At 42.1% G+C, this 72,089-nt stretch overlaps 2 protein-coding genes across 5 annotated transcripts in view; one reads left to right on the top strand and one right to left on the bottom strand.

The window, feature by feature from the left end:
* The window catches only part of ptar1 (protein prenyltransferase alpha subunit repeat containing 1), a 20,118-nt gene extending 14,774 nt beyond the window's left edge, over positions 1 to 5,344 (bottom strand). The window contains exons 1-4 of the mRNA XM_034199270.1: positions 5,215 to 5,344; positions 3,927 to 4,096; positions 3,045 to 3,111; positions 2,355 to 2,459 (exon numbers count right to left, since the gene is read on the bottom strand). Of these exons, the coding sequence (XP_034055161.1) occupies positions 2,355 to 2,459; positions 3,045 to 3,111; positions 3,927 to 4,096; positions 5,215 to 5,300 (428 nt within the window). The 5' untranslated portion in view covers positions 5,301 to 5,344. The remainder of the gene's footprint in view (positions 1 to 2,354; positions 2,460 to 3,044; positions 3,112 to 3,926; positions 4,097 to 5,214) is intronic.
* Positions 5,345 to 28,190: 22,846 nt separating this feature from the next.
* mamdc2a (MAM domain containing 2a) lies at positions 28,191 to 64,183 on the top strand. 4 transcript variants are annotated; one of them, XM_034199233.1, is made up of 14 exons: positions 28,192 to 28,357; positions 28,931 to 29,132; positions 44,847 to 45,097; positions 46,468 to 46,552; positions 46,656 to 46,793; positions 50,689 to 50,945; positions 54,568 to 54,661; positions 56,487 to 56,633; positions 58,533 to 58,798; positions 59,261 to 59,357; positions 59,928 to 60,074; positions 60,349 to 60,608; positions 62,147 to 62,231; positions 62,348 to 64,183. In XM_034199233.1, exons 2-14 carry the CDS (start codon positions 28,967 to 28,969, stop codon positions 62,407 to 62,409), a joined length of 2,055 nt encoding a protein of 684 aa, XP_034055124.1. In that variant the 5' UTR covers positions 28,192 to 28,357; positions 28,931 to 28,966; the 3' UTR covers positions 62,410 to 64,183. The 4 variants fall into 4 exon arrangements, 3 of the variants coding, with proteins under 3 accessions (XP_034055126.1, XP_034055124.1, XP_034055125.1); XR_004567344.1 differs by lacking the exon at positions 62,348 to 64,183 and having other exon boundaries at positions 59,928 to 60,070; positions 62,147 to 62,164; XM_034199234.1 differs by lacking the exons at positions 28,192 to 28,357; positions 28,931 to 29,132 and adding an exon at positions 44,186 to 44,250.
* Positions 64,184 to 72,089: the final 7,906 nt, after the last annotated feature.

The raw sequence follows: 72,089 nt of genomic DNA, 5'->3' as shown, positions 1-72,089 counted from the left end.
GCAATCTCGATGACAAAGGTCAATGTTCCCCCCCCCTGTGAGCTAGCCGCGAGCATGGTCGCCGCGTCTTTATTACGTCATCACAACAACACGTTAGGTTACCAACGTAAGCCTGTTCTGACATTCGGTGATATTTTTTCGGCCGACAGCCGAAAGGGCCTTTTTAACCATTTTCGGCCGATAATTTTCGGTGGCCGAATATTCGGTGCATCCCTAGCTTATGGTAGAGAAATGAACATTCAATTCACGGACAACAGCTCTGGTGGACAGTCCTGCTGTCAGCATGCCAATTGCACGCTCCCTCAAAACTTGCGACATCTGTGGCATTGTGCTGTTTAGTGTTGGGACTAACGCGTTGTAGTAACTCAGTTGCCGTTGCTACATGGTGCGTTACTCCGTTAGTTTTTTTATATAGTCAACAGCCAGGCGAACAGAGATGAGAACTGTACTTAAGTACAGTACTTGAGTAAATGTACTTAGATACTTCCTGTGTCACATGCGGAGACGGGCTGTGGGCGTGTTTGTGTTGTTTACTAACAAGACTATCATGGCGGCGGCGGAGCTCAAGTCTAGTTTCTCCACCTGGAGATATTCTCACTATTTCACTTTTGTCGAGCACAAAGAAAATAACGTTTTAGTTAAATGTAAGTTGTGTCCTGGCGGGTCAAAGAGCCTATCTACTGCCCAAACCAGTAATTCAAATCTCTTAAAACATCTGCAAAAACAACATGCTGGGACGAAGCTAGTAGCTAAGACCACAGAGACTCAGCCGACGCCACTCCACCTCCACCTAAGCAACAGCGGCTGGATTTTAACCAAGGGACTGCTGGCCAGGGAAAAGTCGATTAAGCCATTGCACGGTATGTTGTAGAACACATGCAGGCTATTGCTACAGTGGAGTCACCCGCTTTCAGGGAGCTAGTTAGCATGATAGCATGTCCGGGCGGCACACGGCATATGGGACGGAAAACTTTTTCCAACTACCTGGAGAAAGAATATACAAAAATGGAAAGCCAGCTAATATCGATGCAATCCAGATTGCATATAAGGCATGTCAAGTTGATCAACAGATTGTATTATTCTCCAATGCAATAACAGTACTGAAATGAAGGCTTTAAGGGCATTAATGGGAGCCCATTTTGAAAAGTAACTAAAAAGTTACTTTTCACAGTAACGCGTTACTTTTGGGTGCAAGTAACTAGTAATGGTAACTAGTTACTGGTTTTCAGTAACTAGCACAACACTGGTGCTGTGTGATAAAAGTGAACATTTCAGAGTGGCCTTTTATTGTGGCCAGCCTAAGGCACACCTGTGCAATAATCATGCTGTCTAATCAGCATCTTGATATGCCACACCTGTGAGGTGGGATGGATTATCTCGGTAAAGGAGAAGTGCTCACTATCACAGATTTTTTCAGATTTGTGAACAATATTTAAGAGAAATGGTTATTTTGTGTATATAGAAAATGTTTTAGATCTTTGAGTTCATCTCATGAAAAATGGGAGCAAAAACAAAAGTGTTGCATTTATATTTTTGTTCAGTGTAACAACAACACAAAACATATTATTATGTAATGGTTGTTCTAAGCTAAAATAATGCTTATGTGCGTGTCCTTCTTGTCTTTATAGAAACAGGGATCTAACAACCTGTTTCCAATACAGAAACGCATACAGGGGCACAGGACCTTTACCTGCGTTTAAATAGAGTTTCTCGATCTAAATTTAGACCATAGTTCTCCAGCTTTGGAAGCAGCACGTTGATGGCACAGTGACTATTGGGGCAGAGGTTGTTGTTGAGTGGTCAAAGCAAACGTTTGGACTGCTTCAACTTGTGTACAGCTTCGTTGCAGGATACAGAAAGAATAATGATTGGAACTAGAAGTGGATTTTTTTGTAGTGCCTTTTGAAAACAATCTTTATCCTTAACTTCCCGACTACTTTTCGCCTAAAGATAAAGAGTGTGTGCAATGAGCTCAGAGTACGGGGGGAAAAGGGAGCCGAGAGAAGGAGCTGCCATTAAGGCAATTCAAAAAATATTTGAGTATTGTTTCATTATGGCGATATTATAAAACAAAAATGACTATGTGCAAGCACTTGTTGTCAACTATCTTCTCTACCTCTGCATCATCAGTTGCCATCTCAAGTGCCACTGTCCTTGTGAGAATCTATTATCAAAGTAATTAGCTTACTGTAGGTTGATATCATTTGATAGAAAAAGGGAGTAGTTTGGTTCCTGTGACCAATGTTTGACTGACTCACATATTTACCAGCTTCCAATCATATCAACCACAACATTGTAGTCACTGTAATGTGCAGGAGTGAATCTGACAATGTGGAGAAGCAGCAAAGTCTAACCTGTGTATCCATGTCTCCGGGCTCTTGGGGAATTTGGTGAGGGCGAGCTGGCCCAGGTAGAGGTCTTTCTCTGGGTTAAGGACTCCGCATTGCAGCAGCTCCTTCCTGCAACAACAAGCAGCCATGCATCACTACCAGTGTTGGTTACTCAAATAAAGTAATGCATTACACATAGTGGTTCTTTAAAAAAAAAAAAGGTAATGCCTTTCTTTACTTCGTTACTCACTGCTGAAAGTAATTAGTTACACTACTAGTTAGATTACTTTTTGTGATTACTCTATAACATCGCCTGATAAGCACCTCAAATCAAATAACAATGGGGGGGGGGGGGGGTGCTTTGACGGACGTTAATATAACTGGGCGGCCCGCCCAAGTATAGTGTATGTGTGGGAAACCCTGGAATCTGATTACAGTAATGCGTTTCTTCGTAGTGCATTACCCCCCCACCACTGCAGACTGTGGCCTTCTTCCACAGGGTCAGTACAGCATACTTAAATCCCACTGTGGTGTGTTGAACTGGGATTATATGTATTTCCACATAATCGTCACAGCACTCAGCCAATGCACCAGCCTAACTATATCCAGCTTTTAATATCAGGTCTTGTAAAGAGATATTCAATATTTCAAGAGACAACAAACAGCTCACCTTCAAAGAGAACAAATATTTGTGCTGCGAAAATGTATCTGTACCTGACATTCCATGCAGTGGTGAAGTCCGGGTTAAGCAGCAACAGAGTGCAGGTGATATCCGCTAAAGCTAAGAGACACACAAACATCAACAGTTAGCTCCTCTGATGTTCATCAGTATGGAGGAAGTTTACGCAAAAGGAAACCGCTTCTATATTAAACTTGCAAACTAGGTTTGTAAAATAAAGTAGCGTTCAAAAGAGTTGTGCAGGAATGAGTTCTATGACATGGAAATTAGTTAGCATTTGACCACTTTTGATTCCCTTATCTAAAAGTCAACAGTTGTTTTTTGACGTGTCTTTGTTTGGAATGCTTGAAATATGGTCTGTTGTTTACACAAACTGAAGAGAATCCTAACACGTGACTAAATGAGACAACTAAACGTCCTCACGCTGAACATTAGCCGCCATTAGCTTAGCGGTGGTGATGCTCAGCCATGCAAACATGTTGTAGTTAGTTTATGCATTTAGGATAAACATGATAAAAGTGGTGCTTATATGTGGAGATATCCCTGCTCATAAAAACATGTAGGTGTCATAACTGCGTGTTTCCCAGAGATATTTGTTACCAAGCAATATTCCAAAGTCCAAGTCCTTTTGTTGAGGAGACCTTCGGATGCTAACTTACTCTGTGCTGTTATCCTGTATTGTTGTGTTACAATACAAGATACCTCAATTACAGTACAATGAATTTTGCGCCACATTAACTCCCTTGCACATTCTCTTTCTGCACTGTGTTGTTGTGGGGGTATACGTATACTCGAATAGACAATGAAAACAGAGTTCTGGTCTTTAATCCATCAAAGATATTAATGTCACAATAAGTTAGACAAAATATAATAACATGATTTATTCGTTGTGCCAGATGTTGTGAGAGTTCAGGTACCTTCCCTCTCCAGCCAGTGTTTGCGCTGGCGGTAGAGCAGCAGCTTGTTGTGGACATATGGCAGCAGGAACTTGACACACCAGCTCTCCACACCCAGCTTGTTCTCCACCAGCACGATGGGACTGCGGTTGTAGCGGGCCTCTGGACACGGGATCACACCAATCTCATCACTGAGGGAGCATAGGAGGGAGGATGTTACTAGTTGTATGTGAACATAAAGGAATTGTTCGTACAACACAACATGGGGCTTGAGGCACATTCTTTGTATTTTTCTGACAATTTATAGAAACTATTTCCCACAAAATGTTCTGCAATAGCTGGGAGAAAGAAGGTGACATCTGTGTTTGTGGATCTAAAAGAGCAGTCTTACACATCCCATTTAAAACATTTGAGAACAAAAACACCCAACAATATTAATAAGGTGCAGTCTGATTGAGGCTTATTTATATAAGAGCCATCTTACAATAAAAACATGTTTAACATTGTTATTGTAAATGTATATATTGGAAAATATGCATTTTAATATGATGCAAGCTACGTATTATTTATAAGTACACCATAAAAGTTGAAATAATACAATTCAATACTAAGGTGTATGGAGAACAAGTAGATAAAATATCATGACAGACTCAATGTTTCTTATCATCTACGCTACATGAATTATAAATAAAATACATATCCACATTTCCTAATATTTAGGATAATGGGCTTTTGAAACCATAGAGTATAGAACCATAAGTACATATGAAGGTGTTATTTGCACTATAAATAGGTAATAAGCTAATACGATAGCTCTTGAAGGCATTTGCCAACACTGACAGGCCGATGCCGGCGTTCCTCTATTAAATAAGAGACTGAAGCAGCCCAGAACACCAAGGAATGGGGAAACAAAAGCTACATTTTCAAAAATGACACTTTTGATGTATCGTTCTGAATTACTAATCACATCATTGATAAGCTAACGTTGCTGGCCTGGGCAGAAGGTTATGACAGCCGCCTTACCACGTCAAAGGGCGAGCTAACTGGCTAGACAAACAAACACACTGTTTATTTTGTTGTTTAACAGATAAATTATATATTTCTAAGAACCTTTTCCAGCTATATATAAGAGAACAAACAAACAGCTAAGATAGCTAAACTGTCAACTTTCCCTGGACCGCTGTGATTCCAGGTAATAGTCCGAGCCCACACAGGTGAAAGACTGGGTCAAGCAGTGGTGTGTTCAGGGTCCACTGGATGAGACAGACCGCTCCAGTCCCTCTGCTATGTTCACGATAAATGTACTTACATGTTGGGGTTTCTCTTGAAGGCATTTGTGATGTCTTTGACAACTCGCTGGACCAAGACGTCCACCTCCTCCTCCGACTCCGCCATCTTTATGGCACCTAATGACGTTCACGTTACACGGACCAAACAGTTTTTCCGGTTAAAAAAAAACAACACTACGGAAGCCCAGAGAGCTTAAAGGCAAAGCTGCCTAAAAGACTCATAGGAGGAGATGGATTGTTATGTACTGCTATCTCTCGCGATGTTTTAATACAAAATAAATAGTGTACGTTCCGAAGTCCTTGGAAGAATATGTTTTGGAATAATTTTGGTGAATATTTATACTGTATAATAGTAACGTTATTGAAGATGATGCCATATTTATTGAAGATTTTACACTATAAATATTCCCCAAAATTATTCAAAAGCACATTCTTCCAAACTCTCTGCAGTATGTATGAGCAACAGGAGACTATTGATGTGTGTAGTGAGTTTGGTAGAAATATACTGTATAATAGTGAAGTGATTGAATATTATTGTATTCTCTTTTTTCGGAGTTACACTTTGCTGAGCACTCATTTCTTCTCCAGCTGCAGATAGAGACCAATGTAATGTCTCCAGTTTGGAGGACAGCACGTATTGGCTTTTTTTGATCAACATGTGATTGTAGTTCGTTGTCAACCTTGCCACGGTACTTAGGAGACGTACTTTGTGTCTGAATAACGTTTTGTTCATGAGTTATTGATCCGTGAAATCCGAATCTGCCAATATCGTTCCAACTTTACTCAACTTGTTGTCACTCAGTCATCAGTTTCTATAGACTATCTGGATTTAGTTATTGCGTAATAATTATTGTGTTCCCACAAATTACTAATGCGTGGGAACATAATAACTAATTTGTGGCCATGCATTATTAACTCGTGCCCACGCATTATTAACTCGTGGCCACACATTATTAACTCGTGGCCACGCATTATTAATACGTGGCCACGTATTAATATTTTTCTCACCAATGTCACCACGGGGGCTCCGTACAAATGTAAGTGCTTTGTGCAGTTAATATTATTTTTAGGGAAATGTCGAATCCATAAAAAAAAGATGGTCTGACTCTTAACCAAATTGTGCAGATTTTTACCAAGAACTAAAATAATAAAGTAGCACTATTAATAATAGTGTGAATGAAAAACCATTCAAAACTAATTGTTCATTTAACAAATATTTAATCCGAAATATGGAACTGTATTATTTTAATTGTATTTACTTAATGTCATTACTTTAAATGTTGTCAACTTTTTTGTATACAAAATATATGATGTTCATATATGTGCTTCTTCAGTAGTTATCCATTAAAACGTTCATATTCAATTATATCATTAACATTTTTTGCATAACCCGTATGGCCTTTTGCTCATTCTGTAATAGCTGTTCTGGCTAGTCACTGCAGATGTGCCTCAAAGCACTACACATTGTGGTTCAGTTGTGCATTTTCCAAAAACAAGAGTTCACTTCATCACTTAAAGGTGGGGTATGTAATTTATTTCAGAAACACTTTTTGTTATATTCCATGAAATGCTCTTAACATCCCGATAGCAATGAATATATTAAATGCTTTGACAATATATATGTAAGGTAGAAGCCTTGACAGGCCACCAGGTGTTGCTGTTGCGTAGCAAATTGTTGTTTTTTGTCCATTGTGGGACACCGTATTTCTCCTGTTGTTCTGGGTGCGGCCGCCATCTTGGCGCTAATGTTTGTATTCACTCCACGAAAGGTGAGCATTGTAAATGGCGGTAAATAATTGTACACATTATTACGTTAAAAACGTCCAAACATTCCATTTATTTAATTAATGGGTTAGTTTAAATGTTTATTTACCTGTTTGTGTATGTTTGGGAGTGAGATGTCTATGTTTTGTCTGTTCATTTGGTTATTGTATTGGCATGTAGCTAATGGGCTAATGTTTGTATTCACTCCACGAAAGGTGTGTCAGAAGAGCTGCCATTGCGAAGAATAAATCACTACTCAGCGTCTCCACCGCAATCCGATCTACTGTGTCCTGTTTTCCGCCCCTCTGCATAACATCCCATCACCAATAATAAACACAACGCAGAGTCTCAGGGTGTTCAGAGAGGCTACGGGACATTTGGGTTACATATACATAAAACATTTTATCTGTGGAAGCCGTAGCACTGTAAAAAGCACGACCAATCATTTTAGCCGGCCCGGCTAAAGTAACTGGATGGCCTACCTGCCTGTCAGCCTTCCATCTGTGCACAAAGGTATCTCGTGCCCTCATTGGTCATGTGTGCGTTTGTGTGTGTTGGAGGAGGGGCTCTGTAAGGAAGTGGCAGATTTTTCCCGGGGGTCAAGTCGAATAGTCCATTTAGCTTAGGAACCTTCCTAACGGAGTGAAATGCCCCTGAAGTCCCTCAGTGGCAGCCATGATAAGTGCTGTTCGAATTCTCTAGAATGTCTAGATGATAGGAAAGGAGGTTTCAAACTTCCTTTATAACCTCCTTTAGCTTAGGAACCACTGGACCTCCCTTGATGAAAGGAGAAAATGCTGCCCCACAATGCCTTGCGGCCGCAGCATTTGCCGTCACACAACAGTCGGCCGTTCACGGAAACAACCGATTATGACCGATAAATGATATCATGAAAGTTACGGTGCTTATTAAAGGTCACATGTCATGGCCATTTCCACTGATCATAATTCCATTGTTGAGGTATACTAGAATAGATTTACATTGTTCAATGTTCCAAAATCACATTGGTTTCTCAAACAGCATCTCTGTAAAGTATGTGTATTCAGCAGTATTCACTCTCTCCATTAAACGGCTCGTTGCAGCTCTTGCCCCCCCCTCCCTGTGAGCCCAGTGTGCTCCGATTGGTCGGGACCAGTCGGGACGTTGTGAATCGCGCTAAGCTCCGTGGAGGTGTGATTTCCTTGTTTAGCGAAACACAGCTGAGCACACATAAAGTCATAGCCGAAGTAAAAACAATAAGTGTGGCTTGATATTGAGTAAGAAAAGGGTTGATAAACGCTGTGAGAATGGGTCTGCAGAGAGAATGGGTCTCCAGAGAGAATGGGTCTGCAGAGAGAATGGGTCTGCAGAGAGAATGGGTCTGCAGAGAGAATGGGTCTGCAGTGAGAATGGGTCTGCAGAGAGAATGGGTCTGCAGAGAGAATGGGTCTGCAGAGAGAATGGGTCTGCAGTGAGAATGGGTCTGCAGAGAGAATGGGTCTGCAGAGAGAATGGGTCTGCAGAGAGAATGGGTCTGCAGAGAGAATGGGTCTGCAGAGAGAATTTCGCCGCGATCCCAACTGTCTGTTATCAGCCTGCAGCCAGGGAGGAGAGATCAGCAGAGCTGCTTGCACTGAGTGTGTGAGGAAGTCCGTGGATTGGTCAATTTGGACCAATCAGCGGGGGCTTAACATAACGGCTCCGCGGACGTAACGTAACAGCTCCACGGATTGGTCCATTTCGTTCCGGGGACGACATGACATCATGATGTCCCCGGAAGAATCAAATGGACAGTGACGTATCTCCAACGAGGCGTTTTGGGGAGGTATTTCCTGTGTTAGAGTTTTACTCGCTACATGGTGTACTTTGAGGGTTTGTGACTGCACACCGTTTACATGCATAAAAACCTTCATAACACACAAGGGGACGGGTACTAACCGGAAAAGCATGACATGTCATGCTTTTTTAAAACGTATGTGGTAAGTTGCCAAAGTGCTTTGTTTTGAACGTTCATCAGTATTATAATCAAAGAGAAATATAACGTTAGTTTTTACTGAAATGATCAAATAAAGTCAACATCTCGCAGTCTTCACTGAGCTGTGTGGGGTTTGTTCAACTTTTAAAAGATGTTTGAATGGTGATATACACAGTGATAGATGTTAAGGACTAACGTTTATAATAAATACATCTGTATTGATTCACTTTCCTTTTTTATTTCAATTCCAACTTTGGTCCTGAAGAATATGTTTCTCTGTTGTCCACGTTCATAAAGCATAAAGCAACAGCATCAGAGCACGGTGCAGAGTCTCTAGATGAGTTTACAGTAGTCCCTCGTTCTTATTGAACATCCATGTTGTAGTCCGCTGTATAGAAAACTGTAGTTTCCATAGTTTCCCCACAGCAGCAGACGCACATTCATGACGTCCGCTGGAGCATCATAAACACGTCGGATAGTGAAAGTGCAGTCGGATTCTCTAAAGTACCGCAGTCTCTTATCCTAAGTCCTTTTGAATTCTCCTATCCACTATCCCTTAACCCCGTGACGTTTCACTCAGAGGTCAAGGAATAGACGATAGGGTTAGAATTTAGGAGCTGATTTTTGGATTATCCGACGCAACCCCGGTTTCTCAAAAATGACCTACCCCACCTTTAAGTACACAACAAACCTGCCAGAAGAGGGAGACATGTGGCTACTGTAGCACCAAACCATGTAGGGTTACAATATCAAGTCTGAAGCTCCTCTTTATCAGAATTTTTTTTTCTGATGAAGACAATCACAGATTGAAACAATATAGATATAGCAAGATGGCACTGTGCCAAGTGTCTGCCTGTTGCAAGCAGCTCCCTGTATTTTTGATGAATTCTTTCTTTTTACCTCTTTATTTTCTTATTCGTGCTTTTTCTTCCACTATTTATTTTCAATATTTGTCAGATAGTCTACATATTTGTATATTCACGGTCAACTTTTATTTTCACAAATGTCACATCAATGAAGTATATCTTACATCATCTTAACCTTAAACTGAAAGTAAGGTTACAGAAAGACAACTTTCTGATGGGATCTAAATGGAGTCTTGAGAGGTGTTGGGAAATGCAGCAGCTTGACAGTCTCCCATTGCCTCCCCCACCTGAAACTCAGTAAATCACTTTCAAACAATCTTACGTAAGAGATGGAGCGCATCTGTGGAAAAAGTGTGTTGGGGAGCCACAGCGGGGGAGTCGACTGTTTACTAGCCAAAGACTGTCAAAGCTTGTATATAACTTGCTCCTAATGAAGTTGTTTAAGCAATAAAAAAAAATGGATGCTTAATAATTCAATCTTATTCATTACGGTTTGGATCTGGATGTTTATTTAGTTTCAGCAGCTCAATCGTTTTTATTTCCAGGTAGGTTGACACATACGAGGAACTTGCTCTGTGTGAACGGTGCGTTTTAAAAAATGTTTAGCATTGTGTCATAATCTGAATTTATAAAGTAAATAAATCTGTAAAATACATTTAGTAGAGTAAAAAGTACAACATTTGCTACTAAAATGTAGCAAAGTAGAAGTATAAAATGAAAATACTCTGTAAGTACTTCAAATGTGTACAGTACTTGAGTAAATGTAATTAGTTACTTTCCACCACTGATTTTAGGCATTCAAATAAAACATGTTTGCAAAAGATATGACTGCCATTTACATTTAGAGAAATAGTTAAGCGTTTGGAAATCTAAATTGTTTTCCCTTCAACTGCAAGACAATGGACTCTTCCTTTCAGTGGAGCTACAGCTGTGTTTATTTGAGTCTTTGTTTTATTTACAAAAGTGAAGCAGCACAAACAGCATTTTGACAGAAAGTGTAACTAATAAGCACATTACATCATTTGTTTGAATGCAAGAGGCCAAGGGATGTGAATGTCCAGCAAGGAGCAACGGATGGTTGAAGATATGCTGTATGAGGAGTCTGCAGCTTTCGCACGTGACGGCAGTGACATTGGATGTATTCCCTCTCTTCAGATGCCAATAAGGACCAAAGATGACATTCCAGTTCAGAAGGCGTATGTTTCAATTCCAAAGCCGCTGTACAAGGAAGTAAAGAGTACATACAATATTTGATAATGAAAGGATGGGTTGTAAAGTCTAAGTCTCCATATGCTGCACCTATTGTGTGTGTGAGAAAGAAAGATGGGTCATTGCGCCTGTGCATTGACTACCGACTGCTTAACAAGAAGACTGTGCCAGACAAACATCTGCTTCCCCGCATTCAGGACCTGATTGACTCGCTTGGAGGCTACAGCTGGTTTACCATTCTAGACCAGAGCAAGCCATATCACCAGGGCTTTATTGCCGAGGGTTCAAGGTACCTGACTGCCTTCACGACACCGTGGGGTCTATATGAATGGGTCAGAATGCCCTTTGACTTGTCAAACACACCAGCAGCCTTTCAAAGAAGCATGGAGGGAATGCTCGTGGAGCTCAGGGATGAGTGTTGCATCCCTTATCTAGACGATGTCCTCTGCTTCTTTTAAGGCTTTTGAAGAACATGTTGAGGTGCTGCGACGTGTACTGAAAGCTCTGCAGCGTCATCGGGTAAAGTTGAGACCAGAAAAGTGCGAGTTATTTTGCAAGGAAGTAAGATATGTTGGACGGCTTGTTTCTGCAGACGGGGTAAGAGTGGATCCGAAAGACGTCGAGGCTGTGCAAGCACTGAAAGAGAAGACTCCACAGACTGTATGTGATGTCAGGAGGCTGCTGGGTTTTCTGAGCTATTACCGAACATATGTGCAGGATTTCTCACAAATAGCCAGACCACTATACACGCTGCTCCAGATAAAGTCTGACTCACCTCAAACCAAGCCGACCAAGGGTAAAACAAAGGGCCCTCAACTGCCTTCACGCACCCCAGTAGAGTGGAACAGAGAGCACCAGCAGATCCTTGAACGTCTCATTCACATCCTAACCAACCCACCAGTGTTGGCGTATCCAGACTTCGAAAGTCCTTTCACACTCCACACAGATGCCTCTCAACTAGGTATTGGAGCTGTTGGAAATATGAGAGTGATTGGCTATGGGTCCCGCACACTAACACCAGCCGAACAGAGTTACCATCTCCACAGTGGGAAGCTTGAGTTCCTGGCCTTGAAATGGGCTGTATGTGATAAGTTTAGAGACTACCTGTTTTATGCCCCACATTTCATTGTCTATACTGACAACAATCCCTTGACTGCCATATCTGGCTCTGCTGGCCACCCCACTACAGAACGGGTATAGCCCTGCACAACTTCTCATGGGGAGGAGGCTTCGCACGATGGTGCCAACATTACCAGCGTTACTGGATCCTGCTCTTCCCGACAGCGAGGCTATAGTTCTGCGAGAAAGAGAGAGGAGAATAAAGAATGCACAGCGTTACAACCTGCGTCATCGAGTGAGAAGTCTCGAGAGGCTTGAGCCTGGAAAAGAGGTTTGGGTCACGGATCAGAAGGCGAGTGGAACGGTTATTGGCAGTCACAACACGCTGCGCTCCTACATTCTTGAGGGACCTCATGGGACAGTCCGACCTAATTGCCATCATCTCATCCCCATGTACTCCTCGTCAGAGCAGAGCGGCAGTGATGCAGCTGAGCAGCATTCAGGAGGTGTTCCAGAGCAGCGTACTGCAGAACCTCCGGAGCCGAGTGCTCGAGATGCGCCACCTACACCTAGAACCAGGTCTGGGAGAGCCGTGGTGAGACCGGCTAGGTTGGACTTGTAAACAAACCAGAAGCCTTAGAGATATTATAGAGTTTTATTAGAGAGTAAAAAAAACTGGTGTGCATTAATGTTGTGTAATACACAAAATATCATAGGGTTACATTTAGTTCATGAAGGTCTGGAGTTAACTGTTATTTTATATCTGGTTCAGATAGGAACAGACCTTCCACCTACAGAGGCAGAAAAATCCTCAAAGGCCTGTGGAGTCAATGGCAGTCTACCCATTGATTCATAAAAAGGGATATGTGGTGTTATTGTGCTGTGTGTGTGTGTTAGCCAATAGTAGTGAAGCAGGGCTCGACAGTAACGGTTGCCAGGCCATTGGCAACCATTCAGAAAAAATGTCAACCACTTCTTGGCCTTTGGTTGCCAGTGGCAACCAGTTTTTAACTTGAAGAAATAAGGACAGCAAACAGCTAAATGTGCACCCCAAAATAGATAAATGTTAAATATTTGTTGTATTAAGAGTGATATTTAATTATTGTTGTGACCAGTCGGAACCTGATACTTAAGTTGCACGTGCATTGGTGTGATTACGGAGCAGGGGCGGATCTAGACAAATATTCATGGGGTGGCAAGAGGGTGGCAGGAGATTTTGAGGGGTGGCATCCCCTGACAGAAGTATATGCTGATTTAAATCGCAATCATATCAATCAATTAGGGGTGTAACGGTACACGTACCCGTACTGAAATTATTCGGTACGGGCCCTTCGGTTCGGTACACGTGTGTACCGAACGAATATAGCGTTAAACGTAAAAAATTGAGAACATGAACAACTTTCTGGAAGTAATCTATATCATAGAGCGACCAAGTCATTTCATTGGACGAGAGGCATACTATGAGAGCTGGTCACAGGGATGCGTTCAAATGTAGTCAGTAATTTGAGGAACTGTCGAAATGGCGAACGCAGATAAAGTTGAGCTCGAAAATCCTCCGGCATCATTGAAGTCTCCGGTTTGGGAACATTTTGGTTTCGCAGTTACGTACAAGGATGACGGACAAAGACAGGTGGACCGAACCAAAGCTGTTTGTCGGCATTGTTCAACTAACATTGGTTACGCGGCTGGCAATACATCACACTCATTTGAAAAGGCATCACCCGAATGTGAATATTACCGGTACCAAAAGAAAAAAGACTGAAGTGCAAACCCAACTCCCACTAGCATGTAAGCCTCCACCACTCGCAAAGAGTTCAGACCGAGCCAAAGCTATTACAAACGCCAAATATCCTTATGTTGCCATGTTAGCAAAGCGCTACCTGGCTGTATCTGCTGCCACTGTCCCTAGAGAGGGTGTTCTCCACAGCAGGAGACATTGTTAGTGCCAGCAGATCTGCTCTTTCAGCAAGCAATATGGACAAGTTCATCTTTCTTTAAACAACATGAAAATACAATGACAAGCAAGTCCTAATGTCAAGCTGGCTGCTTAGGTACTAGTACAGTTCAAATACAGATTATTTCAGTTCATCGAAATGCTGCACCTTAATGTTTATTTTACTATATTTTGTATTTATTTGAATACATTAGTCACAGTTTAATAATAATTTAAAAAAAATATTTAATGTTTTGTGATAATTTTTTCTGCTGTACCGAAAACGTACCGAACCGAACCGTGACCTAAAAACCGAGGTACGTACCGAACCGAAATGTTTGTGAACCGTTACACCCCTACAATCAATGTTAACTTGGAAAGCCACAATATTAATATTTTAACTCAATCACATAGGTGATATTATTGTGGCACATCAGTAAAGCCTTACAAGGTGGCAGACGTAATTTAATGAATTTTAACTGAACAATAACTGAATGAGTTTGTTTCACTCTTAGACCAGCAGGGGTACCAATCTATGCAGACTGCTGCAATAAGTACATTAATTAACTGTCTCATCGATGTTTGTCTGAATGAATATGATACTATTAACAATCATATTATTCCTATCAGCTGTCAATCACTGTTAATAAATAATAATAATAATAGATTTAATTTGTTAGCGTTTTTACAGGTGCTCAAAGACGCTTTACAGATATAGTGAAGAACTGTTATGATTCACATATTCATTTATTATTGAATAAACTATATTTTTTGGAGGAGTTAATGATGAATGTTCATCAAGATGCTTGCTCACCCTCCTTCAAATTTGAAAAACAAGTAATTATATCATTATTGATATACAGTTACAACCTTGACTTTACATCAGAAAGAACAAACATTAAAGAAGTGACTAACTGCATCAGTTAGGGTTAAAACACGTGTATTCAGCTAAAACATAAACATCGCTGCAGTTATTATCCAGTGGAAGGTCCTACCTACTGGCCTAGTTAAATCAAAGTGGTTACTTTCTGTTGGCTGGGCAGTGTAGTTTTACACACCGTCTTATTTTACTTTCTCAGGACTTAAAACTGTTTTTTGGGGGCAGACCCCCTCAAAGAAAAAAATATATACACGCATACAAGGTCATCATCTTAACAGTTTGTTATTCTCATCGAGTCATCCGTGAGCAGAGCATCAAGTTGGCATGTCAATTGTCTAATGCGGCGATTACTATTTTGTTCAGCAAAACGCCTCACAAACTTATTAAGATCAACAGCTGTAGTGCGTTTTGATTCAATGCTGAGTACAGCCAAACTTGACATTCTCTTCTCTGTCATTGTAGACCGCAACTACCTCATTCCTTCAGTACTTGGGTCCGAAATGCTTCTCGTTTTGCGCCGTTCCCACGTTCAAGTGAATTCGCCACCAATCATATTTCCACTCTCGCGCCAGGACCGGGGGAGGGGTTACATGACGTGCATCTTGTGCTGCATTCACTTGCACTCGGACATTAGAGACTTTCTCTCATAAATGTCCGATGAGCCACAACTTTTCTTTCAAAACAAAGATGCCAACTGGGGTGGCAGCTGGGGTGGCAAGGCTATTGTTTAGGGTGGCAGTTGCCACCCCATGCCACCCCGGTAGATCCGCCCCTGTTACGGAGCCAGAAAGCGATGCACGTTTACTCGCGTGCGCGGTGCGCCGTGTGTTTGTTTTACAAAAAATGGCGAAGCAAATTAAGTTGTTTGACTGTGGGGTAAAAAGTTCAGCCAACACGTCAACATCTCAAACGAATGTTCAAAGTGATTCAACTGATAAAGCGCAAGATGAGACCGAACGAAAGCAAAGAGGAAATGTGTAAAGTCTTGGGAGGCGAAATATATATGTACATTCTGCTCCATTGTGCATTCACTTCCGGTCAAAGTTCCTTCAAAATAAGAGTCCCGATCTTATTACTACCAACATAAAAGTGCTAAACGAAACTTTACCATAGGAAAATATTGGCATACAAATATAATCACTTCTATAAAAAGGTAACACATTTTAAATATAGTTAGACACATTAAAGGTAATTTACAGCATTAATAATTAATATCTAATTCTTAACTGTGAATGGTTTTCATTTATTTAACATTAGAAATGTATTAGTCTGGCCAATGACAGAACCACAATCAAGACTTCAATGCTGAAGGGCCAGTGGATCTATGGTGGGGGTCAGCACACATTTGAAAGGGAGACAACAGATGACCAAGAAACTAGTGACTTGTGACATTTGTGGGGGATCTGTGAAGAACATGACAACAGCTGCACTCCTAGTATTTAGTATACCAGCAATTGAGGGTGGACCTACCACTTAGGTTTCAAATAATTGTGTTAATTACTTATTGTAAAGCATTTGAACATTCTTTTGTGTGTCATTTTCATTATTAAGTTGATGTATAACTGTATAGTATCTTAATTATTTTAAATATAAGGTGACTAAAAATGGCAACCGTATTTTCAGTTTTGGCAACCAAAAGCTGATGCCTGGTTGCCAGCCTGGCAACCACTTTTAAAAGTTAGCGTTGTGCCCTGTGAAGCCTTACGGGCACGGTTCAGTGACGTCATAGGGAGACGACATGTTATGGTAACGGGGCATGTGGGCCATAGATATATATAAACTAGGGCCGGGACTCGATTAAAAAAATTAATCTAATTAATTAGAGGCTTTGTAATTAATTAATCGAAATTAATCGCATTTTTAATCACATATAAATATTTGACCTAAGAACAGTGAGAAGCAATTTTTTTCACATGGATTTTAGTATACCATTAGGCGCATTCACACCGCAGTACTTTTCCCACAAAGGTTCATGAGAATTTAGTTCATGAGAACTCTTTGAACCTGGGGGTGGATTAGGCAAATGAAGCCGCTGACGTCACTTATTCTTCTTCTGCTTTGGGTTTACTGGCAGGCCGCAAACCACTTCACGGCGTATACTGCCGCCCAAAATCCCCGGCCGGAAGTCCCCGGAGTTGGGGACTGGCTTCAGTAGAAGCTGCTGGGAGTCCCAGCAGCTTCTACTGAAGCCTTCCGAGTAAATCACCAGAACGCCGACACCTCCTCATCTCCACCGCTCCCATGTTTTATTTTGTGTTGCCATAAGTTAGTCTCTCTGCGTTTCTGCGCTGGGCTAATGCTAATAATGCTAATGCGAGGATAATAAAATGGCGGCTTCACAAAACTTTTTGGGAGTTTTACGGGGCGTGGTTTGCAATCCGCCCAGCCAATCAGAAATATAGCTCTTTTCTCACAAGAGAGCCGCACGAAAGTCCCTGCTCTCTAGCAGCTCTCTGCTCTCTAGCAGGGACTTTCGTGGGGGTAAAAAGGTTCTCATGAACTAATTTTAGTACCGGCTCTTTTTGGTGTGAACGCGATAAAAGAGGCTAACGTCCACGCTAGCTTCCACGCTAGCTGCTATATGTTTTGCATTGAGGTGATACTTGAGGCTTGATGTGCTGCGGTGATATGCGAATTCCTTTTTGCATAATTTGCACACAACCGTGCTCTTATCGACGCTTCCATCCGTCCGTTTTTTAAAACAACATTTCCCACTGTGGTTTGTTGTTGTCTGAAGTCATGAACGTTAGTTGGTGCTCCAGTATAATCGGTACGCCTGAAACTCATCCAGTGAGAAACGTTCCGCGGTGCAAAAATAAGTGCGATTAAAATGCGTTAATTTTTTTAACGCGTTAATTTTTGTGTAATTAATTAATCTTAATTAACGCGTTAAAGTCCCGGCCCTAATATAAACACTAGATGACTCACCCGCGCTGCTGACCAATGGAGACCGACGTTGCCACTTGACCGCCATCTTGCTACAGGCAGTTCTCTCATTCATAACATTATGGTTTACTATTTAAATAACCATAGCTTGCTCAATTTTCAACTAATTTTCAAACGGTTTGGTTTTTTATAAACATCAAAGATGTAGTTATGATACTGCATACTTATAATCATGGACTTTCATATGAAAATAACATTAATCAGATAAAGCAATAGCTATACACACACACAAGGTATTTATATTAAATATTTGCTGGTGTATATATTTCCATTTATTTTATTATATTGTTAATATTTAAAATAAATTATAAATAAATTATAAAATTAAAATACATTTATATTTTATATATAACAATCGGTCTCATGTTACCACTCTGTAAGCCAAGAGTTGTTAATTTAGCAATGCCTTAGCTTGAAGAACAGGGACACAACTAATGACAATAGCATATGTTGGTATATTATTTAGATATTCACACCTTTATCAGAAGAACCAAACCAACATAAAATGTGCTCACAGATAGGCCAGTTCTGTCTAATTTATCACAATTATTTTTGATATGAGATCTTCATATCATCCTAGTTTTGTATTTAGTTTCTAGATTTGTAAACAAATCCAGAACCTTTGAAATATGTTATTGAAAAAAGACCAAGAATAATATAAACTGTACCATGTGTCCTTTTGTGTCCTTCTGTAGTCCATTTGTGGTTTGTCTCATCTCACCCCGGCTGATATATCACAAAATCCACTGTTTAAATTGTTCCCTATATTGCCCCTATAAGGTGTCCTTGGGTGTTATGAAAGGCGGCCCCCCAACATAAATGTATTATTATTATTAAGAAGAACAACTTGGTGTGGTGTGGAGGGGATGTAGGAAGCAGGAGCAGGTGGGGAGAGATGGGGCTTCAAGGTTCAAGGTTATTTGTTTTAAATGTGTCTTGGAGATAAGGACCAGCTGCACACAATAAAATACAGTATAACACAAAACCAATAAGACACACGGTGACACACGGTGACACATGGCACACCAACAATCAATCATCGTCCAGCCTCAGCTTTGGTATTCTTTCACAACCATGTTATGGGTTTATTAGACTGAGCAAAGATAAACATATGTGGTGATCCCACGGGTTCTTGTTTGCAGACAGCGGCGATTGGAGCATATAGGCTGCACAAAAGTCTGGCATAGTCAGGTACTTCTGTAAACACAAAGCCAGCAAATTCCTGTATCATAATGCAAGATGTTTTTAACAAGCCAAACCACTTGGAAGAAATCATGTGTAACTTAAGTTATGTTGAAAAGAAAGAGCAGTTCTGCCTCTCCCACTGGTGTAAAGTTGCTGGGTCAACTTTATAATACTAGGTCTCACTCACAGCCTCTTGTTATTAGCCAGCTAATAAATACAACCACGTCATACACAAAGAAAAGCTGCAATTTCAACATGTCCAAGCATTCTGTATCATAGCCATGCTAATAATGTTTATAATAAACCAAACCGTTTGTAAATCAGTCAAGATTTCAGCGAGTTAAGAGTATTTTTGTGCAGATCACTCACCTTACAACAGCTACCATAGCGCGAATCAGAGTAACTGTAGCAAGATGGCGGCCGGTCAGCTACGCTGGAAAATCTCCCATGAGCCATCTAGTGTTTATATATATCTATGATGTTGGCTACCAATAAAGAGACAGGTAATTGTGACAGTTGAACTCACGTGTATTATTGAATAACACGACAGATATATTGATAGAAAGTATTATTTGATAGCGTTATGTGTTTATATTGACTATGTTGAATTTCTCCTTGAGATACAGTAATTGACTGTGACAGACGGATAACTTATATAGAGAAATGTGATATGTTTGTAAAATAGCTATTTGAATGTAACTATGTGTACTTTGAATAAGAAGCAATCCAGACGATAAACCGGATCCTGTGTATAATTCTTGCTGCTGCACTTTTCTGTTTTCTACAGATATCATTTATTGTTGCTGTGGTACCCAAGCTTTTGGGACCCGTAACAGCTACACTAACAATACAAGTTTGAGAGTTGTGCAAAATTCAATTGAAATCAGACTTGCGTTGCCAAATAATTATACTTTAACAGAAATAAATTAAGTCTGTATGGACAATAAATATCCTGCAGTGATTTCAGAGCATTCATTTTTGTCACTCACTGCATGGCAATAGACCTGAAGGGATTTTGAAAAACTCAATACAACTGTTGGAAACCAGGCAGATCTGAAAATATCGTGATTTTAAGCATACATTAAACAGCAAGAGCCAATTAAAAACAAAAGATCATTCATGTTTCAAACATCCTCAGCAATTGTATCATCTTAAAGCACCTTGGGTGCAGCTTCAGCAGATGTTTTTTAGTACCTTAAGTGGAACGGATATGCCATTGAGCATAATAACTTTATTTATATAGCACCTTTCAAAACATAGTTACAATGCTTTCCCCTTAAAATACACAGAGCAAGTGATCTAATTATCTATCTAGTGATCTAATCATAAAAGACAGTAAAACAGATAGAAAGTAATACAACAAAAATACATTAAGAATAAATACAAATCCCATTAAGAAAAATCACAAAGCAATTCCAAACCTTTTTTAAAAGAGAGACTTAAGAGAGCTAACAGATTTTGCATTTTGCAAACCCATCCTCAATTCAACCAGCCCACTGAAGCCAGTACTGTATATTTAAGCTAACGGCAACACAAGACAAAAAAAGCAAGCTGCGTCGGATCAGAAGAACTTTATTTAGTTCTTAAGAGTCATCAACCAGGCCAAATCTGAAGATCTGGAAAAATGGAAGCATTAAGATCAAAATTGGGTTAACAGGAACATATATATTCTCACACTGTAAACACTTGCCAGGTGTGTCTAATTTCTAGTCAAAATATGTCTTCAGAATCTCAGAGGAAACACGTTTTTTCAAGCTGGGATCATCCGGTTTCAAGAATCTTAGTTGATTTTAGAAAACATTTGTATTAGAAAATCACCAACTAACATAAGAAAACAGAACGCTTTTGAGCATTTCTGGCTTATTTTGTGATATAACATTTCCTAATCCTGCAAATACATCTCAAGGCAAGCCTTCCCAGCAAATTACATTATCTAAATTTACCCATCTTATTTAAAGAAATCTTACAAAGCACATTTTCACTTGTTCTATTGGCAGATTCTTTAATTTAATACGAGTGAAAACGGCTTGTTTCTATGATTTTTTACTTGATTTTGGAGCAGCATCATTCCTTTAAAGAGATGTCCAAACGCCGCTTTTGGGTGGAGCGTTGGGGGGTTGTTCAGGGCTGATCTTGAACGATGGTGCAGGGGGGAACAGGTCATCTCCAGGAGTGTAGCGGGATTGGACCATCACGTTTCTTCCCCTCTGGTAGCTGGAGCTGGATCTGTAGGAGTGGACCGGTACCAGGTGGGACACGTCACTGAAGACCGGCTCAGGGGCCTCCTCCACATATCCTCCACTAGAAGGCTCTGTTGATGAACCGTCAACATCTGTGGACTCTGAGTAATAGCGTGCACTGCCTACTGAGCCTGAACCCCTATAACCCCTATATCCACTGTTGGCATCATTCCCAGGGGCTGCTGGGAGCTCATAGGCACCTGGAGGTAGATAGATACTGTATTGATAATAAATTGGGAAATTATTTAGTTTCACACAGCAGCAGTGTGTTCAGGCATTAAACACTTTTTAAAAAAGGTAGATAAAAGTATAAAACTAAATAAAAACAATAAACAGCATCAAACATATTTTTAGAAAGGACATGAGCCACAAAGAATACTCAACCTCAAATGTTCAAGATAAGTTGTATCAAAGAACAACATATTACAGTAGCAGAAACATATGGTACATATGATAGTTTACAGTATAACTTATAGATAGGCAAGGTAGCTTTTGTGCAAATTGTTCATGGTTATGGAGAGGGAGAAACTAATACTAAGTAGAGGCGTTGTACTCTTGGGGAACAGCAGCATTGGACCCCCTGCTGAGAGAATCTCAGCGCCATTTCCACCACCCCTAACGTTAGCCGGCGACACCAGCTTCCTGTGGGAATTCTGAGCAGCGTGGGTTTCTGCAGTGGGGGCGCCAGGGTATGGCTGGGGTAGGCTACAGCCATACCAAGAAATGGCTTAGCCCCACCTTGAAAAATTGTTAAAGTAAGCAAAATAAATTAAAAAATAAGCAAAATGCTAAATGTGGAGAACACGGCTTGCGAAAATATACGGGTCGTGTCCACAACACACAAACTGCTCCTGCTGTAAAAACAAGTGCAGGTTACTGAGGCAATATGGTTGAGACCATTCGGGCTTGTGCTAGAAGAGGGGTGCAAGGAATAGTCTAAGTGGGGGAGTTTTATACACTAAAGGTGTGGAAATTCTCTGGCGTTATAATATCAGCGCGGCCGCGGTCAGATCAAAATGCCTCCGAATGCAATTTGAATAGACCTACAGCCAATCAGAGCAACGGAACGTTGGGTCTGCGTCATGCCTTACTGATTGAGATCAATCGGAACCGCCATTCAGTATCCCCATTGGATCTTCAACGTGTACTATCATACGTCACGTTCACAGGGATCCCTTTTTATTTACTTCAAGACAATGTGCCGTTTTATTTCATACAGTTCCATTTTGATTGAGACAGGGAAATAATCTAAACCTCACGCGTGGCGTTTCACTGTCAAGGGGGGCGATATAGCGTGTATGTAATTACATTGCAAATACTGACTTGAGCCCCACCACTGTATGGGTTAGCCCTACCATAGATTACCCAACACAAATACGCCGCCACTGGGTTTCTGACATACCCCTAAAGCTTGGGTAAGAACCACTCCCCTCTCGCCTGCCAGCACTTGGGTAGCTAGAGCCGGAAGCCAACATCCAACTGTTGCCATCAGGACTGTTTGAGGCGTATCCTGCAGAGGGAAATGTGTCAATAATGTTTTAATCAAAAATGAAACTCAACTGGACATGGTTTGGACTGTTTACATTACCTTTTGATGCAGGAAGACAAGTTATACTACTGACCAACAGGCATGATATCCAGGACACCCTGCAAACACCATCAGTGGTCAGTTCATATATAAAGACTTGGGTGGAAGGATAGCTCATCTGCTATGGAGAGAACAAATTGAATGTCTTCAAAAGGGACGAAACTAATTTGCCGCCTTAGGTCTCTCAGGGTGAGAAGACACATTATTCTTTACATCTGTGAGTTTGATACTACATGGTACAGGTGTTTGTTTACCGCTTTAAAATCAAAACTGCTCTACAGTACCAGGTGAAAATCTGCTCATAGATTGTAGGTCAACCCTGTGAGAGACTCTATGAATCAGATTACTACAACATCATCTCTGACCCCAACATGTCCTGAACAAGGAATTTGTCTATCAAAACCGGAGATACGGGTCCAATGATTTAATAAAGTCAGACTGAGGCACTCCTTTGTGCACCAGTCAATCCTAACATTAAATACAGAGCTAAATCCCAGGTCTAATGTACGAAAAAGGGTCTATGACAGTGGTTCTCTTTAGTGACCGTGATGTTATGTTAAATGTTTGTTTTCCTTATATAGTGTCTTAATATTTGTCCTTTTTTGAGGCTGCAAATGGAGCTGCTGTGATGCAAGTACAATTTCAGATTTGATCTGACAATCCATTATTATCGTATATTGTAGTTCAGCCAAATGCAAAACAGGAAACACATTTAACACATAACTTACCTCAAAGACAAGCCACGAAGTGCAGCCATGTTGTTTATGTAGATTCCCTGCTTCACCTCTGTGTCCCTCAAGCTCTCCTTAAAGAGGATTCCCAGCACCTTGCTGCAGAGTGCTCATTGGGAACAGCTGCTGGCCATCAGGGATGAAGTGTTAAGCATCAACCTGCCACAGAAAGGTCTTCCACATGGGTTGTCTTATGATCATGCAGATCGTTTTTTTGTCCAGGTTTTAATAAAGGAATCTGTCTGGGAGATTTCAGCCTCCACTCCAATAAAATGGTGCTCGTTTTTCTCCCAGCATTGAAACATTCAAAGCAGCATGTCTTTCCTTAAACACTGTCCCTTTATACACCACAAATAATCCTCAGAGCTCACTGTCAGCATTTGGCATAGGGCAGTGACAAATGAACATAATGCATCACTAGAAAGCATCACTGTTGAATTTGATTATTGCTTCCGTACAAAAATCATTACATGTTGTTGGCGTCATTATATATATTGTTTTCAGTTGGTCCCTTGAGGATTTAAATTGAACTTAAAACTAATTATTCTGCTAAATCAAATGTAAACTGTAAAGTGTGTATTATATTCAATGTTTACATTTTGTGAGTTTGAAAGGCTGGACAAGCAGGATGTACACTGCGTTCTATTCTGTATATTGTATATTTATATTGTGTATTCAATATATATACTCTATAGATTTTATTCACTGTTTTGCACATTGTTTTATCTTCTACTGCTCATATGTACATCTTTATTGTTTTTTTGTTTTTATTTTAATTCATGTGCATCATCTTACCTACTGTACAAACTGCTGTGGCAGAAGAATTTGCCACATTTGGATCAATATCTGTCTGTCTGATCTCATCGTACACATTTCTCTGTAAGTAAAACTTTTAACGTTTATTATCTTAAGGGGTTTTGACTTTTTGTGGGTTGCATGCTTAAAATAATATAACAGGAAAAGACTACTCTTGAGGTTGATTTTACGGGAGGAATACAAATGTTTCATATGAAAGAAACACATAAATGTTGGTATGATCCTTTAAGACCCTATGAGTTTAAGAACATAAGAGCAGTGCTAACAGTAGCACTTTGACTTTTTCTGTTACATCATTATCATTGCAGATAAAAAAGCAACTCAGATTTTGGACAGTAATCAGAAGCAGATCGGTGGGATAATGTATTGAGATGTGATGTTTTGGAATATAACCATATCCAGATGTGTAATATCTTTCCACAGTAGCAACGGTTGACTTTTGAGCTCTGGGTACATCCTGCAGGGCCCACTTATAGTTCATATTAGATGTTTTATCCCCTGGGAAAATTATTCTCATTTTGAAACAGGAAATATGGGAGTATGCGGGGATGTAGGGCAGATGACTCCACATGGACACAGTGCTTTGAGACTGCTGATGTATTGTGGTATGGGCGATTGTGATATAACCAGTGCTGTAATATATTAAAGGACAATTACTCAAGTACGATTTTGGTTTACTTGTACTTTACTTACGCAACCTCCGCTCCACAACCAACCATCGGCTTCGCCCCCCCAGGACCAAACTCCGCACAATGGGGGATCGGGCTTTCTGTGCAGCTGCTCCTCACCTGTGGAATTCCCTCCCAGACCACCTGAGGACTCCACAGACCACTTCAAGAAAGGCCTAAAAACCTTTCTTTAAAAAAAAGCCTAATACAAAATATAAATAAACTAAAACATAAACTATGATATAAGTTAAAGATATCCAGCAGCAGTATACAAAGTAATTCAAATGAGCTCAACCTTTACCAGCAGTGATGAACACATTAATGCTTGATTAATTATAATCCAGATAAATAATATATATGATTTGTAAAATTGGACTTAACGCACAATAAGTACTTTTACTTTTGGTACTTTGAGTATATTTTGATGCTAATACTTTTGTACTTTTACTCAAGTAGGATTTTGAATGCAGGACTTTCACTAACAGACTATTTTGACACTGTAGTATTTCTGCTTTTACTTAAGTACAAGATCTGAGTACAGTACATACATACATACAAACATATGCTTTCAATACTTTTTTTGACAACTTGTGTAGTAACTATACTTGTTTTACTATTCTATATTCAATTATGACTAATATTAAACGTGTCTCAGGTCAAAAGTGCACCACTTGGGTTACCAGAAATTCCCTGGAAAGTGAGAAAAGTCCTCCAGATTCTACCTGTTCTCTTGTTCTCCCTTTCTCAAAGTGTACAATTATTTGTGCACGCTATTTTCAGAACATTTTAACAAATGATCCTAATGCAAATTGGCAATTTCCATAGGTGGTGGAGACATGTCCAGACATGAACCATTTATTTATATTGTTGTCATGTCATATTATTTTGGGCACTCAGTGGCAGCGAAAAGATACACAGGGATGGTAAAATGCAGGCATAGTTAGCAGGAAGAGAAGACACATGTAGAGGAAGATGATACAGCTCTCAGCAGACTTTGAGAGCCACAGAACTAAAGTCCTACAGACCCTCGCCTGACCACTCGGCAGTACTGTTATGTTGTTCCCCCTTTCTGTTTTAGCGTTATTAAAATGATGGCGTTTTTCTTCTCAAGTGGAACAGAGATGATTTATCTTAGAGGCCGGCCCAAAACGTTGCATTGCCAGGACTCCCTTGACTCAAAGCAATGGTATTTTTCAGTTTGAGTTCGGAATATGGCAAAAGATAAGATCTTTGTCAAACACATGTTTATAATACTTACATGTTTTAGTAAGCAGGTTATTTCAAATATTAACATTATTTTTATAATAGTTGAAGCCTTCATGCAAATGTCAGAAGTAAAAAGCTAATGTTGGGCTATAAACAAACTACATGATTATCGCATGGCTGCACATCACCACCGCTGTTACTTTCGTAACAGAAAGTAATCAGGTTTGGCTTCTGCACTGCTGTTATACCTCGATTAGGTTACACTCTTTCAAACAGTTACATTTATCGATGATACATTTCTCTAAAAAACGGCCCAACTCTGCATGCAAGACTGTCATTAGGAGTCACTACCGACAAATAAAGCGACAAATAAATGAATGGATCTGCAGACTATTCAGACTTTGGTTAGACTTATGTGAGTCTTATTTGAGCTTCAACATTTTTTGATGGTAGCAGGGCAAGGTGACCATGCCACAAGTCGGACTGCAATGATAAATGCTAGTTTAAATTTAAATATAATGTCCATCTCACCTTTAAAAATAAAAATGTCTATTGAAACGGTTATCCTATCAATAATAACGATGCTTTGCTGTGGGTAATTTGTCTGCACAAACGATGCAAGTGAGGGAATTAAATAGATTTAGTTTGAATTTAATTTCTTCAAACAAACAATCATCCGTAAACATTTCCGTATTTTTTTGCAATCTCTGAATCTGGAAAAATGGCCACCGCTTACTACCAGTCTGCTGACCTGTATGACTGCAGGTCAGTGGGGTTAACTTTATTTATTTCAGCCGCAGTTATTGTTTCTTCGGTTATCCCCTTTTGGTTTCACAAAGATTGTATCCATAGATAATATTTTCTTTATGAGCCTGGAATTTCTTATACGTTTCTCATGTAACTAATGACGCTTCAAATCGTCATCACCTCCATGCGCGATTGAAAATAAATTCTGGCAAATCTCACAAAAACTCTCTGAGAATCGCCCTCCTCCGGCAACACCTAATAAATTCCTTCCTTTGTTGATTGATTGACATCTATCCTTCCTGTCATATCCTACTTTTAAATTGTGTTCAAGTTTACTGTAACTATAAAGTAGCACTAAATGTAAATGCTCAAGTACAGTTAAGCACACAATTGTGCAGTACAGTAAGGTATTTGAGTAAATGTACTAGTTACTTTTGCAACATGTACAGTAAGTCTGCTTTATGCAAAAAACAGAAAACCTGCACCTCATTGCTTTTGTACGAAAGAAACATTACATCTTTTGGCCGTCATTTACACCTATTCTCTGTGAGCACACCCAACATGATTATTATCTTAGAGGGTATAACGACAGCAGGAAACAAACAAAGTCGCTGAGAGGCTGAGGCTGGGCCTGTTTGATATTGTGTGACACGCTACAAAAAAGTACTTGCTAAGATCAAAAACTCTGTTACAAAATAATGTGGTTTAATGAAAACTGGGATAATCAACTTATTCTCCTTGGACATGTACATTGTTATAGTAATCAAAGCAATCATTTCAACTTGCGGTCAACAAAAAGTACAACGACCCTGTGTCACCCTCTCTTCCACACACACCTCACGCAGGTGAACAGGATTATAATGAGTGCCGCCCATATCCATGTGACCCAAGTCAACCAATAAATAGTGCTCAAATAAATATCTTATATTAAAACAAAAACGCAATACTATGGTTTTGACTTTTGTTGGTTGCATGTTTAAAATAATATAACAGGAAAAGACTACTCTTCAGGAGGAATACACATTTTTCATGAAAGAAACAATTAAATATTGGTTTAACAGTCCTCCACAAAGCGGGTAGCCGGTCCCCCCATTAGCGGGCTGGATGCGGCCCTGCAGTAGTGGGCTCCGGGCCGGCCCTTCTGCCGGCTCATCATCAGTAGGCGGAGAGCAGCACTGCTCGTCCTCCTCCCCCCTCCTCCACCATTCATCCATCTCTGCTGACTTTGTTACAACATGTGAAAAACAACCCTGAGAGTTTGGACGAGTTTTTCGCGGTGAAGTCTTCTTGTGGACTTAACGGGAGACCACCGGAAATACATTTCCCGCTACACCGCGGAAAGGATGAGCAGCGCGAGCCTCACTCTGCACGGTAAATCCGTATATTGTAGTCAGAGGTGGTACTTTAGTAAATGTAGAAGTACCAGAGTTAATTTAAACCTTTACCAGCTTTGATAACACTTTAATTATCAATAATTATAAAACTGATATCATATTATTCTGAAATGGACCAATCTGCACAATGACTACTTTTGGTACGTAGTCATTGTGCAGATTGCATCTATTGTGCAGATTGGTATCAAAGCTGGTAAAAGTTCAGCTAGTTTGAAGGACTTTGTATAGCCTACGGCAGGGTAGCTTGTGAATTTACTCCAGGTGGAACTAAAGTCTGATTTAAGACTTGATTATATTTCACATCATTAATCCAAATCTGTAAAGCAACTCAAGCTATTAAATACATGTAGTGGAGTAAAAGTACACGATTTACCTCTGAATTTGAATGAAGTAGAAGTACAAAGTAACATAACAATGGAAGTACTTCAAAATTGTACTTAATTACAGTGAATAAATGTACTTAAAAGGTACTGAACACCAATGATTATCTTGGGGAAACAGTCAGTAAGTTGAACCAGAAATCTTCTAACTTTAGTCTTTGATGTTTTAGGATAAGCAACCATAAGGTGTGAGGACCTCCTGAGAGATGATGTCAGCAGCCTGGACGCTCTGCCCCCTCCTTACGGTGCTGCTGGTGGTCCGGCTCCTCGGGGCCCAGCAGCAGCTTCTGCCCGGCTCCTGCAACTTTGAGCTGGGCACCTGTGGCTATACATCAGACCCGGAGTATGGCACCTGGAGCATGAATGAAGAAGGTACAGCACCATCACAAGTTTTACTTTTTGACATAAACAAACTTCACTGTCTCCGATACTGCCATTTATATACTGCATGGAGAAAATCATCGATTAGTCTGTAGTCAGGAAAAGCTGCCTGTCACTCAGCATATTCCGGCAGCAGCCTATACACCAACACTGAAACACATGAGCACATACTACAGTTTAAAAAAGCAGAATAAAATCTGAGCTGACAGAAAATGCTCCGTTTTAGTTTAACACACACAGTTAAGCTCACACACACTATTCTATGAACATATAGGTTCACCTGCTGAATTAAAAACAGAACTAATGAAGCAAAGAAAGTGAAAACCATAAAGCAGATTCAGGCAGTAGACGTATAGATTCACACTGAAAGTATTATCCTACAGAACAGTACAGCTCTAAGAGAAGAGAGAACATCTGATCCTTTACAACAAACACTACAGTATAAGCTCTTTTTGGGTTTTTAGTGAAATGTTTATCCTGCTAGTGTCCCCCAATTGTTTGTAATGTAACACTGTTCTGACTACACCATTTTATGTTACTTGCTGTTGTCAAATGATAGACATGTAGAAATGAAGGGCCACTGCAAGTCCTTATGTGCTGTGAGGTATTGTTGTTTAATAAAGTCATTGTAATGTTTATATAAGCAATAATGGCAACAAAGGGTGAGAAGTAACCAGAAACCAGAGTTTAAACTAGTCAGTAGTTTGTGACTTCTCTGTGAGGCCTCTGTGCTCAGTATTGTTGTCTGGGAATTTGAGGATTATGGCACTAGCCTCAAAGTTCATCCTTTTATATTGTCATATCTTATTGGTTGTGTGTTCTCTGGCAATGTGCAGTTTGGCTCACAATAGTAGGTGGAGTTTGTTTCAGTATTACAATCGTTTCCCCTAGTGCTGCAAAAATTAGAAACACTTGAACTTGAGATGTTTTGCATTCTCCAAAACACTATTGATTTGTGGCAGATAGCGCCGCATATTACTCAGAAAGTGCTGCCAATGCTGGATGTTTCAGGGACTGTTATAATGCCACTGTTGGGATTGCATAAAAGTCAAACAATTTCATACTCAGGTACTCTATGAATACAGTGTGTTATTTATACTTAGTTTTCATCACATTTGATTTGAAATGTCCCAATATATTGACTTGCTTAAGGTATCACAACATATTGAATGGTATCACCAAGACTAACGTACTTTTTTATTCAAGGACTTTGAGAAACGCTGCGTTAATGTAATCACCACTATTGACAGTAGGCTATAAACAAGCTACATTACGGTTGCATGGCAGTGTGTCCACCGCTAAGCTAAAGTCGGCTAATGTTCGTGATGATGTTTAGTAGTCTCATTTAGTTACTAATTAGCAACCTCTGTGACACATAGAAGCTCCGGGCATTCAATAATGGGGTATTCCCTCACTTATTTTATGTTGTAGAACAAAACTTGAAAATCTCTTAAACTCGTTCTCAAGATTAAGGAACCGGAAGTACATATGCTGACTCATTTCTGGTTTAAGGACTCATTCCTGTGTGTGTGTGTGTGTGTTGTGTGTGTGTGGTGTGGTGTGTGTGTGTGTGTGTGTGTGTGTGTGTGTGTGTGTGTGTGTGTGTGTGTTGTGTGTGTGTGTGTGTGTGTGGTAGTGTGTGTGTGTAGTGTGTGTGGTTGTGTGTGTGTGTGTGTTGTGTGTGTGTTTGTGTGTGTGTGTGTGTGTGTGTGTGTGTGTGTGTGTGGTGTGTGTGTGTGTGTGTGGAGACTCACTGAGATGGCTAATAAAACATGACCAGGGTTTTCCCTGTCATAAAGCCGCTCCTTCAGGATATCCTGTCTGCAGACACAGGGCCGTCACGTGTCGTCTCCCCCCGACTCTCTTTTGTGGTAAAGACTTGATACTGCTGGGTCACCTCAGCCTCTTTCCTCATTTTCATCTTCCTCGACCCCCCCCATGCTCTTCCATCGCTCCCTACAGAAGTAATAATTACCTTACAGTGTCAAATGATGGCTGGAACATTTAATTACGTCATGGCCTAAAGAGGCCATTCAGACATGATGTGGTTTTTTCCACAAAAAACGTCTATTATCCGGTTACAATTCCACGAGGGAAGATGTTTTTGTAATGAAATGCTCCCTCACTAGATCCCACTTGCCAGCATTACATACTGCATCATTTACAAAGAATCTAAAGCACCAATTAAATAGGGTGAGCTGTTACTAACGTCACAGAGGTCCTTGGCCTTGTGTCACTTTGATGCTATTTTTTGGTCAAAAGCGATATTAGTGATATGCATTCCTTGCCTTTAGAATATTGTGTGTTTACGAGGGATTGAGATGCTTTTTTATAAGCCTCTCCCCAGTACATTTTCATTTGAGCAATACTTTTAAATATTTAAAGGCTTTACCGTTATATTCACAATAGCTAAATGTAGTTTTGCTTGTGAGAATCTAAGGTCCCAGGCTGTGCAACATACTGTACATTATACCTAAGACGTAAAAACAAATAGAAATAGTGCAAGAAGTAATACAAATAAAATAGTTAAAGAAGGTGGTGCAAGTGACACAATCTGTAAATAAATGCATAAAGTACACTGAGCCTAACCCTGTCATAAAACTAGAATGTCAAAATACCGTACATGGGAATTAAATACTGCCTATTGTTATAACAAATATGGGCACTGTAAACAGATACATGCGTAACAGTTGCTCAACTATTGATAAAATCAAACTCAATGGATGTTTATTCCAACTTTTCTGGGTTCATTAGAAAGGGAAATGTGCTGTAGATGAGGACATGTGTTTGGAAACTACTTAGAATCTTATTCCATTCCAAAAGTGATGTAATAGAAGTATTATAAATGGGTTAACTTATCTGTGCTCAATATCACATGGGAAACAGACAGCACATCAGAGGAGGTGTGTGTGTGCCACTGTTAGCACAGTGGCGCCAGCAGGGGGGGCCAGGGGGGGCCATGGCCACCCTGATATATTTGTTGGCCCCCCCACCACACACACCACCTCGCCAGTCACGTATGCGTAGTAGTTTATCTGATATTTAACAACAAATACACAGCCAGCGAGTCGCTTGATTTGAGCTTCCAACGCTCATACTGCAGCCCCTCCCTCTCCCTCTGCTACCATGGTAACACTCTGATACTCGGCGCACCACTCTGATACTCGCGCGCACCACTCTGATACTCACGCACATCACTCTGAGATTCGCACAGACAGCAGCAGGTTGCAGCAACATTTCTTTCTACTGACTTGACAAAAATCCACCAGACTTCTAGAAGGTAAGTCATACGTTCGTTGCCTGTTAAGCCCCACAACACTTTAGGCTTTAGTGTGTTAGCTTTAGGTAGCAACAAACGGAGATATGCTTAGCTTTAGCTGATATTCTGATCAAAATGTGTGTTCAATGGCATTAAAACGAGAAAAACGCTGGAAGACCTGGAAAACAGGCTCGGTGCTCAGTGTCTGTAAACACACTTTGGCGGCTATCCTAGTTAGCGTTAGTTTAGCTTGCTAAGCTAACGTTAGCTGATGTCGGTATGCTGGGCTGGTGTAATGCGTAGGCTACTATTAATCACTGCTGTGTGTAATGTCAATTTGCAGAAAATGAAGAAAGTCAACAGACATCTCTTCTTATTTTAAGAAGAAGAAGAAGAAGAAGAGTAAAGGAGAGACAGAGCTGGCAGGGGAGCAGCAGCATAGGGCTAGTGAGGAGATGGCCATACATGCTAGAAAGTACATGTGGAACTCTGTTTTGTAAAAGTGAAACTAAAACCTAAGTACAGTTTTATTAATGTGATTGTGACCTTTGTAATCATTTAAGTCTTCTACACACTTTAGGTCTGCAGCTCCTTCAAAATGAAACGAGAATCTATGCAGTTTTTCCTCTTCTGTGTTCTGAGGTTATGAGCCGACCATTAGTCAAGTTTGTTTTCATAATGTTCTGTATGCTAATTTAAAAAAGGGGTAACCAGTTTGTTTATAAAGTATAAATATACATTTTCAAAACAAATGGAATACAAGCTATATGTATTACTCTCACCACAGTGGCCTCATCTAAAAAAAATAGAATGTCTCGTCACCTATTTTCTGTCTAATACTAAAGGTGGTGTTTTGTATAATTTATATTGTTTTGAATTTGCTATAAAGGTCAATAATAGATGGTGTTTTTGTGTTCAATCACAGTATGTTACCATTTTATACCCCTTGTGTTTTTGGGTCCTGTTGAAATAAAATAGTCATGTTTTAAAACTTGATTTAATAAAGTCATGTCAATCATCTTTGATCCCAGTGTGACACAAACAGCTTTGTTCAGTCTAAAACAAGTTATAACCTAGAGACATAATATAACTGAAGAACATGTTGTGTTGCTGTTGTGTATTGTATGTGTTGAGAATGCTGAACATGTTGTGCCTTACAATAAAGGAACTTATTTAAATTAAGCTGCATTTGTCTTTTTAAAAGGAAAGAACAACTAGCATATATAAAAAACAAAACAATAAATCACCAACACATGTATACATAACACAAAACAAGTTTCTTTTAAATGTTGTTTGAAGTAAAATGTTAACTCTCCGTATTATATTCACTTCAGATGAATAGTATCCGAAAATGTAAAATAAGAAACCAAAGTATATCAGTAGGTGATTCTCTTTGCCATTGTTTTCATCTAGTCTATACTTTTACAACAATTACATTCTTGGTTTTGGTGGGCCACCCCAAGATTTTCAGTGGCCCCATTTGGCCACCCCTATGAAACATGTCTGGAGGCGCCACTGTGTTAGCAGCTACAGTCAAACAAAGATCAGTTCTGAATCATTATCATGGGATCTGTGTGGGGGAGGGTCAGCTCACTGTATCTTTATAATGAACAACATGAAACCAAGTGTACACTCGTTTTTGATGTTACAGGTAAAACTCCCTTTTACAGTTTCTCGGTATTTAAAAGGAGACGCCAGGCAATACAAGTTGACCTGACTTAAAAGTAATATAATTAATCACTTCATATAATAAACAAGTGACCAATTGTTAAAGAGGCCCTATTATGCTTTTTTGGGTTTTCCCTTTCCTATAATGTGCCCCTCGAAACGCCTCCATTGGACTCCATTGATTACTTCGGTAACATAGTGACATCACTATGTTTCACTCACGCACCTATTAGCTAGCGCTCCAACACATTGTACGTGATGGGCGGTTCACCAATCACAACAGAGCCAGCCAGCTAACCAATCAGAGCAGACTGGGCTTTGGTTTCAGACAGAGGGTGAAAAGAGGTGCTGCAGCACATGCTTATGCGTATGAGGAAAATAAAGAGCTTTTTGAACCTTAAAGCATGGAGACATGTCCCATTAGAGACACTCTAACTGATATGAACCTGAAAGTGAGAAGAATATGTCCTTTTTAAAAGATGAGTTCATTAAATACAACTCAGAAATGTCACGGTGTGGGGTGTGCTGTGTTTTGATCTCCTGGATTATAGAAATGTGTCCCCACATGCCACGTGTAAAGTCACACATTCTCATTGACTGCCCCTTTTGTCTTGTTTTCCAGCGAAGCAACTCCCTCTGTTTAGGATAATCTGTCAGCAAAGTTAATGTTCCCACAGTTGAGATAAGTGGCTGCACTGTAAATCGTGTGTGCCATCTTTCTTCCAGCCAAGTCCTCTCAGCGTGTTCGCCCTGCAGCTGGAGACAGAGCCGTACCCAACAGCAGCTCCAGCGTGGTGAACCACAGACTGAGCGGGCACATGCTGATAGACTACACCCGCTGTGGCAATAAATAGGCAAAAAAAGAGGGGACCACAGTGGTGTTTTCTGTTTGGTTACCATGGTAATGTGGGCTTGAGCTGAGGAGGTTACAGCAAAAAAAGAACTTAAGTCAGAGTTTGTGGTTCAGGGCAGGATGGATATCCTAGGTGATTATACTCAGTAAACAGAGACATCAGAGACAAAGACATCAGACGCTGCTGGGACAGGATACACACTCCCCCCTGCCTCACAGACCTCCCCCTCCACTAAATGACATTTTTCCATTGTTTTTGGCGATATTGCAGAGAATAAGCTCTGTGGCAAACACACGTTGATGATACTTACATGTTCTGTGCATCAGGATCATCTGAAACGTTGATTTAAATGTCAACAGCGTTTCAGTTGTACCAGTGCACAGCTCCTTATTCTTTGTCTGGAACCCTCCACCCAGCTCCATTTTCTTTTTCCTCCCCCTTAATTCCTGTCTCCCCCTGCTCCTCTATTCATTACATTATATGTTCCCCTCTGTCCTCCCCCAGCTCCTCTCCCAAGCTCCTCTCCTCCCCACAGACCTCCACCTCTCTCCTCTCTGTTCTGCCCCAGCTCCACTCTCTCCTCTCCTCTGCAGTACTCTGCCAAAAAGATCCGGTGCTGCTACGTTAGCTATGTGGCTGACACGCAGAAACCGGGTCCTGGAGGGTGGAATACACCTTCGATCACATGATAGACCATGTGCTGGCTTCCAGTGAGATTTGGGCTGTTTAGGCTCTGTGGGTGTGGATGGAAGTCCTGTGTTGGGGTGACTGGTTGTTTTGTTGTTTGTTCTTCTCTGTAATGAAATATTTTACTAAAGGGTATTTGAAAACCAAATCAACCTCTCCTCTCCTAGCTCCTCCTCTTAAGTGAGAGTGGTCTACTGTATCCTTGCAATAAATAAATAAAAAGGACTTTGAGAAACAAAACCTCTCCTCCCCCCAGCTCCTCTCCTGCAGTGAATAATAGCGAATTTGGAACTTAGGTTCAATAACGGTGAGAGATATTTTGTTGGTTTGCTCTCGTACTGCTTCCTACACATGTGTGTGGGAGAGAAACTCCCTCCAGAGGGAACACAAGGGTTTTAGCCTTTGCACACCATTTACATGCACAAAACTCTATAGAACACACTACAGGGAAGTAGTGGGGCAGCTTAGCTAGACATTCCATAACAATTGTGCATTTTGTGATACAAGCATCAAATTCGGTACACTTGTAGCCAAAGACATACAGTATAGAAAAAAATTAGTTAACATGAATTTTCAAACATTGTTAACATGAAAATGTATCTAAAAACTGTTGTCACTGGCGGCCATTGTGAAAAATGGCTGCCATATTGAAAATACATGATGGCTTCATGTTCTGCATGTCTTTGGCTATAACTGTACCAAATTTGATGATTCTATCATATAATATTCATCGTGAATATGAAATTCCATCTAACAACAGTTGTCGCTGGCGGCCATCTTGAAAAATGGCCGCCATATTGAAAATCCATGATGCCTCCATATCTAATTTTTTTCTTTATGTCTTTGGCTACAAGTGTACCGAATGTGATGCTTGTATCACAAAATGCACAACTGTTATGGTTATCTGCCCCACTGAAGGGAAGACCCCAAAAAGCATAAAAGGGCCTCTTTAACGCATCAGTCTATATCCATATATTACCCCTGTAGTCCTGTGCTGGTGCAGATGAACAATGTGAAACATGGTTAGTCTTTGGACTAGGGCTGCACGATTTGGGGAAACAATGTAATTGCGATTTTTCTGACAGATATTGCGATTCGATTTGCGATTTTGTTTTTAAGCGACCCAACGGAAGTTTATTGTAAAATGCGGCCATACCTCCGGCTAGGAAGGTCGTATCAACGTGCTCCCGTCTCTAGCACTCCCGCAGCCCGAGCTACGAGTGAAAGAACTAAACTTACATGAAACTTCCGTTGGGTTGCTTTAAAGTCAAGCTTCAGTTTAAGATTCACCCTGTAATAGAAACATGTGATGGAGCATTACTAACCTGACTCAGATGCTTTGTTTCACCAAACCATCTAGAGCTCCAGTGGAAGCCATTTGGAAAGGGTAGGCACTTTCAGAAGCACTTGGCAGGTGATTGGATCAATCTGTCTATCACCTTCTATCATGGGCCACTTCTGATTGGTTAACAATGGTTGGTACATGTGGAGCACAGCACTTCTGATTGGTGTGGATGACTGACACACAAGAAGAACAAAAAAAAATGTAAAAGAAAAATGTAAAAAAACCTCAGTACAGCATTATTCCTAAACTGTCAACCTGCATTGTGTCTCATGATGTTTATCATTCTAAGTAGTATGTTCCTTTAGCCTTCAGCCATGTATTTCCTGCATGCATTGCTACATTTGTCGGCTACTCCTGGGTATCTCTCTGCTCAAAGACTTCTTCTGCCAGGAGGATTCTCTTCATTTGACCAAATAAGGGATCATAGATACAACTGTTAATCCCCCTCCCCCCTCCCCACCACATTTAGAAGTGATGGCACTTTAGCCAGCTCTCCATAAACTCTGTTTATGTTCACTAAATTGCCTCAATGCTCTCTCAAACATGTGCAAATGGGTCCAAATACTCTCAGCTGTTAGATAAAGGGGAGATAGAAATGCTTTTTCTCGTTCCGTTCACAACTATTTGCTTCAGGAAATACATTATTGTCTCTTTTCATTTTAAATATAGCCAACAACAAAAACACATATCCAAAGCTCAATGGACTGCAATGTTGCACTCTGAAGCTCCAGGTTTCATCCTGACTATTACAGCACTGCCTTAAACTCCCTCCATGTCTTCCAATGCTTCCTGTGTGAATATCTACATCTATGTATATGCCTTGAGGATACTTGTCCATTCAATTTGAGTTCATATTTCATTATCATTATAATTCCCATAGCAACGACTTTGCAATCAGGGTTCTATTTCGTCCCTACTGACCGCCAGAGGCGGTGCTTTAAGCACTGGATATGTCCATCGCGCGCATGCGCAGCTCGAGTACCAATAACAACAAAGTCACCTGTGACCCACGTGACACCGGCTATATCAGCCGGTGTCGTCAGAGGATCTGTTCCCTTTCATCTTCTCGCTGCGCGAGGGTACCGCGGCTACATTTTTGTAGTCTACAGCGTTCAGGTTTGAACGTTTGATCTGAGGGATTGCTCTGCAAGCAGCTGGCCGCGTGCAGCTTCGTGACTGACAGTCGGAGCTACGGGTCGTTAACGCGTCCTCCAGGAGCTGTGGCCGGCTGTGCGCTGTGCAGAGCCTCGACAGACAGGTTGGTGTCAGCTTGTTGCTGGTGATGGCTGTGTCCCCGCACCCTCTCCCAGCCAAGTTGTCCTGATTGCTGTCTTATTTTTGGTTTGGCTTAGACTTTCTGATGACGACAGTGTTCCCGCTTCCTCTCCCATAAAGTTGCCCTTATGCTCTTTTGAAAGTTCTGCTTGTGGCGTTGTGCCCGAGCTATCATTAGCATTTGAGTCCCAGCTTTGGCTGTCCCTCATTCAATTTAACCCGTTTTTCGTTTAGATGCAGAGAGTAAGGTAAGTACTTTCTATTTCTTAGAAGCTATTATCTGGTCTTAACATTTGTGTTCTGACTTGGTCGCTTGATTGTTAGCAGCAGCCGCTTGGCTAACACCTTGCTGTTAAGCTTAACTATTAACTCAGCCGGTGAGGGCAGTGCTCCCGCTCCCGGTAACATAGGGTTTAATTGCAGTAGCGCTAGATCGTTGTATTACTGCTCCTAGTACTAGACTCCTAGCACTAGGATGATATGCAGAGAACATCTTCACTGCGGGTGCTGTGTGCTCCGCATGTGCGGTTACTACTGTAACCATGGCCTACGGTTCTATGCGGGCTGTTCTCTTTCTTAGAAGCTAATTATCTGGTCTTAACATTGTGTTCTGACTTGGTTGCTTGATTGTTAGCAGCAGCCGCTTGGCTAACACCTTGCATGTACTGTTAAGCTTCATTATTTAACTCAGCGGTAAACGCATGGTATGGTTGCAGTAGCGCTATATCGTTGTATTTTCTGCTCCTAGTAGGCCTACTAGACTCCTAGTACTAGACTCCTAGCACTAGGACGATATGCAGAGAACAATCTTCACTGTGTGCTGTGTGCTCTGCATGTGTGGCCATTAAGGAGGATTTCATCCTCCCAATATTATATTATCTAGTGGGCAGCCGTTTGGCTGACACTTTTAGGCACCGGCCACAGTTACTACTGGAACTAAGGTTCTAAGCCGTAAGTACTGGCCATAATTACTACTGTAACTACGGTTCCAAGCCGTGTAAGTACTGGCCATAGTCAATACCGTAACTATGGCTCTATGCTGTGTAAGTACTGGCCATAGTTACTACTGTAACAACGGTTTTAAGCCGTAAGTCCTAGCCATAGTTACTACTGTAACTACGGTTCCAAGCCGTGCAAGTACTGGCCATAGTCAATACCGTAAACGGCTCTATGCTGTGTAAGTACTGGTCATAGTTACTACTGTAACTACGGTTCCAAGCCATGTAAGTACTGGCCATAGTTACTACTGTAACTACGGTTCCAAGCCGTGCAAGTACTGGCCAGAGTTACTACTGTAACTACGGCTCTATGCTGTGTAAGTTCTGGCCATAGTTACGACTGTAACTACGGTTCTAAGCCGTGTAAGTACTGGCCATAGTTACTACTGTAACTACGGTTATATGCCGTGTGAGCACTGGCCATGGTTACTGCTGTAACTACAGCTCTGTGCTGTTCTCTTCTTTAGAAGCTAGTTATCTGGTCTTAAACATGTGTGTTATTTGACTTGATATCGCTTGATCGTTAGCAGCAGCTGCTCGGCTAACGTCTTGCGTGGACTGTTAAGCTTCTTTATTCTACCCAGCTAGGTGAAGGCAGTGCTCTCGCTCCCGCTCCCTCTACCGGTAATGCGGATGTAGCTACATCCCTTTTTCTGTTCGGTGAGTAGTAGCACCGCTCTACTCTTCCCGTTCAGCAGGTAGCTGGTGAAGGCTGTGTTCCCGCACCCGCTCCCGGTTACGCTGCATCTGGCATTCGTCTCTAACTCAACCAGTGAAGGCAGTGTTCTCGCCCCCGCTCCTGGTAAACGCTGAACTGCCTCGCTTTTCCGTTAAGCAGGTAGTCGGTGAAGGCTGTGTTCCCGCACCCGCTCCCGGTTACGCTGCATCTGGCATTCGTCTCTAACTCAACCAGTGAAGGCAGAGTTCTCGCCCCTGCTCCTGGTAGACGCTGAACTGCCTCGTTTTTCCGTTAAGCTGGTAGCTGGTGAAGGCTGTGTTCCCGCACCCGCTCCCGGTTACGCTGCATCTGGCATTCGTCTCTAACTCAACCAGTGAAGGCAGTGTTCTCGCCCCCCGCTCCTGGTAGACGCTGAACTGCCTCGTTTTTTTCCGTTAAGCAGGTAGCTGGTGAAGGCTGTGTTCCCGCACCCGCTCCCGGTTACGCTGCGTCTGGCATTCGTCTCTAACTCAACCAGTGAAGGCAGTGTTCTCGCCCCCGCTCCTGGCAGACGCAGAACTGCCTTGTTTCTCCGTTAAGCAGGTAGCTGGTGAAGGCTGTGTTCCCGCACCCGCTCCCGGTTACGCTGCATCTGGCATTCGTCTCTAACTCAACCAGTGAAGGCAGTGTTCTCGCCCCCACTCCTGGTAGGCGCTGAACTGCCTTGTCTTTGCGTTAAGCAGGTAGCTGGTGAAGGCTGTGTTCCCGCACCCGCTCCCGGTTACGCTGCATCTGGCATTCGTCTCTAACTCAACCAGTGAAGGCAGTGTTCTCGCCCCCACTCCTGGTAGGCGCTGAACTGCCTTGTCTTTGCGTTAAGCAGGTAGCTGGTGAAGGCTGTGTTCCCGCACCCGCTCCCGGTTACGCTGCATCTGGCATTCGTCTCTAACTCAACCAGTGAAGGTAGTGTTCTCGCCCCCGCTCCTGGTAGATGCGGAAATGCCCTGTTTTTTAGTTAAGCAGGTAGCTGGTGAAGGTTGTGTTCCCGCACCCGCTCCCGGTTATGCTGCATCTGGCATTCGTCTCTAACTCAGCCGGCAGTGTTCTCGTCCCCGCTCCTGGTAGACGCTGAACTGCCGTGTTTAATAATCCAGCCAGGTGAAGGCAGTGCTTTCGCTCCCGCTCCCTCTGCCGGTAACGTGGGTGTAATTACATCCCTCTTTCTGTTCGGCGAGTAGCAGCAACGCTCTACTCTTTCCATTAAGCAGGTAGCTGGTGAAGGCTGTGTTCCCGCACCCGCTCCCGGCTACGCTGCATCTGGCTACCTACGGAATGGCTCATTCATGTAGCGCCTGTATGGCTTCTTTTGAGCCATTGAGAAATGTGAGCATCTGAGGGAGGTTCTCACGGTAAACGCCTGCATGAGCTGTAGCTGCATGCCTCGGGCGCTCAGAGTGGCTAGAATCACTGAGGTGGAACGTCTGGCAGCAGCCAACAGACACCTCTCCTTGTCACATCCTCCTCCAGATCAATTTGGGCCGTTCCCGGCGACTTGAGGGAGCGATGGCTATGTGTGCTCCCCCCAATAGAAGGACTAGAAACAAGCTGTCCTCTAAAGTGGATCGGCTAGCTGCCGATAGGGGCATGATGAAGTCGCCTCTTGGTCCTTCAGCCTGGGCCCGGTGTAGGGGCCTTCGGTTGACGCCCCTCCTTCGGTTGGCGCACCTCCTTCGGTTGGCGCACCTCCTTTGGTTGGCGCACCTCCTTCGGCTGACGCACCTCCTTCGGTTGATGCACCTCTGTATGAGGAGGCCTTGTCGCTGGTACAGACTCGTCGCCAGGTTTCTCTGGCCCAGTCACCACTAACGGAGGCATGTAGGAGAGTCCTCCGTAGCGTACCAGTCGAGCCAGGGGAGCTGTTTAGGTCAGCTGCCCTGTAGGCACTGGAGTGTGCCGCCCAAGCTAGGCAGACCAGGCAGCAGCTCTCGGGTCTTCGCAGACCTGTGCCCACTCCCAGCAGGCCCAGGGGCCACTCTAGCAGCCGCACTCAGCCGCCGGATTACAGGGGTGATCTGCAGAGGTCTTAGCGGCGCGACCCAATGACTTTCGTGCCCCAGGTCGCCCGCCTTCCAGACGGCCTCGTGCCCCAGTGCCCCCCCGGTTGTCGGCTGCTTTCCCAGCAGCAGCTCAGTTACTGGGCGGTCTGTACTTCCGTCCCTTGGGTGGTTTTCACCTTAAACCAGGGGTACGGACCGCAGCTCCGGCCCCTAGCCTTCGCCTGGGTCTAATTGACAGTCGTCAGCGATCCGGCAGGGGCCCTAGCTCTGGCCCAAGAGTTGTCCGTCCTTCTGTCCAAGGACGCAATCAAGCCAGTAAGACCCTCTGCTTAGCCCAGGGGGTTCTACTCGGCGTACTTTCTCGTGAGCAAGAAAGTCGGCGGATTTCGCCCGATCTTGGACCTCAGAGGAATCAACAGATTCCCGAAGGTGCTGCCATTCTATATGCTGACCACTGCATATGCACAGGTGGAGTGGTTCTCAACCGTGGACTTGAGGGATGCCTACTTCCACGTGGGCCTGGCAAGATGGTGCCTTATATTCAGTTCCTACGGCCCTTGGGCAGACTGGCAGCTGCCTCGGCCGCTGGGCCCTTAGGCCCGCTGTCGTTGCGCCCCATGCAGATGTGGCTGAACAGCCTTCACTTGGACGCCAAGTGGCACAGGGAAGTCAGGGTGTCGCAGCATTGCCTCCACTCTCTGTCACGCTGGAGGGGCAGGGCCTATCTCCTAGTGGGCGTGCCCATGGGTGCCATCCCATCCCGCCAGGAGACCATCACCATAGGTGCATGTCTCTCAGGGTGGGGTGCAGTGCGGCAGGGCAGGACCGTTCAGGGTCAGCGGTCTGCCCAGGAGAGTGCGCACCAGGTCAACGTGCTAGAGCTTCGGGCTGTGCAGCTTGCACTCACGCACTTCCTACCCCAACTGGGGGGCAAGAATGTGTGTGTTCCTTGGGGACAGCATGTATGTTGTTGCTTAGACAACAGTCCCTTCTAGATGGTGGACGTTCTCACTCCACTCTGAATTTATGTGGCTGCGACTTCTGCCCGACATGTTCGGGTCGACGGCGCCACGGCGGGGTGCCACAGGTCGGTGTCCCTCTTTATGAGAGGGGCTTTACGGCAGCATCCCCCCTAGCACCCCCGAGGGCTCCGGCTTGGGACCTGCCTCTGCTGCCGGATGCCCTATCATCTCCTCCCTTCGAGACCCTGGCCCAGGTGGGGCTTAGGTGGCTACCCACGAAGGCAGCATTTCTGCTTGCCATAGCCTCAGGGAAGCGAGTCGGGGAGTTGCATGTCCTCTCCATAAACAATACATGCCCGAGGTGGGACTCTCAGGCGTTGCCCTTTGGGCAAATGTGGCATTCCGGCCCGGGGTCCTTCCACAAACCCACTTCAATCAGCTTGCCCAGCTGGCACGCTTTGACATTCAGGAGTACGGCACGTCGAAGTTGCTGTGCCCTGGGGGTGCCCAAAGGGCGTATATCAAGGCTACTGCCTGTATACGGTAGTAGGAGCAACTCTTGATTTTGCCCTTGCGGCACTAAGGGAGGTTATGCCCTCTAACCAGTGGCTGCCCCACTGGGTTGTCGATACCATCTCACAGGCTTACGGGGCCAGTGGCCGCCCCCCTGCCATCAGGTTGAGATGCCACTCTACAAGGAGCATCTCAACATCTTGGGCTGCCCTGAGGGTGGTGCCCCTGGAGACCATCTACGCCGCGGCGTCGTGGGTGTCTTCTGGCACATTCTCCAGTTGTCATCAGGTCAATGTCGCCACTCCCCATTCTTTGGGCGTGGTCCTTTTGCCGAGCTCCGCTGTTTCCAGTGGTGAGCAAGGGCTTGGATTCTTCATGACATTGTTGGTATAAGTCATCCAGTGCTTAAAGCACCGCCTCTGGCGAACTATCGTTCGAAATAGAACGATAGTTACGGCTGTAACTACGGTTCTATGAGTCCCGGATGACCGCCAGAGTTCCCTGTCACTCAGAATTCTTGTGTGCTCGCGAGAAGATTCTGGGAACAGATCCTCTGACGACACCGGCTGATATAGCCGGTGTCACGTGGGTCACAGGTGACTTTGTTGTTATTGGTACTCGAGCTGCGCATGCGCGCGATGGACATATCCAGTGCTTAAAGCACCGCCTCTGGCGGTCATCCGGGACTCATAGAACCGTAGTTACAGCCGTAACTATCGTTTTGAATCCAACAACAAGTCTGCCAAGCTGATTTGTTGGTGCCACATTGTTTGGGAAAAAAAACAGCGGCAGTTAAAGTGCCCTGTTGGATGCTCCAGACAAAAAAGTTCCCAGTAAGTAAACGTTTTAGTTGAGAACATTTGATGAAGGGTTCTAGGGTGGCCTTAAACTAGAGAGTACACGATACAGTGAAGAATGATATATATAAATATAATATATATGCTCCATACTATAATAGTTGTTGCATGTTGGTGCCCCACCACATACAGCTGGGTCCTTTTTTTAAGGAACAAGCTCCCCATTTACATCAGAACAGCAAATTGCAACTGCAACTTGGCCAATAAAAGAAATATCTCACTTCTGTACGTACCAATAAGACAGTTTGGACTTACTATGAAGGAGATTCAGTAGCACTTTTTTTTTGGCTTATTCATACACTAAAAAACCCTGAAATATTGACTTTAATTAAATGTATTGTCAACACATTTCGGGTAACTGTATCAGGTTAGTTGAAAGCAATTATATTGAGTTCAACTTAATATTTCAACTAACCTAATACACTTATGAGAAATCTAATGCATTTAATTAAAGTGAACGTTTCAGTTTTTTCAGGAGCTAATGTGTCTTCATGGTTGAATCCTCTGGAATTCGCTTTGAATAAAAGCCTCAGCTAAATGTAATGTAATGTATGTTGGTGTTGTGGTCACAGGTCATGTGATCACCGTGGACTCCGCCATCCTGAAGGAGCAGCAGCAGGCGGTCCTGGTCAGTCCGGTTCTGGACCATCAGTACTGGAGCTGTGTGAGGCTGGTGTACCAGATCACCGGGGGGGGGTCCCTGCAGCTCTTCCTCAGACCAGATGGGGATAACTTTGACTACCGGATGTGGACTGCCAACCAAGCCTCTGACAGCTGGCTCATCGCTAGTGTGGACCTACCCAACAGCACCACCCCCTACCAGGTAAGTTGTAGTTTGTCTTCACCCCATCTGTTGAGTGCACCTGTATTAAATTCAATATTTGTTCCACTTATACTGAAAATCTTGCAAAGTATTGCTTGACCTGGCTTCCTCTTAATGGCTTGTGGAGGATTTTGGATATGGTGATTGTTTCAGGGGTTCATCGACAGCTAGTGAAGGTGTTTTTGGTTTGATTTATATTTAAATTTAAATCAACCAATAAAACATGTTTAGTACTTCACGCACATTAATGAGCTGTGTTTTCACAGTGGTTGTTTAATATTTGTAATTTAATTATTTACTGTAAATGGTTGTTAATACATGCATGTGTTGACATGACTTTACTGTATGAATTATTCAAGTTGCATCTAAAGTCACCTGCTTTTTTGTAATTTAAAGAAAGTTAATGCTCCAAAACACAGAGTGAGTTTGAGGCCAAGTGTTATAAAAGCATGGTGATGTCATCTCAGGGTCTTTCTAAATGTAACTAGCTTCTTTATTGTCAACAAGAGTGCTAACCTCTTCCATCCAGAACAATTCCTAAAGTGAATATATACAGACTGTGAAATCAAAATAAATGGCTCAAGTGTAATAACTTAAAACCATGCTGTGAGGAAAACAAAACTACATCATGTTGGTACTTATGGCGCATTTCCACTACAGCACGGCCCGTTTTTGGTTGCGTTTCCACTTGGCGTAATACCGGCTAGCGGGTACTATTTCACAGTTTTTCTGGCCCCATAAAATCGTGTTTCTAGGGCCAGGAACAACCAGGCTGAGTCGGGCTGAGTATGCTAAACTAGAGAGAGAATCGCTGGCAAGGGGGCAACAACTACAACAAGATGAACATATTTGACCGTGATTTAATTGTAATACACGTTTCAAAATGATGCCAAAGTAACAACATACTGATACCGGTTAGTAAAAATCATTAATTAATGCTTTGACAAGTCTGCAGACAGACGGCAGGCGAAAAACCTTTTAAAATGCTTGTTTTCTGAATGGAGATCGGCTAAGCTAACGCTAAGGATTTCAAAACGTACATAGTCTGAGTTTTTCAACAGATTAATATAGATTAAAAAACATGACCTTTATGTTGTTTAATGTTAAAAAGGTAATGTAATCTAAAATGTCACGGAGTACATTTGCTCACTGTACTTAAATATACATATTGTGAAGTACAAAGGTAAATCCAACCTTCTTCACAATTCATTAATTCGGCAATTCTTTGAGTACTTCAGTGACATGATTTGCTATGGTTCTTATGTGATGGGACTTGATTTGTTGTCATTCAATGCTGATCTTATTTATAATGATATAATTTAACCTATGGTGAAAGAATATTATGTTTGGATTTTTTTTTTCTGCCACAGGTTCTACTGGAAGGTCGACCTGAACGTGGCTCAGGGAACAGCGTGGCCATCTTTGAAATTCACATTGTCACTGGTTACTGTATAGGTCAGTGTGTTCTAAGCATTGATGTTTTTACCTTTGTTGTTAAGTCTGATATGACACTGTATTTATGTATCTTGAAGGAGTAATGGTTGTCTGTACTGTTCAGAGTGTAATTTTGAGGAGCACCACCTGTGTGGATATAGCAACAGCTGGAACCCAAATGTCAACTGGTACGTCGGGGGGAGCGTGGCCAGAGTGCCAGAGTCCCACCTGCCTGTCAATCACAGCACCCATCACCAGAGAGGTACACACACGCACACACACACACACACACACACACACACACACACACACACACACACACACACACACACACACACACACACACACACACACACACACACACACACACACACACACCTCAATATCAAATACAATGCAATTAATTAAAGGAGAAAATACATATCTATAAGATTTGTTTTACTTAAGTGTACTATGTAAATCAACGGAACAATATCACCTTAAGAAAAAACAAACCAAGATATTTCGTTTGACAAATGTGTCCTCTGCTCAGAGGTTTTATTGATTGGAAAACCTGCCTTTCATTATATTCAGGCAGTAGCTTATTCACCAGCAATGCAACACATGAGCATATACTGCAGTTTAAAAATATAAATAATATCCATAGAAACTTTTCAAACCATTACTTCCACACATTCCACTTCTGTCCATTTCTATGATCTGTACATTCCAAACACATTCTGCCATCCTTTTGTCACTACTGTGGTCAGCTGTTTGCGTCTGCGGCTCCCAACTGCTTATTACTGCAGTATTCTGGACTGTACTGAGGTATGACTGCTGGCCCACTCACTGCTTTCTGCACCTGCAGGCCTTCAATTCCAAAGGAGATTCACCGCCAACTCACTGTCTTAGACTTAAGTCAACCTACTTAAATCATTTTGTCTTTGCACTACTTTATTCCACAATTTGTTTATTTTACTTCTATGTTAGGTATATAATATGTTGCATTGTTGTGGGAGCATGAGGCTTTAGATTTAATTTCTGTCAGATTCATTGCCAAAACTAGGCTGTAGCTATTGTGCATATTCCAAATAAAGCCTTTGAATCCTTGAGTCCTCTAGTCTAGACTTTATACAGATCACTGTCCTGTTCAACATCCTCTCTTATATTCCCACCTTTAACAGTTCACGGTGTACCTATTTAAAACAATCTGGATCCAGATGCATATAGATGCTCTGTAGTTTGACAGTCAGTTCACATGGATTTATAGTTGTGAAGGCAGCATCTGTAATCAGGGAGCTGTGCTAGCCAATGAAATAAACTGCTTTTTGATTTGGTATGGATGAAAAATTCCAGGTTAACCGACTCTGCATTATATGTTTAAAGGCGACAACATGGTCATAGTTATAGAGTGATTAGAATAGAGCAGGGGTTCCCAATCTTTTTGTTTATGCGGACCACTATTTGTTATCAAGGATTTTCGCGGACCACCTCATATGCAAACCGTAAAAATAAGTACATATATAAACGTAGTGTTAAAACGCCGATATTTTCTTATAGTTAATTATAGACAATCAAAAGTAAATTGAAGCCTATCTGATACTTTTGTCGCACGTGTGACCGGTGTCTGTCTGCGTTGTGTATGTTTCTCAAAGAGGACGGCGGACTGTATTTTAATTAGGTCATCCCAAACAATGCCACAAGTGCGCACGCGCTGCTTCTCTCTCTCTCTCTCTCTCTCTCTATCTATCTATCTATCTATCTATCTATCTATCTATCTATCTATCTATCTATCTATCTATCTATCTATCTATCTATCTATCTATCTATCTATCTATCTATCTATCTATCTCTCTCTCTCTCACGAGAGGCATACTATGAAAGCTGGTCACAGGGATGCGTTCAAATTTAGTCAGTAATTTGAGGAACTGTCGAAATGGCGAACGCAAATAAAGTTGAGCTTGAAAATCGAGCTCAGTCTCCGGTTTGGGAACATTTTGGTTTCGCAGTTACGTACAAGGATGACGGACAAAGACAGGTGGACCGAACCAAAGCTGTTTGTCGGCATTGTTCAACTAAAATTGGTTACGCGGCTGGCAATATGTCAAACTTGCACACTCATTTGAAAAGGCATCACCCGAACGTGAATATCACCGGTACCAAAAGAAAAAAGACTGAAGTGCAAAATACAGATTATTTCAGTTCATCGAAATGCTGCACCTTAATGTTTATTTTATTATATGTTGTATTTATTTTAGTGAATATTCACAGTTTAATAATAATTAAAAACCCAAAACTAATAGTTTATGTTTTGTGAGTACTAGTACAGTAAAGTTCAAATACAGATTATTTCAGTTCATCGAAATGCTGCACCGTAATGTTTATTATATTTTGTATTTATTTGAGTGAATACATTATTCACAGTTTAATAATAATTAAAAAAAATATATATATATTTTATGTTTTGTGATAATTTTTTCTGCTGTACCGAAAACGTACCGAACCAAACCATGACCTAAAAACCGAGGTACGTACCGAACCGAAATGTTTGTGAACCGTTACACCCCTAATAAGAGATGACATAATTTAATGAATTTTAACTGAACAATAACTGAATTAGTTAGTTTCACTCTTAGACCAGGGGTACCAAATGTATGCAGTCTGCTGCAATAAGTACATTAATTAACTGTCTCATTGATGTTTGTCTGAATTAATATGATAATATTAACAATCATATTATTCCTATCAGCTGTCAATCACTGTTATGATGCGGCGATTACCATTCTGTTCAGCAAAACGCCTCACAAACTGATTAAGATCCAAAGCTTTAGTGCGTTTTGATTCAATGCTGAGTACAGCCAAACTTGACAGTCTCTTCTCTGTCATTGTAGACCGCAAATACCTCGTTCCTTCCGTCTACAGTACTTGGGTCCGGATGCTTCTCGTTTTACGCCGTCCTGTTCAAATGAAATTGCCGCCAATCATATTTCCACGCTCGCGCCAGGGCCGGGGGAGGGGTTACAAGGCTCGTGTCTTGTGGTGCATTCACTTGCACTCGGACATTAGAGATTTTCTCTCATAAATGTCCGATGAGCTCAACGACCACTACCCCAATGCCTGATATCATTAGAAAGCTAGGAATCTCCTCTTTCCAACAGTGTATACAACTCAAAATGTTTCTTCGAGTCAATGCGACAAGTCACATATGAGGTGGTTCCCGAAAATCCTTGATAATAAAAAGTGGATTTTATTTAGCTTTTTTCCACGGACCACCTGCAGTACCCTCGTAGAACAGAACATGAACATCTTGGAAATGTGTGTTTATTTCAGACCTTATTTAGGGAATCAAACCAAAAACTCATCCATAATCTATCCACTTCAAGTTAGGGCTGTCCCGAATACCATTTTTCGGGCTCCGGATATTCGGTAGTAATCAGCAGCGAATATTCGAATATTCGAACCGCTTCAACACGTGTATTTCGGTTAATTCACGGCATTCATTATGTTATTCTACAGTATTGTTGTTTTATAGTTATTTGTTAATGTAAACAACCCAATTTGTGTTCTTTGAAATTGAAAAGGATATTGCATTGTGTTACTTTCGTTGCAGTTGTATATGTCTTAAGTGTAATTTGGCTTGGCTTCCTATTTTGTATGGACATGCTTTTATTTTTAAGGAGAGTTAGTGCTGTTGACAGGAAGTTGTTGTTGCTATGGTAACAACGTGACGGAGATTAACGGAGAAAAAGTAATATCTACATATAAAGACGGAGAAAGTAAACGATAAAGTGTATGGTTAAGTGTTAGCACCCCCCGAAGAAGCACAAGCTCTTATGTTGATATTGGAGTTTTCAATACATTCGGGAAAAAAAGAAAAAAAAGAATATCCGAATAACAAAATTGAAACCCGAATAGTACTCCAACGATCGAATATTCGGATATTCGGGTACAGCCCTACTTTAAGTAGAGGTTAATTCATGTTAATTAATGTTAATGTTCATTCATTTCTGGGGTTCAGACTCATTCCTGCACCACCTCATGCTCATTGCATTCATGAGTATGAATACCTGTATACATGAGTCAGCGTTACAACACACAAAGCGTAACAACACACACGTCCTGTAAATGAACCTCCCATAACTGTGTCCCTCAGCTCATCTCTCTCTCCCCTGCTCCAGGACACTACATGTATGTGGACTCTGTGTATGCCAAGCACTTCCAGGAAGTAGCCAAGCTGAGCTCCCCCATGACCACGGTGCCCCTGGCCGGCTGCCTGTCCTTCTACTACAACAGAGACCAGGAGAGGGGGAACATCTTCTCACTGTTCACCAGAGACCAGCTGGGACACTACGAGGACATGTGGAGGCCCGAGGTGTTTGCTACAGCTGGCTGGACTCTGGTCAGTGTGGATATCAAGGCCCCCCACCCCCTGGAGGTCAGTGCTGGAGCTAGCATTTACAATGATCAAGAGAAGTTCAGCTCCATATGAGGATATGTGGGTCTTCTTTGAATGCTAAGAAGACCTCACTACAATGTGCAAGCAAGATGATATTATGTATTTGCCTGATGCTTTTAAAGATAAGATAAGCATCCCCTATGTTTTTATTTCCTTAACTGTCTCTACTCTAAATCCATCCAACTTGTATTACATCGTCTGAGTCCATTTTATTTACTAGTCTACCAGTTTCATTCATAAATCCCGAAGGTATCACATTCACAGACTTCAAACCATACATTATACTTAAAACCGTGTCTTATAGATCAGAACATTCTTATCAACATATACACAACAAACTGTCACAAAGCAACCAATGGTTTTTGGAAGGAGAAGTGTTGTTGTCAATAGAAACTAGGCACTTAAAGACGGGATCTCATCCTCCTCCCATAAATATGGGAGGATACAGTGGATACAGCGTTCGAGGCGAGACCCCGTTCATTCCTACGAAGGTTGCTCAGTGGCGCATAAAGCCAAAATGACCTGCCTCTTGGGTACAGAAATACTCGGATCTTCCTTGGATCGAGTGGGGGTTGCAAGATGATTACAAAATAAAAATGGAAAATTAAAACAAATTAATTTCCTTTTTTTATCAATTTCTTTTAATCAATTGAATTTTTTATTATTATTAATAATAACGTGTGCATAGACATTTTTCAGGGGTGGACTAGCCATCTGTATAATTTCCCCGCAGCAAGGCTCCCCCCGTTGACAATCCACTAGCGCAGTGTTTCTCAAACGTTTTCATACCAAGGACACTTAACCAATAAAAAAACACTCACGGACCACCTGACTCCACACATATCCAAAACCAATAGGCCTGCTTACCACTCCAACAGCACATAAGAGCTTAATAATGACAGTTTAACCTTCTCTATATCGCCTCGTTCACACAATAAATCAACAATACAAATACAACTACAGATTATAAGCATTTCGTTCAAATGCGATTTAAAATGCTCTCAGGTTTTACACCTCTTGTAGACTACATTTATTAAGGAATTTATGTCCGAGCCAACAGACTCACAGATCGTTGGCTACTGAGAGATATACAAAATACACCGAATGTAGTACGACACAAACCTCCGGTGTGGATTTTCAAAACAAAATACAGTAAAACTATGGTCGCAGGCCCAAGTTTAACTCTCTGAGGCCGGCATGGTCTGCCTACAAAACAAAAATTAAAAAACGTTTATGCAGCCCCAACAACAGCCTCTGATCATCAACAGACTTCATGCAATGCCATTGGATGCATATATTACATAATAATCTCTATCTCACTCCTAAAACATCTAAATCTACTTCCAGCATGGATAAATGTTCATAAAATACATCCATTGTTCTATATGCTTCTTGAAATCCTAAAAAACACAGTTTTTCAAGAACAGATTACAAATCGCCCGAGGTAGGTGTTGCGCTGGGCTATATCATGCAATCAAAAGTGAAACTTAAAGGGGACCTATCATGCAAAATGCACTTTTGTACGTCTTTTATTCATGAATATGTGTCCCCGGTGTTCCAGGGAACTCACCAAGTGTCAGAAAACACAACCGTCTCTCTTTTCCTCCATACCCAAATCTCTAAAAACGGGGCTGGAACGGATCTGATACAGACGTTCATTTTTCTGACGTCAGAAAAGGGGTGCTCCGCCTATATGGGCAACTCTCCACCTATCAGGGGAATGAGAGGTTGGGCCACGGCCGGCCATTGCCGCTCGAAAGCGCTGGAGACGCTGTAGTACATATGCCAGGCCTGTAAGTGGCGCTGTAGTCTGCCACAAAAGCAGCGAAGAAGAAGACTTCCCGCGCATGGTTTCCATGGTTGCCCTTCTGTTTATTCTCCGCCGTGGCTCTTTTTCTCCCTCCCCGAGGCAAGCGTTTGCTCCTGCTGCTGTAATTCAATGCAATCCCTCCCTCGCTGTAATTCTCTCCGGTTAGTCCACCAGCAGATGACAAACACCCACCTCGCCGCCTCTTCCAAGGAACAAGGGGACAGTGCGGCAGAGTTTCAGTTAACATGTCCGTTAAAGTTGAAATCTTCCGGACAAAATTAGAAAAGTGCCGGTCAAAGGTCTTCTTTGTTATTTATTGAGCTTTAAAACAAATGAATAATGACTATATAATCATATAAGAATAAAACACGGAGGACGGAGCCTCTCTTTTTCTCCCCCTCTTCTGACAGCCCAGCATCTGATCTCAGAGCACGCTCCCCTCTCCGTGTTCAGCTGCAGCTGATTTGCATTAAAGCTACGTCACAGAATCAGCCCCTGCAAAGGGCTGGAAAGAGCAAATAGAGCGAAATGAGGCATGGCTAAAATGCATGATATATAATATATGTATATACTTTAATATAGGTATGGCCCTACAATATATTTGTCAAATATAGCATGAAAGGTCCACTTTAACCTGAGCTCCATTGCGGAGATATTCCCCAAAATGTAGCACCCCCCAGGGGTTGACAGGGGTCTGGCACTGTTTTTTTGGGGGTCGCGGGCTGAAAAGTTTGGGAACCCCTGCTTTATAGAGTCCTGGGCCAACCAAGCCCAAAACACTTACAGTGTGCCGGCATCCTTCTTCACCCAAGTCCAACAGCGAGTTTTCCTCCATGACAGGCTCTGAAGACCTTTTGACCACAACTCCCAGCAGCCGCCTCCACAAAGGAGGCTTGGGACTCGGCCTGCCCGGATTCTACTCCCCAGCCTCAGGATAGGAGCACTGAAAACTAGTGGACTGCTTTGAAGCCATACATAATATTTGTTATCCACCGAGTTTCACGTGAAGCTAAGAAATATCATGCTAGGAAAACGGATATATTTAAATTGAATACTTGGAAGGGTTCAGTTTAAAGGTCGACACTGAGGCTTCTTCTCCTGTTAATTTTTTTTAGAGGTAAATATATGGGAAAGGTGTTTCTGCTGACTTGTTTCCTTTGTAATTATCCTATTTAAACTCTTTCCATGTCCAGTGTTCGTGTCAGACATGCTGCTGTACTGGCAAATATTACTGTCAGTCTCTTATTCCCCATTATTACATTTCTTTTTTATCTTAGAAAGATCATATTTCTCCTTATATATCATCGAAAAGAAAACTAATTTGGTACTTCTCTGTCTCATACCTGTGTTGTGTGCATCTGAGTGGACACACACACACACACACAGACAGACAGACAGACAGACAGACAGACTCCTCCTTTCCACTGCACTTTTATGGTTTCCTTTGCTTGTGCTTTCAGCCAGAATCCCTCCCACAGGCTGCTGTTGCTGTGGAAAGAAGCTTGCATAACTTTACTAACTGGGTCAGCTCCTCTTTCCGATCCAGCCAAGAGTCGTACAGACCTTTTCCATCAAGCAGCACTCCACTCACTCATGTTCCTGAATTGATGCTACACTGAGGTCACTGTGTGGCCTCTACAGCTGTCTTATCTATCACTTCATGTTCATAACGTTTCACCGAGCATGTTCTCTCAGACTCAGACAGGAAAAATGATGACTTCGAGTTGAAGTCACACATTACTCATCACACATCTGTTAACAGTTGCTGGTTATGTCTGTGTGTGTTACCAGGTGGTATTTGAGGTGGCTTTTAACAGTGCCAGAGGCGGATACGTGGCAATAGATGACATCTCCTTTTCTCCTGAATTCTGCCACACTGACACAGGTGATTATAGGGTGGGGTGGTTAACAACAATCAGACTGTTCTGTTTCGCACTGAAAGTGAAATCTCACTTGTGGTCACTAGAGGCTGCAATGTTAAAGGGGCCTTTTTCTGCAGTGTAGTGTCTCTACTGTAACATGTTTCCATGCTTTAATTTTCAAAAAGCTCTTTATTTTTCTAATACTGCAACACTTTTCACCCTCTAAACAGCTTTTTGAACATTGAAACATTGCAACGTCACAGTAGAGGCACAAAATACAAATATGAACCTGAAAATGAGCATATTAGGGCCCCTTTAACTAATCTTCCACTCCCAGAGAATTATGGCTGGCAAAGTCCGGCAAGGCATTTTGCCTCAAACTTATCTTCTGTAACAATTTTACAAATTATATGAAAATATATATATATATATATATATATATATTGTTCTTTTCACTCAGGATTTCCCACATTAAATGTTTACCATATATTATAAACGTATTACTGCCGTTGTAAATTAAACAACAGTTTTATTCAAATAAAGTTAAAACAATGTGCTTGTTTTTAAAAAGTGATAATTTATTTATGAAACAAGAAAAGTACTTTTTTACATGGTCGGCCTTCAATATGCAGTCTAATAAATGATAGTTAATGATTATTTTTATTTGAGGGTGGTTGACTATAAAGCCCCTGTCACACTGTCACGAAATTGACACCCGATGGACACACGATAAAGGAAATGTTGAAATTCGGCTGTGATCGTAGCAACATCGGGCCATTCGTGAGGGCATCTTAAGCCATCGTATGACCGCCGGTGGAGTTTCTCAGGCTCCGGCAGCAACTTCATGAGCGGCAACTTCGTAAGGCACTCGTGAGGTCATCTTGTCAAATCGTGTCATCTTCGTGTTATCATCGGTGCATTCACCCTCACTCTGATCGGGGCGAATGCCCGATGGCACCGATGATAACAAGATGCCCTCACGATGGCCTTACGAAGGGCAAAATTGACACACGAATTCAACACGAAAATGAACCTTCGCAAGGTCCTTCGGCAATTTTTTGGCATGCCAAAGATTTTGCCACCGCTCACGAAGTTGCTGCCGGAGCCTGAGAAACTCCACTGGCGGTCATACGAAGGCTTAAGATGCCCTCACGAATGGCCCGATGTTGCTACGATCAGAGCCGAATTTGAACATTTCCTTTATCGTGTGTCCATCGGGTTGTTTTATTGCACAACAAAATCATGTAAATATATTATGTAAATAACCCAATTTGTGTTCTGTGAAACTAAAAAGGATATAATATATTATTTTGAAGGACAGTTGACAGGAAGTTGTTGTTGTTATGGAAACAACATTACGGAGAAAACGTAATATTTTCTACATATAACGACGGATAAAGTAAAGAACAAAGTCTGAAGATATCAGTACAGTATCATAGTACTGTAACATAATTGTTTTTGGTACTTTCATTGCAGTTGTATGTCTTAAATGTAATGTAAATGTTGCCTTCGTGTGTGGTTCGGGGCCATCTTCGTGCGAAATTCACAATTCCATATTCGTGTGTCCATCGGGTGTCAATTTCGGGACAGTGTGACAGGGGCTTTAGAGGGAGCAATGGGCTGAGAGTCACTCATGGGTAATTAGTCACTTATCATATAAATCCAGCAGTGATGTTTCCTGCAAATAATAATTTTACAACCAGCAATGGTTCTCACGCAGAGACTTTAAGCTGCTAGTCTTTTATTCCAGCATCCTAACCCCCTCCCCCAGTTCCCCCTTTAGTTGAACGATGCACACTGTTCACATCTGAGGAGGGGCTCACTGTGATGCTGTGTTTTTTATTCCAGAGCCGAACTTTGACCCCTCTATAGCCAACTGTGACTTTGAGGACGGGCTGTGTCTGTACCATCAGGAGAAAACAGACAGTAAGGAGTGGAGCCGAGTGTCAGTGAAGCCTAACGCCTACAGAATAGGAGACCACACCACAGGAGTAGGTGAGTCTCACCCCCCCCCACACACACACACAGACACACACACACACACACACACACACACACACACACACACTCACACACACACACACACACACACACACACACACACACACTAGGGCTGAACGATTAATCAATTTTAATTCGAAATCGCGATTTGAAATTATGCAATTATCAAATCGCAAAGCCTGCGATTTGTTTTTGTTTTTCTTGTGTGTCAGTCATCCACACCAATCAGAAGTGCTGTGCTCCACATGTACCAACCATTGTTAACCAATCAGAAGTGGCCCATGATAGTAGGTGATAGAAAGATTGATCCAATCACCTGCCAAGTATTTTTGAAATACTTTTCCAAATGGCTTCCAATGGAGCTTTAGATGGTTTGGTGAAACAAAGCATCTGAGTCAGGTTAGTAATGCTCCATCACATGTTTCTATTACAGGGTGAATCTTAAACTGAAGCTTGACTTTAAAGCAACCCAACGGAAGTTTCATGTAAGTTTAGTTCTTTCACTCGTAGCTCGGGCTGCGGGGTGCTAGAGACGGGAGCACGTTGATACGACCTTCCTAGCCGGAGATATGGCCACATTTTACAATAAACTTCCGTTGGGTCGCTTAAAAACAAAATCGCAAATCGAATCGCAATATCTGTCAGAAAAATCGCAATTAGATTATTTCCCCAAAATCGTGCAGCCCTAACACACACACACACACACACACACACACACACACACACACACACACACACACACACACACATGCAACATAATGCACATGCCTACACGAACACACACACAATTCACGGATGTCTGCTGTTTGACAAGATGAACGTTTTTAGATTTATTCTGCACATGAACATTTACTTTGTCATTATCATATCTGTTTCCAAAAATATAAGGCCTACAGTAAACTTTCTGAAAATAATGTGGTGGATTTTTTTGTTTTTTATTGCCATTTTTACTCCGCACTATATGGTTCTGAAACATTGAAATAAATAATAAAAATTCATACCTAGAGCAATAAGTATAGCATCTAGATAATGTATAGATATTGCATACAGCGGTGAGGACATTTTAACTTATCAGAAAACAATAGGACATTTCTAAGTCCCCCTACCATAAATTACACTCATGGTTATATTTACTTCCCTGCTGCCCTTTGTGTTTGTTTTAACATGGAAGTGGTGTTTTTACCCTGTTATGATAACCAACAATTTAAAGAAATATATTTCTCCGTCCACACACTAAGTTGCTACAGCGTGTAATCACTCTGTTAAAGGTCGTTTGTACCAACTGCTGGAACTGCAGCGACAGCAACACAACTTAAAATGACTGCAGCACCGATCGAGGTTTTCTGTTACTGTCTAAATCTGTTTATATTTTATTTTCCATTAACCAGTCTTAAAACAGTGCCAGAGCCCATACCTTGTTCCCTTTAGTGTTTACTTCCTGTCTGTCTTCTTCTGTTGATTTCTCTGACGTCCAGCGTCTTATATCCGCTTCACTTTCCTTTCTCCTGTTCTCTTTTTCTTTACTTTACTGGGGACAGTTTAGTAATCATGAATCCAAAGTTTCATGCTCACCACAAATATATAAATATTTGTTCAACAAGTATTTCATGGTATTTTAGTGAGGGAATGATATGAATGCACATAGTCTCTATATCCTCTTCAGCAACAGTCTGTTCTCTTCATCAGCAATCTGGCTAGAATTAACTACCACTGGAATGTCCAAATTGACCAATCAGAATCAAGTATTTAGCTAAGCAGTATATTAAATGTATATTGTAGTGAGTGGGGTTAGTATTAGTTGGAAAGACAATCATAGAAGTAGTAAAAAAAGGTCACAGTTTTGAATGACGGTGTGAGTTTTTGAAATTGTGTTCTATGTCTCATTTTCTCTAGGCTGTTTCCTCCTGGTTAACACTCATTTCTCTTTGACGCCGGGTTATGTGGGTCGACTTCATGGTCCCCTTTTACCAGGGAACCACAAGTACTGCCTGAGGTTCTACTACCTGCTTCATGGATTTAGGAAAGTAGACAATGCTCTGGCCCTTTATATTTATGATGAGAACAATGTGGCCCAGGAGAAGGTCTGGAGCCTGACTCACACATCCAGGGATGTATGGACTGAGGTGGAGATCACTTACATGAAGCCAATGCTTTCCAAGGTATAAAACATGGGTCACTATGATGGGTGATTTATGTGGACGTTAATGCTTTTGATTGGGAAGGATGGAATGGAAGAATGAAAACACAGGTTGATGGATGGATGATTTACAAACGTCTTATTGATGAAGGGATGGATGGATGATGACCAGGCCTAGAGACATACGAAAGGTTAGATGGATGGATGATGGACAGACCTATGGATAGATGATGGAAATGTGGTTGGATGATGGATGGATTATTGAAAGTCTGACGAATTATGAATAGTCGTACAGACATACGGATGGATGGATGGATGGATGGATGGATGGATGGATGGATGGATGGATGGATGGATGGATGGATGGATGGATGGATGGATGGATGGATGGATGGATGGATGGATGGATGGATGGATGGATGGATGGATGGATGTTGGATGGATGGATGATAGCGGTCAGTATTCAAACCTTTCTGTTTCCCAGGTGGTGTTTGTCAGCATATGTAAGAACTTCTGGGAGTGTGGCTTGGCAGCCATTGATGACATCACTGTCAGCTTGGGGGACTGTCAGATGACAGCAGGTACAAACCCTACTATACAGGGGCACCATATTCTTCAAAGCTTATTGTGTTATATTGTATTTATTTCAATATTTTATTATTTATCTTTATTCATGGCCGGTTGTCACGCTACACATTATTTGAGACCCAGTTCAATTTACAAATGTATATATATTTACTAGGCCAGGGTCCCTGGTGCTGCGTTGTCTCTCTTTCAGGTTAGGGGCCGTTGACGAAACAGACATTGCTGGGTTGGCCTGAGTCAACCAGGTACTGTAGATCACACTGAAATAACTGAAAAGTTGACTTTAATATTAAGTTGAAGCTAATATTTTTGATTTAAACTTAATATTATTGCTTTCACCTAACCTAATACAGTTATGTGAAATTTGTTGACATAATAAATTTAATTAAAGTTAACGTTTCAGTTTTTTCAGTGCAGCCAGGAGCAGGCTGGGTAGTGGAACAGCCTTGAATCTTAACTAGTTAGCTTAGCTCCCATCCCAGAATGATCCTGGAGTTTTAGTAAACTGTAGCACACACTGCACTGATGCACACCTTCTGCATTGACGGTGTGTGTTTGCTCCGCAGGCTTCCTCCCGGGCCAGTGTGACTTTGAGAGTGGAGTCTGTGGCTACATACAGGATAAGAAAGGAGACAAAGCCGACTGGCTGCGAGTGCGAGGACACACCCCCACCTCTTATACAGGACCCAGAGGAGACCACACCACTGGGGTGGGTGAGTCATTTCCTCTTCCATTGCTTTGTTCATTCATTCAGAGGTCATGTGTGATGTGAAAGGATTCATGTATCATTCCACTCCTAAAGATGTTCATCTCAGATGAGACGTCGACATCATGTATTCACATTATTTCTACAGTTTTGGCTTTTGGATGATAATACCAGTGTTTTCTAATTTACACAGTATTCTTTGTGTATTGTATTTTTACGGCTGAAATAACACGTCTCCACTGAGAAAACATCCCATAAATGTTTCATTATGCCTCACCCAGGTTACTTCATGTACATCGAGGCGTCACTGATGCGTCCGGGTCACAAAGCTCGACTGCTGACCTCTGACCTGCGGGGGTCCTCGTCCCCTCAGTGTTTGATCCTCTTCTACCACATGCACGGGTCTGGCTCCGGCATACTGAGCATGCTCCTGCGCCGCAGCGACAGAGAGCAGGACGCGTTGCTGTGGAGACGCCGGGGGGAGCAGAGCGTCAGCTGGATGAGGGTGATGGTGGACTACCAGTGTGACGTCCGACACCAGGTACGTCCCACGGGCTAATGCCAAGGAGAGGGAGAAAACGCCAAAAATAAATAATACACAACAGAGTAGATCTCCCTCGTCTCTCAGCTCACTAAATGAATCTAACTAATGCAGGCTGCATGGCACAACAAGTACATTACATTACTTTAAGTTGATACTTTTATCCAAAGCAACATACAATAAAGCAATAAAACCATGAGAAAACTAACTCTGAACAGCAAGAAACATGCAGGTCTGTTCCAACCTGTTTTAAGTACTGGTGCATTAAACCTTTTTTATTTTGTATAGTCAAATTTAGAAATGACAGAAAGGGTGTGTCTGGTATTAGGACTGCATATACTGCAAATAATATAACTGTTCCAGAAAATGAGAAGAGAAAGAAAACAAATGTCATCAAGTGCATACAGATCACAAAACAATTACATGTAACCATCAACAGTTTTAAAGAATATACAATATATTGTATATTTTGGTTAAAGGTCCCATGTCATGCTTTTCTGGTTATTACCCGTCCCCTTGTGTGTTATGAAGGTTTTAATGCATGTAAACGGTCTGCAGAGTCAAAAACCCTCAAAGTACACTTTGTAGCGAGTAAAACTCTAACACAGAAAATACCTCCCCAAAACGTCTCGTTGGAGATTTCTCATTTACTTCCAGTAGCCACGCCCAGAGCTATGGCCGCACCCTCTGCTAGCCTTTCACGAAACAAAGCTTCCCAAAACTTTCAGCGATTCATGCCGGATATGTACAGCGTAGGGCACTGAAGAACGATGCTGTTCCCACTTTGTTTGGACCAGCGGGAGATTCAGGTACACAACCTGTAAGTATTCATTGTTGTTTGTGTATTTATGATGTTTAAAACAAACAAGGTATCACGACTGCTTAAATGGGTAAACTTTTTTCGGGCTACTAAGTTGGGATCGCGGAGAAATGCTCTCCGCAGACCCATGCTCACAGCGTTATAAACCTTTTTCTTACTCAATATCAAGCCACACTTATTGTTTTTACTTCGGCTGTGAGTGTTTGTGTGTGCTCAGGATGAGTTTGGCTTGTTCTAGCTTTATCACCAAGCCTGTCTGCTCCTGCAGCAGTGTGTGTGTCTGTGTGTGTGCGAGCAGCAACGAGCCTGTCAGCTTCTCGACCAATCGGAGCACACTGGGCTCACAGGGAGGGGGGGCAGGAGCTCCAACAAGCCGTTTAGGACAGAGAGTGAACACCGGTGACTGAGTACACATACTTTACAGAGATGCTGTATGAGAAACCAATGTGAGTTTGGAAAATTGCACAATATACATTTATTTTAGTAGACCTCAACAATGGAATTATGATCAGTAGAAATGGCCATGACATGGGACCTTTAACTGAACTCAAAAAGTCAATATTAGAATTTGAGATTAATATATGTTTCTGTAATCTGTAAATACAATTATTATATATATATATATATATAAAACAATACAATTTGGAAAATGGATATAATTGATCCATATTAGACATATGTACATCATATATAGTCACATCGTTTGTGTCTCTTTCAGATCATATTTGAAGCCATCCGAGGCCCATCACTACGAAGTGATATTGCTATTGATGACATCTCCTTTAAAAGAGGACAATGTGAAGGTGAGTAACAGAAGTATTATTTCACAGGGGATGGGTATTTTAAATGTGTTAGGGCTAAAGTAATACTGTCTGCATTGTTTCCTGAGTGTAACAGTAATATCTGTCCTCCTCTTCAGATCCTGGGGACTTCGCTCCGTACTCAGGCTTCTCTGAGTATTTTAATGAGATCGAGAAATGAGAAAGCGAGAAGTCTTTCTATATAAAAGTGTGTGGGTTTCAGAAGTGTGACTAATCCACCGACAATTTACAAAGTTGTAGAGCGATGCTTAGTGTGTTGCAGCCAGTACCTCTAGAGCAGTGTGTCTGTCTTTCTTCACCTCTGAGTCTGCCATTTTAATGTTGGTGCATTCATTTTCAAATGTTATATTTTATATTCATTTTCAAAGTTTATATTTTGAATTGGATTACATCATCGTCCCTGTGACAATCAGATACACAGCCACTGTGTTAAAGCCGGTCATACAAATATTTGTTAACTATGCTGTAGATGAATGAAAAAATGTATTTCAGTTACAAAGCACTAATGATGTGCTACTTCATAACCAAATGTCCTATCAGGTACACAGGGGTTCTATTCACGATGTTAAACATTCTGCTCGGTACGGGGCCGACAGAGCCAAACGTGTTTCTATGGCCCAAACAGGAGGGGAAACACGCTGCAGTTTGAAAATAAAAAAATGATGCAAATAAAAAAACACAAATGTATTTCATTTTACATGCAAATAAAGAACCATCAACAACTTGACAACACATGTGCAGCATTTAGAAAAACATTCACCACCTTGAGGAAACATGAGCTGGGTTTACTAAAAGTGCTGCATGAACGAAACGCTGCAAATATAAAAAAGCTGCAAGAAGGCCGAAACACAACGGACACCAGGGGGCGCAGTTGGACCGCAGTGGGGCCGGAGCGCTAGGTGACGTTCAGGATTATAAAGTTGGCCAACTGTCACTGTAGCAGTTAGTCTTTGCCATACCTGTAAGTGATTGTCAGTATATTTGTAATGACTCGATTAGCTACCTTAGCTAGCTAGCTTACAGCAGATGTGCAATAATATCAGAAGGAGTCATGCGATCACATTGTTAAAGATAAGCTGATAAAACTTACATTTTAGTTTTTTATTGGCAACATTTTTGTTTGTTTGTGCTTTCACTTACTGTAACGTTGCATATGTTTTGTGAATGTTATCGAAAAGATGTGCACGTGTTGTCAAGTAGTTAAAGATGTTTCTATATTTGCATGTGTTTTGGCACATTTGTGTTTTTATATTTGAAACTTTTTTAAAGCGCATTCCTCCTGATGGAAATGTTTTGGGCCGTTGGAATGCGTTTTAACCTTTTGGCCACCGTAGCTCAGGGTGAGATGGCTTAGTCTAATTGGGCAAAACATTGAAATCTGTATGGATTACAAAATGTGGAACCATGTGGCAATGAGCCTTGATCACTGCCATGAAACAAAGCACACTTCCGCACAACAACACTATGAAAACATTAAGAAAAATACTCTTTTTACAATGCTTTATTTGTGTATCCACCAATGCTTTATTGTTTGTTCATTAACTCTGTCCTGTATATATTTGTTTAAAGTATCAACTGATTGAATTTACAAATGGGCTTCGGCCATACAACTGTTGTCGCTTGTTAGGTTATTTCTTTGTCAGATTTGTTAATGTTAGTTCCACTGTGACAAAGGATTTGAGTCCAGCTTTAGTCTTCAGTCAAAATCTAAGCGCTTCCAGATAATGGTAAAGGTTTTTGAAATCCTGTCATGTATTCAGTAAGGTGCTGGATACTTTCCCTCGATGGTGGCTCATGAGCATCTTACATTTCTCGCAGACCTTCACAGATACATGCTACACCTCTCTGCAGCGCTGAGTCTTCTGTCTGTGAGATCTTGTTGTACCATGCTTCCTGTTTAGCCTCTTAACCCGAGTAAAAGTAGCTGATTTTGATGTCTGGACTCAGGCCTTTTCTTGTTGGCTTCTTAATGACTTGTATATGGTATATAGTGGTGCAGTGATGCAGGTAATTGCCATTAACTGGTATTGCTCAGGTTCATTTGAATTTCAAACCTTTATTTAACCAGGTAGGGCCCATTGAGATCATTGATCTCTTTTTCAAGGGAGACCTGCAGCGAGTAGGTTACACATGAAACAACATAAAACAATAAAGGAGATCATACATCATATTTACATACCATCGACATTTACAAGTACCAACAGTATCAAAGAGCATTTCACCTATCCGAGCTTTAAAAACAGGCAGTGGAAACAAATAGCTCATTTTCAATTATTTTTGAAGACTGTTCCAAGCAAGAGGAGCTGCGCACATAAAAGCATTCGTACCTAAGTCAGTCCTTGCACTTGGCACATGTAGCAAGACCACATCATGTGATCTCAGGCAATAGCTACCTGCAACTCTGTGTGATCAGAGAACAGATATATGATGGGAGTTTACCCAACATGGCTTTATATATGAACATGTACCAATGAGTGATTCTCCGAACAGTAAGTGAAGGCAAACCTACCCTGGCATACTGTTACGAACTCGGATACACAAGGATAAGGACTCACGACCCGGGAGCCAGAGGTAAAGTATAATTGATATACTTTATTTGCACAAAGGTAACAAAAGAAAATCACTCACAACATGAGGAACTAAACTTAAGTTTCAGGAGCAAATAATAGGCTTTGAATCAAAGAAGCAAACGCTGAAGAGCAGAGTTCTGGCATGAGGACAGGACAAGACGAATTGACAACACACAAAGGGAAACGGGAATATAAACAGGAGATAACTGGGCACAGGTCAAAACAATCAGGGGCGGGGCTGGTGCTGATGAACGCGAGAGAACACCCTAGGGAAGGGAGTCAAGGAACCTAGAATGAGACAAAACAAAACAGGAAGTGAAAGACAATACAAGAATAACAACATGAAACATGATTGACTTAGCACTTTTGACGGTGCACAACACATATAGGGTACAGTGATGAGTAGCTAAGTGCTTTATAATTAGTTACAAATCTTAGTGCACTGTGATACGCAGCATCTAACTTGACCAGGCAATTGGCAGGTGCATTCATATACATCAAATCACCATAGTCCAGCACAGGTAAAAAGGTCACAGTGACTAGCCTTTTCCTGGCCTCAAGCGAGAAACAGGACTTGTTCCTGTAGAAGAAACCTAGCCTAACCCTCAGCTTTTTAAGCAGGTTATTGACATGAAGTTTAAAAGTGAGACAATCATCAAGCCAGATACCAAGGTATTTGTAACAGGCAACAATTTCAAGTACTTGTCCTTGCGTAGTTACAATATCCAAAGCGGTCTCTAGTGTCTTTTTCGCTTTTGGAAATAGCATTACCTTGGTTTTATCAACATTTAAAAGAAGCTTTAGTTCAGAGAGCTGAGTCTGAATAATGTTAAAAACAGCCTGTAATTTAACAACAGCCTCCTTCAGGGAGGGACCTACACAGTACATCACGGCAGTGGCTCAGAGCCAGCCAGGGGCCATGCAAAAACAAATATTTCCTATATATTGTTTTTGTTTTACTTTTTTTTTTTGGGTCAATGGCATTGACTGGTTCACGCAGTCTTCAAAGTAACCAATCAACCTACATTAATTTGTCTGTCCAATGACCTTGCTTCCTTTCATGTCATGTGATACCTTGCGTGACGAGCGAACGGTTTAATCAACCTGTACTGTACTGTTCGGCAGGATTATAAAAAATGTAATAGCTTGCATTTATAATGTCCAGCAAACCAAAGCACAAGAGCAGCGCTCAAAAGAGAAAGGACAAGATAGAACAAGGATATGTAACAAGGAGATGTAACAGCTAAACTCCAGCCGCAGCCTTCGCCCTCATGCCCGCCCCCCTGAGTTCGCCCGCTGTGGCCTTCGCCCCTTTTTTAACTCTGCCTTGCCCCCGGGCCGTCCGCCCGAGACCCCTTCCGGGTCCTCCGCTGTGCCCCTGGGCTGTCAGCCCAAACCCGTCCTCCAGACCCCCTCCACCCGCCCTTTTGGCCCTAGATTGTGGCTACAACACAGTGGTCACTCACATCATTTGCAAAATATGTGAGTATAAATATTTATGGGGAACATTAGTTAAAATTAGATCAATTAAGGAGGATTTACTAGGGGACTTAATATTAGGGCGAGTAGGACTGTCTACAATCTGAGTAACATTTATGAAATACAAAGGTTTTTTAAATCATTTCACCCCAGCTTCCAACATAACCCTCTGATTAGAGATGTCCCGCCCCCTGATGTCACTATGTTACGGAAGTAAGCAAGGGGGTCCAATGGAGGCGTTTCAGGCAGTGTGTAGGAGAGAAACTCCCTCTGGAGGGAACACAGGGATTTTAGTCTTTGCAGACCATTTACAAAAACCCATAGAACACACTACAGGAAAGGGAAACCCCAAAAAGCATTTTTTACCCTAAATATCTTGGTTTCTTCATTTGTAAGGTTACATTTTTCTGTTGTCTTACATAATACACTTAAGTAAAAAACATCTTGATCTATTTTCTCCTGTATTTATTTGTATTGCATTTGATATTTAAGTAATCCAAAGTTACCAGAAATGTATCAGGTAACATTACTTTTATATTTTGATATGGTTATATATATTTTTACAGTTAACTAATAATTATAAGAGAGTACATTTTAAAGTCACCCTCCGAACCCATGCTTTTATTGTGTGACTGATCAGCTGTCTGATCTCCAGCTGAGTCACTGCCATCTCTCCACCAGCAGAAGGCGCCCTCCCCACACCCCACTTCCACAAATGCCTAATATAATATTCCATGCTCTGTCTATGGCAATAAATGATGAACCTCTTCTAGGTTACTCTTTGAACATTCATTTGTCGCCACCATAAGGCAAAAATGATATTAAAAAAATGCAAATTAGCTACAACACAATAATGAGGGTGTCTCAAAAAATATAAACGGGATGTAAACCTTCGACTGAAGCAGTCTTTTAATCTTATGGAGCACATGATGAACTTGCCTCTGTTTCTGCTGTCAGACATGAAGCCCTATTCTATTTTCTGTTATCGTATACATTTATTTTAAAAGCCTGTAGTTTATTGCAGTATATTTACTGCATGTATAAAAAAGGCACTCAACATCATCAAAATGGTATTCCACAGGCTGCTGCAGTTTGATCTTCAATAAAGAATGAATACATGTGTCATCCATGACTCATAGTTTACTTCAAAAATACATATTTGTGAGAAAAATATACCTGTACAATTTCTAAAGTCTTAACAGGGACTCATGCCATGTCAGTAGTTATATGCATTACTCACAAAGCATTTCGAGGCTATTTTATGTAGCACGAAGAACAATCACATGGCATGTTCACACTTATATATAAATGGAGCGATGAGGCAGCCATGTTTATTAAATTACAACAAAGATGGTCATGTGATGTAGATCAAGCCACAGAGAGCTAGATAAACACAAGTCAACTAAAACGTTTTAATAGATAAAAAAACATTATTCTATACACAAAGTGAAACATTTAAAAGTTTCAAATTAATTTATAATATATGTTGGTTGAAACTGGTTGACAGCAATTTGGAAATGTTGACCCACTGGTTGGTGAAGTAAAGGGAACAAGTCTTTTATTTCATTTTTTTTTTTGCTGTACATACTGATAAAGACTCAAGTCAACAGACGATCATGTAACATGTCATAATAGGTTTATGGTTTTATATAAGACCCTGAGGATAGGTAACAGACAGATAACAATCACCGTCACACAGTGTAAGAGTATTACTGCAGCATTTAGGAGCGTGAGCCCATCCAAATTATATATGTATATATTCATTTATATATATATATATATACGTCCATATACATTTATAGATTTATTTAAAAAAAAGTCTAATATCACATTTTGTTTATTAAGAAAAGAACTGAACGCCTTTTATTGTAATGCACGTTCAAATAACATTACAATAAGTACAAGTAGAATAACATTACAATAGCAATCCTGACGCATAATTCATACATTTCATACATATGAAACAATAAATACAAAAATACACAATAAATACAAATTACAGTATATGCTGTGACCTGATCATCATCAGGTCCAATGTAAATGAAAAACGTGGTTCTTTGTGGTTTATAAAACAACGATGAGTTAATAATGATGAAGCCTACAGCAGTCCAACAGGGCATTGTGGAACGATTAGAGTTGAGTTCTGGTACAGTAGACAGGATTATTTTGTCATAAGGAAACTAAATTAAACACTTCATTTTGCGTCTCGTATGAGTGTAAACTATATGGATTTATTGTGCTTGTTTGTCAGTGCAGGTTACATTCAAGCAGGGGAGTGAAGTATGACATTAGCAGGTAAATTATCATTTATAGAAGACACTTGAGCATTGATCTGAAGTTGTAACCCTTGGCTGAATTCACATTGAATCTAGTGGTCCGGTTTGCTGTAATAATGAGACTGAGACAATAGCAGGGTGGCAGATAGACATGCACAGACAACAGGACATTATACCTCTAAGAATAAAAAAGGCTAAATAAATTATTGAAGAGTTGATGCCCTTGCAGTGAGAAGCAACTAATTAGCTGGTCGTCATTAGAGGAAGTGGTCAGTGTGACAGTTGTGAAGCCATCGATTGCACCTGGCGATTTGGTCGACAATCCCCGGAGGTTAATCATCGACAGGATGGGGGGGTCAAGCTCTCCGTGGCTCTAGGCAGAGGGCCGCTCAATAACCCTTCATCTGGAACACGCTGAGGATCGTCTCAAGAGCCACTCCTCAAATCACCAATAGCTCCCAACTTTATGAAAAGACTAGAAACATGGAGGATGAGGAGGAGGCATGGTGAAGCTGTCTGAAACATCTGACATTCAAACCAACAGAATACACAACACTGCAGGGACATCATTTCATAGACTATGCTATGATGGAGTGAAATAAACCTGTTTAATACAAGAATAAGAATAATAACGTTTTAATAGTGCACAAAGCACAAGACAATAGCACCCATGCAGCCCGTGTACATGATGCATATGACTCCATGGAATAGACAAGAGAATAAATACAATAAAATAATCTGAATGTTAACAACAGATGTCCAGCTCATTAAAGGTGGGGTAGGTCATTCACTTCAGAAACACTTTTTGTTATATTCCATGGAATGCTCTTAACATCCCGATAGCAATGAATATATGAAATGCTTTGACAATAAATACATACAAAAATGTCATCTGTGGAAGCCGTAGTACTGTAAAAAGCCCGGCCGGCTAAAGTAACTGGATGGCCTACCTGCCTGTCAGCCTTCCATCTCGTGCACAAACTTATCTCGTGCCCTCATTGGTCATGTGCACGTTCGTGTGTTGGAGGAGGGGCTCTGTAAGGAAGTCGGAAGGAAGGGGCAGATTTTTTTCGGCTGCTTAATTTCAAATGCTAGCGCACTCGAGCGGGTTTCTCTATTTAATAGTAGAAACACATACCAAAAAAAGAAATAATGAAAAAAAGAATATCAAAACGTGTCCCATATTCACACACACACACACACACACACAGTACACACACACACACACCATGTCACAAGGATTAGAAAAACCTATATCTTATGCTAACAGAACTACGCCTATATTGCGTACAGCGCCCATAAACTATGGCGCGCACCCCCCCCCCCCCCCCCCCCCAATCAAGTTGAACTGCCACAGCCCCAGTAAAAACCAGAGGTTTATGTGAAATAGTTCTTTTTTTTTTAAATGATGGTTGCAGTGTGCAAATATAGGTTTTAATTTTGTTTCAGTTGGGGTAAAAAGTGGAGCTCGGCCCGAAGCTCTAGCATGTTGATATAGTGCACACCCTCCTGGGCGGACCACTGACCCTGAGCAGTTCTGCCCCGCCACACTGCACCCCACCCTGAGAGACATGCATCCACGGTGACAGTCTCCCGGTGGGATGGGATGGCGCCCATGGGCGCACCCGTCAGAAGATAGGCCCTGTCCTCCCAGCGTGACAGAGAGTGGATGCACCGCTGTGACACCCTGACTTCCCTGTGCCTGTGCCACTTGGCGTCCAAGTGGAGACTGTTCAGCCACATCTGCACGGGGCGCAAAGACAGCAGGCCTAAGGGCACAACGGCTGAGGCAGCCGTCAGTGCGCCCAGGAGCCGGAGGAACTGGATATAAGGCACCATCTTGCCCAGCCCGAAGATGGGAAGAAGGTGGGAAATGTCGTCCACACGACGAGGTGTTAGGTAGGCCCTCATGGCGACCGAATCTAGGACCATCCCCAGGTAAGTGACCTGTTGGGCAGGGTCCAGACAACTATTCTCTGTTTTCACTCTCAGGCCCAACCGGGCTACGTGAGACAAGAGGCGCGCCGTATCCTGGGCCACTTGAGGCTGGGATGGCGCGCAGATCAGCCAGTCGCCTAGATACGGCAGGACCTTCACGCCCTGCGCCTGCAGGGGTGCGAGAGCTTCCGCCACGACCCTGGTGAACACCCTTGGAGAGAGTGACAGACCAAAGGGAAGCACCCGGAACTGATAGTGTTGGCCCGAAACGTGAACCTCAGGAACTTCCAGTGATGGGATGCAATTGGCACGTGGAAGTAGGCGTTGTCATGGCTCTCAGCCACAACAAACGCGCGACAGAAAACGAGGGCGTGAATAGGAAACAAGAGTTTATTCACTGCTGCTGACGGACACAAACAGGCGAAACAAACTACGAAACAAGAGGTCAGCTGGTCGTGGCTGCTCTTCGCGCTGCGTCCTCCTGCCAGAGAGAGAGAGAGCGAGATCCGGACCGGTCCTTTATCCGGCTAGCTCCAGCCGCCAGGTGTCCTCAATCCCAGCTGATAGACCAAAGGGAAAACCTTAAAGGAACATACACACACCAGATATAACAAGGCAGGGGTCGTCACAGCGTCCCTCAAGTCCACGGTTGCGAACCACTCCCCCTGTGTGACAACACGAAGGGTGTCTGCTGTGGTTAGCATATGAAAGGGCAGCACCTTCAGGAATCTGTTGAGTCCTCTGAGGTCCAAGACTGGACGGAAACCGCCGACTTTCTAGGTCACAAGAAAGTACGCCAAGTAGAACCCCCTGAGCTGAAGCAGAGGGTCTACTGGCTTGATTGCGCCCTTGGCCAAGAGGACGGATTACTCTTGGGCCAGAGCTAAGGCCTTCGCCGGGTCGCTGACAACTGTCATTCTGACCCGGCCGAAGGCTAGGGGCCGGCGTCGGAACTGCAATTTGTATAGCTGAGCTGCTGCTGGGAAAATCAGCCGACAACTGGCCCCGGGGCTTCAGGGCCTCGCCCCCCGGCCTCTGGAGCCCCTTGGGGGGCGCCGGTAAGGCGCTGAGGTACGAAGCTGCCTAGAAGGCCGGCGATCGGGGGCCCGAAAGTCACTGGGAGGCGGTTGAGTGGGCCGCTGGGACCTCCGCAAACCACCACTGTAAGCTGGTGGCTGAGTGCGTCTGCTAGGGGCCCTTGGGCCTGCTGGGAGTGGGCACAGGCCTATGAAGACCCGAGAGCTGCTCGGTCTGCCTAACTTCGGCAGCACGCTCCAGTGCCTCCAGAGCAGCTGCCCCAAACAGCTCCCCTGGCTCGACTGGCATGCTACGGAGGACTCTCCTACATGTCTCCGTTAGAGGAGACTGCGCCAGACAAACCTGGTGGCGAGTCTGCACCAGTAAGGACATAACTCGCCCCAGTTCCCTAGTCAGTGATGCATCACTGAGGCCCAGCACAGGAGACTCAGCCGGAGCCTGTCGCAGAGAGGTGGAGAGGGCCAGCATTAAATGGGAGAGGGAGTTCCCGATACGACCCATGCATGCCGCTGCGTCGTAGGCCTTACAGAGCAGTTCGT

The sequence above is a fragment of the Gymnodraco acuticeps genome, unplaced genomic scaffold, assembly GCF_902827175.1.
Source record: "Gymnodraco acuticeps unplaced genomic scaffold, fGymAcu1.1, whole genome shotgun sequence".
Lineage (NCBI taxonomy): Eukaryota > Metazoa > Chordata > Actinopteri > Perciformes > Bathydraconidae > Gymnodraco > Gymnodraco acuticeps.
Note: the sequence above shows the minus strand (reverse complement) of the source record. Positions and strands in the feature narration are given on the sequence as shown.

What these genes read in the sequence shown, in the direction of transcription:
- mamdc2a (XM_034199233.1), top strand. Translation starts at nt 28,967, where the DNA reads ATGATGTCAGCAGCCTGGACGCTCTGCCCCCTCCTTACGGTGCTGCTG. An exon ending in AGACCACACCACTGGGGTGG is followed by an intron (nt 60,075 to 60,348) that starts GTGAGTCATTTC and finishes TGCCTCACCCAG; the next exon opens with GTTACTTCATGTACATCGAG. An exon ending in TAAAAGAGGACAATGTGAAG is followed by an intron (nt 62,232 to 62,347) that starts GTGAGTAACAGA and finishes CCTCCTCTTCAG; the next exon opens with ATCCTGGGGACTTCGCTCCG.